Raw genomic sequence first — 72,089 nt, 5'->3', positions numbered from 1 at the left:
CCAATTCCAAATCATGAGTAGGGTATCTCGTCTCATGCGACTTCAACTGCCGCGATGCGTAGGCTATCACTCGTCCTCTCTGCATGAGGACCGCTCCCAGTCCCGTGATGGATGCATAGTCGTTGTCTGAGGTTCTCAAACGCCCCCTGCTGCTCAGGGCCCCACCGGAAATCCACCCCCTTCCTCGTCAGATGAGTGAGGGGTGCTGCAATCTTGGAGAAATCCTGTATGAATCTTCGGTAGTACCTTGCCAATCCCAAGAAGCTCCTGATATCCGAGGGAGATTTTGGAACCTCCCACTGCATAACCGCCTCGATTTTTTCTGGATCGACCAAAATCCCCTCCTGGTTAACGAGATGTCCCAGGACCTGGACCTCTCGTAACCAAAACTCGCACTTCGAGAACTTGGCGTAAAGCCGTTCTCGCCTCAGAACTCCCAATAGCTCCCGTAGATTCTCCTCATGCTGCTCTCGGGTCTTGGAGTACACCAAGATATCATCTATGAACATTATGACCGAGCGGACGATCATCGGTATGCAAACCCGATTCATCAGGTCCATAAATACTACTGGCGCGTTGGTGAGCCCAAACGGCATCACCACGAACTTGTAGCGTCCACAACGAGTCCGGAACGCGGTCTTCTCCACGTCCTCCTCCCTAACCCTGACCTGATGGTACCCAGACCTCAGGTCTATCTTGGAGAACCGAGATGCTCCCTGCAACTGATCGCAAAGATCATCTATCCTCGGGAGTGGATAACGGTTTTTCACCGTCAACTTCTTCAACTCCCGGTAATCAATGCACATCCGGTATGAACCATCCTTCTTCCTGATGAAGAGAATCGACGCTCCCCATGGAGAACTGCTCGGACGAATGAACTGTTTGCCCAGCAGTTCCTGCAGCTGTGATGACAACTCCTGCATCTCTGGTGGTGCCAACCGGTACGACGCCTTGGCGATAGGGGCCGCACCTGGCATGTGACAACCGTCAATTCTGGTCAAGTCAATGTCAAATAAAGTCAACGATTCAAACCAGTAAACTCAACTAGTTCTTGTATGATAGGACTTACTCTACGTTTACTAGTGTACAACTTTCTATCTTAATACGAAGTATCACTCGGAAGTGTCGAATGATCAGAAAAATCTAAACCCTAATCAGGGTGAGTGATGTAACGACTCGATAAAACACCATTACGTACCATTAGGGGATGAATAACACTCATAACAAGGCATAATGGGGTTAACAAACCTTACATTACGGGGCCAAACACTATCAAAAGTCACAAACAAAGTCTCTCTTAATCTCTCCCACTCTATCTCTCTCTCTCTCCCAAATCTCTCACAAATCTCTCCCGGATCTCTCTCAACTTTTTATAAACATCCGTACTATCCCAACCCCTTCCTTTGTTGAAAAAGGCTCAAAACCAAAGGATAAAAACCAAAAGGACCCTCTTGGTCCGGAACCCTCTTGAATCGGAACACCTACTCAAGAACCGGACAATTTTGCTCCTGACACCTTCTGATTCGGAACTCCTGACTCCGGACGGACGCTCCAAACTCCGGACACTCCTGACTCCAGACGGACGCTCCTGACATCCAGACACTCCTGACACTCCTGACTCCGGACGGATGCTCCTGACTCTGGACACTCCTGACTCCCGACGGACGCTCCTGACTCCAGACACTCCTGACTTCGGATTGTGCTGATTCGACTCCGAAACTTGAAGGCCAACTTCGGAACTCATCTTTTTGCTCCGGAAATGACTTCTTGACCCCGGAATCCTCGCAGACTCAGACCCCATTCCAGATTTTTGACCATTTCGGACCTTTTTGCAATTTTAGGAGTCTTTGACGCCAGGAACTTCCTCAAACTCGCCTTTTTCATGGCTTAAACCCTCTAAACTCCTATTTTATGCCAAACTTGAAGAGTTAGATCATATTTTCATAGAATAACGTCTAAGGCTCATATTATTTTATGCATAAAGTAATCACCCACTTTACATCACTATTCACACACTACCTAGTCAGATCATTGTCCTTTCAACTCCTCCCAACACTCCATCAGATTTGCCTTTACCAAATCCACTTAAGAGATCTTTATTCCTTACACTCAAAGTCTCATTTACCTTCACCAAAAACACCTCTCTCTCTCTCTCTCTCTCTCTCTCTCTCTCTCTCTTTTTCTCAGATTACGATCTTCTGGACAAGGAGTATTTTTGAGTTTTTCGTCCATTCTTGGTAAGTTTCTTCATTTAGCTCCTAAATATTCTACACTTCATCATACAAATCATGGATCATTCACACAAATATCGACATATTTGTTCTTAGGATCTTCAAATCTTCAAGCATCCTTCAAGTGTTCTTGACTTGAAACTCCTCATCTCCAACCTCCCTCCACAAGAAATCACACAAGGTGAGTTCATACCCCTACATTTTCATGGTTTCTTCAACTTTTAGGGGGGGGGGGGGGAATACAAGTTACAACACCCAAAACATATTCTAAACTAAATCAACAGCTTTCAACAGAAAAGTTATGGTCTATTCACGAACTGTTTTGACCATCTTAAACTTAATATTTTTCAAAACTGTTCAATATGCATTTAGTTCAGGTTTATACCTTTCTAATGACTACTTCCACATGTTCATACGATTTTTTTACAATTTATGGAAATTTTTACAAAACTGCCTATCATTTCAGAAATGATTTAGGACCAGTCTGTGAAGATGGAAATTTTCACACTGGTTAGAGATCACTAAAAATCATAATAAAAATTATGAACAAACTAGACACATTTTATGAACTCCCAGAGTTTATGGATTCAGTTTTTTACTTACTGTGATTTTTCTATGATTTTTCTGAAGACAGTGACAGAAAAGTTTAAACTAGTAAAATAGTTTATAAATTCATTGACACTTTGTAACATGTTGAGCAAAGTGTATAGCAATAAATAGCTACAATGTGGGTTGTATTTCATGTTAGTTTAGTTTCATGAAACAAAAATAGACATTCACATAAGGGTCTTTCGTCATTACCAACACATATGATAAACCATAATAAGTATAGTTTATAGTACGTTAACACTACGAACATACTAAGGAAGGTACACATATGATAAACTATAATAGGTGTAATTATGGTACATTAACACTACGAACATACTAAGGAAGGTACACATATGATAAACTATAATAGGTGTAATTATGGTACATTACCACTATGAACATACTAAGGAAGGTACACATATGATAAACTATAATAGGTATAGTTTAGGGTACACTAACACTACGAACATACTAAGGAAGGTTTCAATTGCACTACAAAAGGGGTTTTCATTCACACTACACGTAAACTCGTTGAATCAAAATTGTGAGACTCTACTTCATTGTACTCTTTAGAGTACTGGTTAAAGTCATGTATTATAACCATAATCTCTTGTAGGGAGAGCGTGATACTTGTGTATAGATCTATATTGGGACTGACAATCCCGCACCTAAGCTGCTTACAACAGCTGGACCGACAAGTCTAGGGTGACAAATGTCAAAACATTCTGACGCCCGAAGAACGTCGTAACAGGCATTATTATGTCAATTGCACGGTTATAATAACTCACATAGGGAAACAACGACACATACGTTGAATCAAATTTGTGAGACTCTACTTCATTATACTCTTTAGAGTACTGGTTAAAGTCCTATATTATAACTATAATCTCTTGTAGGGAGAGCGTGATACTTGTGTATAGATCTATATTGGGACTGACAATCCCGCACCTAAGCTGCTTACAACAGCTAGACCGGCAAGTCTAGGGTGACGAATGTCAAAACATTCTGACGCCTGAAGATCGTCGTAACAGGCATTATTATGTCAATTGCACGGTTATAATAACTCACATAGGGAAACAACGACACATATAGTTTACAGGGATTCTTACATTCATAAGGGTTTTATTTATTTAAAACTGCACTTACTATCATAAGTATGGAAAATACTTGTACATTTCGGTCTTGGGTCTCAAGACTACAACTCAGTTTATAAGGAAAATATTGGATTTTTCTTGAACATACACTACATTTATAAAGAAAGAAGTTTTATCTATGTACTACTACAATATACTATTTTCACGAACAATCATTCACACGTATAGGTCTTAGGGTAGTTAAGACTACATTCCGTCTAGGATTGTTAGATTCCGTCCATAATTGCTACGTGTATACGGCAGAGTTATATAAAATTTAGACACGATCGACTTGGAAATGGTTGGGTCCGTCTTAGATCCTGTTCCTTGTTTGGTTGTGGGCTTAAGGCAGACCCATTAAATTCGACGGTTTATTCGATCTTGATTTTTATATAACTTATATACACTGGGGGATTTTAGAAGGAAGCTATAAGCCTTTCTAGGAGTACACTATTTCATAACACAGGAACTTACATATCTGAAGTAACTTTTACCCGGGAGCATGCATACATAAGGGTTGCATCATCATAAAACTACATTGCACTATTTCAAAAACAGAACAACTTTCATTTCGAAAATCATACATCCAAATGATTTTATATAGATTAAAAAATCTACGTAATATTACTACTTAAGAATACGATGACAATTATACATTTTGGTCCGAAGGGACTAAGGCTACATTCCATTTTACTAAGAAAATATAGGATTTTCTGGAGGAACATACGAACATTTTCAATGAACAAGGAACTCGTTTTCTAAAACAAAATGCTTATGAACTCACCAACTTAAATGTTGATACTCTTTCAAAATTACTTGTATTCTCAGGAAACCAGTAGGCAGGTACACGCACAAGTTTTCAAGAAGACGGAGTATAATAGCTTCTAGTCTTACTTTTTACTATATACATTTGGAGTTATTCAAGCTATGTTTCGAATACAATGTAAACACTAAATTATCAATACAATGGTTGTTGTTGCTTTGATTACTATTATACATTTGTGATGATATTTTACATGACGTCCTCTGCCCCAAACGTTTACGCCGTATCGGTTTGGGGGTGTGACATGGCACAAGGTCGATCCTGAACTCTACCTGCCTCTCCGGGGGCACTCCTCGTAACTCCTCCGGGAACACGTACGAAAACTCCCTGACTATTGGAACCTCTGAAACCGAGGTCTGATCCCTGACCCGTGTATCCACCACATACGCTAGATAACTCGCACACCCGTGTTGAATGTACTGCCGAGCCCTGACAGCCGAGCAAAACCCTGATCCCAATCTGGTGTCCTCACCATAAACAATCAGTTCTCCCCTACTTGGGGTTCGAACTACTACCAGCTGACCCTCACAGTTAATCATGGCACCGAAGCGACTAAGCCAGTCCATACCTACGATCACACATACGTCCCCCATGGGAATCGGAATTAGGTCTATCGAGAAAGATACCCCGAAGATCTCCAATACGCAACCCCAATAGACCGAAGAAGCGGAAATCCCGTGTTCATTGGCGATAGAAACTCGCAACGGACACTCTAGCTCTCCCACTAGCAACCCGAACTCCTTACTGAAAGACTAAGAAACGAACGACCGAATCGCCCCCGAGTCGAATAATACCAAAGCAGGTAAGGAGTTCAATAAAAATGTACCTAATCACAGGTACAACATATAAGCATAAAACAGATATAACTAGTAAGATAAGGGATAGAAACATACCAGTAACCACGTCTGGTGCTGCCCTGGCCTCCTCTACTGTAAGTTGGAAGGCGCATCCCTAAGCCCTCGGGGGCACTGCTCGACCCTGACTCCCATCAGTAATCCTCAGTGTAGCCGGCACTGGAGCCTACGCCGGCCTGGCCGCGAGCTGTGGACAGTTGGTCTTCACGTGACCAACCCGATGACAGTGGTAGAAGATCCTCATATACTGAACCGGGGCTATCTGACGACAATCCCTTGCAAAATGCCCCTCCTTTCTGCATTTGCAGCATCCGCTACCAGATCTACAAACCCCCGAGTGACCCTTCCCGCACTTGCCACAAGTGTGGCCCTGTTGTCCCCCTGACCTCGAATCAGCGATATTAGACCGCTTCGGCGTCGGTTGTGACTGTATCGGGGCCTGCCGCTGCTCCCTCAACTGCAACTCAATCTCCAACTCACGCCGCCTAGCGGCCTCCTGTAACTCCAATAAAGTATCACATTGCTGGGTAGCAACAAACTGACCGATGTCAGTCTTGAGCATGCTTAGATAACGTGTCATCTAAGCCAGCTCAGAAGCAAACTTCGGGTAGAACATCGCCCTCTCTGTGAACATGCAGGTGATCTCCATCACCGTCTCACCATCCTGTCTCAAATCCAGAAACTCCTGAGCTAACCGTTCCTGCTCGACTCGTGGAATGTAGAGAGCGCGGAACATATCCCTAAACTGCTCCCAAGTAACCGGAACTCTCTGATCATCCGAGTACGATCCATTCATCAACCTCTACCAGTCCTTTGCCCCAGTCCTCAGCAGGTTCAGGGCACATCTGACCTTCTGTTCAGTAGGACATGAACACGTGAAGAAACACCCCTCCACGTCAGATAGCCACCTCATGGATTTGATGGGGTCATGGGTCCCATCAAAAGTAGGGGGCTTCGTGTTGTCGAAGTCCCGATACTGAAAAGCCCGACTGGCTCCTACCCCTGCCGCCGTTACAGCCGTTGTGGCTGCTACGGCAGCCGCCTCAGTGAGGGCTGCATAGCGATCATCGAAATACTCCACCATGGTGGTCTTGATAGACCCAAACATCTCCGGTAACTGAGCCCGGAACATAGCAGCAACCTCATCATGCAGGATCTCCAGGATCCTGGCGTCCATCTCGTATGGCCCCATATGGCCGATAGTCTCGGGCGCTGTCGGCGCCTCCTGTCCGCCTCCTCCTGATCCTGACCCGGATCCAGTCACAAATCGTCGAGTAACCAACATGCTGAAAATATACCAGAAAGATATCAAATATTCCACATATGAATCCGGGAACCAACTCCTAACAAAACCCTAGGGGTTGTGACTTCCTTGCTATGCGTATGGGTCCTATGCTTTCAGTAGTACGGGCCCATACTACCTTCCACACCTACCCATATTTGTCTCAAGTATCATCTCAATGCCCTCAAACTATACGCAAGCATGGCATGTACTCACTCCTCACCCTTAAAGGAAGGCTAAATATCTCATAGCTGGATGAGTCATCCCAAACAACCCATACATGAAACTTCCACCAACCCTGCAGCACTCGTGTATGCTATCCATACATAATGCTGGACCCTATAGACTTTTGAATACCTGATCCTACCCTAAGCCCTTCATTAAACAAGAACAGGAAATAAGGCCAAACCAAACATTCTAAGGCTATAAGATCTTAATTATGTACAGCCGTAATGCATACACTAAGCAACTACAGTAATGGTGTAAATTTCATATAAGGAAAACCCCAGAATATCAGGCATCATATAATCAGGCAATTCTATCATGCAATTCCTGAAGATCCCTAGCCTAGTACTAGCATGTTGTTCTAACATATCACATAAATCAAATAATCCGTAAGGAATTTTGGGATCTATCTGCGAGCTCCGGCTGATCGTACACTTACATCCTCCTTTATTATTTTGAAAACATTCTAAGAAAATCCTTTTGAAATATTGTCCTCAGTTTGAGACTGGAGACACGCGAGTGTTTCCTCCAATTCACTCAAACCAAGGCTCTGATACCAACTTGTAACATCCATAAAAATCATGCCAAATTTAAAATTTTTAAAACATTTCCAAACCAATGATTATTACAAAACTTGTTTCAAAATAGTTCGATGTCAGAGTTTCCCAGAATCATATCATAAAAACATAAGGAGGTGCATGATCACGCCTTCGCATTCCCGCGATCATCAGAAGTTTCTGAAACAATAATCGATAAATGTAAGCTCGAAGGCTTAGTGAGTTACCCCCAAAATACCAACGCCATACGATCATAATCATAACATATAAATAAACACAGCATGTATAATGAGCCATCAGTCTAACTGGATCGCCTCACAGGCCATCAGCCTATCTGGACCGCTCTCCAAGCCTTCGGCACGTTTGGACCGCCTCTCACGGCCTTCAGCCTATCCAGACCGCTCGTCGGGCCTTCGGCCTGACTATATGCCCTCCTGGGTGTGCAGTCTATCCGGTCCGCCATGGGTATCTTGGCCTACAGCACAAAGCAGCCCTTGCCTCAACCCAATCCCCCAAACCAACAAACATGTGCACATAAATATCATACGCTCGCATGCAAGTAAAGATAGTCATACAAATCTAACAGATCACTAACATGGCAACCATCCTATAACCAGGATACCGATCTAACCGATCAATAACATAGCAATCATCCTATAACCACGATACCGATCTAACAGATCTCTAACATAGCAACCATCCTATAAACCAGGATACCGACCTACCAGGTCACTAAGCATATCACCATCCTAACTACCAGGATGTAAATCAATAAGCATATCATGCAATAAACCCGGATACAAATCCGATAAGGGCCGACATTGGTGCCTTAGACCCTGTTGATATAGTGAGGAGAACTCACCTCACAAGTAGCTCGAAGTGATAAAGTCAAACTCCACCAAATGCAGCTGCAAGTCCAACACCCACATCCACCGATGATCCACTTCCATAAATTCCCAAATTACCAAAATACCCCCAAAGGTCAAATTGGTCAACCCCTGGTCAAAGTCAAGGTCAACGATCAAAGTCAACAGTCCATGTTGACCCAACTCGTCGAGTGCAGATAGCAACTCGTCGAGTTTCCTTAAGAACTCAAAAGTCATAAAACCCTATCTGACTCGCCGAGTTTCCAACCAACTCGTCGAGTCCATGCGTGTCCAGAAGTCGGGGAAAACCCTTACTGACTCGTCGAGTCCCCTTACTGACTCGCCGAGTCCATGCAGAAAACAACCACGGTAAATCTTCATCGAACTCGCCGAGTCGTCTATACGAATCGTCGAGTTCATGCAGTTCATTTATTATACAGATGTTTTTAAGCCACCCCAAAGCTCCATATTGCAGATCCAACCTCCTAGGGCATGTTTTCCACGTAAAGTTGCAAACTTTACGTGCATTCATGGTCCTAAATGCCAAAACTAGACTAAGGGAAAGGTTAACTCAAAGGGAAGGACCCAAGCTTGCCAAATCTCATAACTTCACACCTTCTTCACAAAATGCACCAAAATCACTCTTTAATCCTCACAACACTCAAGAACAAGGTTAATAGCGATTAGGGTTTCTCTAGCCGTCAAGGGGGTGATAAGGGACTGGAGGAAAGTACTTAAGGTCCTTTAAATAGGGTGCAAACCCTAAAAATTAGGGTTTCATTTCCCAACTCCTACTCGTCGAGTCCAGGTCCTCCGACTCGTCGATTAGATCCAATAATCCACACAGGTTATCCCGCCTCTACACGACGCGTTTGGGGCAACCAACTCGTCCGGTATGTCCATATATATGTATGTGATGCTTTAAAACTTTTAAATGGGAGTCAGGGTGTTAAAATTCTCCCCAACTTGAACTAGACTTTGTCCTCGAAGTCTGTTGCGGCGAACAATCCTGGATAGTGCTCCCGCATCTCTGACTCCGACTCCACGTCCACTCGGATCCCCTCTTGTGCTCCCACTGTACCTTTACCAAAGTTACTTCCTTGTTCCGTAGAACCTTCACCTTCCTCTCAAGAACAACCACCGGCTTTTCCACGTAATTCAGGCGCTCATTGACCTGAATATCATCTAATGACACTACCGCCTCCTCGTCCAGAATGCACTTTCGCAACTGTGAAACATGGAAAGTGTTGTAGATCTGACTAAGCTCCTCAGGGAAGAGTCAAGACTGGAGCCTTGCATAGTCGCTGAACACCACAAAATCCTCAATTCCCTCCGGAAGTGTCAAGCCTGGAGCCTTGCATAGTCGCTGTCTGAGGGTCTCAAACGCCCCCTGCTGGTCGGGGCCCCACCAGAAATTCACCCTCTTCCTCGTCAGACGAGTGAGTGGTACTGTAATCTTGGAGAAATCTTGTATGAATCTCCGGTAGTACCTTGCCAATCCCAAGAAGCTCCTGATATCCGAGGGAGATTTCGGAACCTCCCACTGCATAACCGCCTCGATTTTGGCTGGATCGGCCAAAATCCCCTCCTGGTTAACGAGATGTCCCAGGAACTGGACCTCTCATAACCAAAACTCGCACTATGAGAACTTGGCATAAAGTCGTTCTCGCCTCAGAACTCCCAATAGCTCCCGTAGATGCTCCTCATGCTGCTCTTGGGTCTTAGAGTACACCAAGATATCATCTATGAAAACTATGACCGAGCGGTCGAGCATCGGTCTGCAAACCCGATTCAGCAGGTCCATAAATACTGCTGGCACATTGGTGAGCCCAAACGACATCACCACGAACTCTTAGTGTCCATAACGAGTCCAGAACGTGGTTTTCTCCATGTCCTCCTCCCTAACCCTGAACTGATGGTACCTGGACCTCAGGTCTATCTTGGAGAACCAAGATGCTCCCTGCAACTGATCGTCATCTATCCTTAGGAGTGGATAACGGTTTTTCACCGTCAACTTGCTCAACTCCCGGTAATCAATGCACATCCGGTGTGAACCATCCTTCTTCCTGACGAAGAGAATCGGCGCTCCCCATGGAGAACTGATCGGACGAATGAACCGCCTGCCTCTCCGGGGGCACTCCTGGTAACTCCTCCGGGAAGACGTCCGCAAACTCCCTGACTACTAGAACCTCTAAAACTAAGATCTGATCCCTGACCTGCGTATCCACCACATACGCTAGATAACCTAGACACCCGTGCTGAATGTACTGCCGAGCCCTGGCAGCCGAGCAAAACCCTGATCCCAATCTGGTGTCCTCGCTGTAAACAATCAGTTCTCCCCCACTTGGGGTTCGAACTACTACCCGCTGACCCTCGCAGTCAATCATGGTACTGAAGCGACTAAGCCAGTCCATACCTACGATCACACATACGTCCCCCATGGGAATCAGAATCAGATCTATCGGGAAAGATACCCTGAAGATCTCCAATACGCAACCCCGATAGACCGAAGAAGCGGAAATCCTATGTTCGTTGGCGATAGAAACTCGCAACGTGCACTCTAGCTCTCCCACTAGCAACCCGAACTCCCTACTGAAAGACTGAGAAACGAACGTCCGACTCGCCCCCGAGTCGAATAATACCAAAGCAGGTAAGGAGTTCAATAAAAATGTACCTAATCACAGGTACACCATATAAGCATAAAACATATATAACTAGTAATATAAGGGATAGAAACATACCAGCAACCACGTCTGGTGCTGCCCTGGCCTCCTCTACTGTAAGCTAGAAGGTGCGTCCCTAAGCCCTCGGGGGCGCTGCTCGACCCTGACTCCCATCAGTAATCCTCAGTGTAGCCGGCGCCGGCATGGCCAAAAGCTGTGGACAGTTGTAGCAGATCCTCATATCCTGAACCGGGGCTATCTGGCGACAATCCCTCGCAAAATGCCCCTCCTTGCCGTATTTGAGGCACCTGCTACCAGATCTACAAATCCCCGAGTGACCCTTCCCACACTTGCCACAAGTGCGGCCCTGTTGTCCCCCTAACCTGGAATCAGCGATCTTAGACCGCTTCGGCGCCGGCTGTGACTGTGTCGGGGCCTACCGCTGCTCCCTCAACTGCAGCTCAATCTCCAAATCACGCCGCCTAGCGGCCTCCTATAAGTCCAGCAAAGTATCACATCGCTGGGTAACAACAAACTGACGGATGTCAATCTTGAGCATGCTCAGATAACGTGTCATCTGAGCCTGCTCAGAAGCAAACTCCGGGTAGAACATCACCCTCTCTGTGAACATGCAGGTGATCTCTGTCACCGTCTCACCATCCTGTCTAAAATCCAGAAACTCCTGAGCTAATCGTTCCCGCTCGACTCGTGGAATGTAGAGAGCGCGGAACATATCCCTAAACTGCTCCCAAGTAACCGCAACTCTCTGATCATCCGAGTAGGATCCATTCATCAACCACCACCAGTCCTTTTCCCCAGTCCTCAGCAGGTTCAGGGCACATCTGACCTTCTGTTCAGTAGGACATGAACACGTGAAGAAACACCCCTCCACGTCAGATAGCCACCTCATGGATTTGATGGGGTCATGGGTCCCATCAAAAGTAGGGGGCTTCATGTTGTCGAAGTCCCGATACTGAAAAGCCCGACTGGCTCCTACCCTTGCCGTCGTTACAGCCGTTGTGGCTGCTGCGGCAGCCACCTCAGTGAGGGCAACATAGCAATCATCGAAATACTCCACCATGGCGGTCTTGATAGACCCAAACATCTCCGGTAACTGAGCCCGGAACATAGCAGCCACCTCATCATGCAGGATCTCCCAGATCATGGTGTCCATCTCGTATGGCCCCATATGGCCGATAGTCCCGGGCGCTGTCGGCGCCTCCTGTCCGCCTCCTCCTGATCCTGACCTGGATCCAGTCACAAATCGTCGAGTAACCACCATGCTGAAAATATATCAGAAAGATATCAAATATTCCACATAATAATCCGGGAACCAACTCCCAACAAAACCCTAGGGGTTGTGACTTCTTTGCTACGCGTATGGGCCCTGTCCTTTCAGTAGTATGGGCGCATACTACCTTCCACACCTACCCATATTTGTCTCAAGTATCATCACAATGCCCTAAAACTATACGCAAGCATGGCATGCACTCAATCCTCACCCCTAGAGGACGGCTAAATATCTCATAACTGGCGGACTCATCCCAAACAACCCATCCATGAAACTTCCACCAACCCTACAACACTCGTGTATGCTATCCATACATAACGCTGGACCCTATAGACTTTCGAATACCTGATCCTACCCTAAGCCCTTCATCAAACAAGAACAAGAAATAAGGCCAAACAAAACATTCTCAGGCTATAAGATCTTAATTATGTACAACCGTAATGCATACACTAAGCAACTACATAATGATGTCAATTTCATATAAGGAAAACCCTACGCTATCAGGAATCATATAATCAGGCAATTCCTGAAGATCCCTAGCCTAGTATTAGCATGTTGTTCTAACATATCACATAAATCAAATAATCTGTAAGGTATTTTGGGGTCTATCCGCGAACTCCGGCTAATCGTACACTTGCATCCTCCTTTATTATTTTGAAAACATTTTAAGAAAATCGTTTTAAAATCTTGCCCTCAGTTTGAGACTGGAGACACACGAGTGTTTCCTCCAATTCACTCAAACCAAGGCTCTGATACCAACTTGTAACATCCATAAAAATCATGCCAAATTTAAAAATTTTAAAACATTTCCAAAGGGCCTAGCAAATGTGTAGAGTCATGGTGAATTAGGGTTTACATGTAAGAAACCCTAGGAATTCCACACTATAAAAGTAACCCCTAGTATCCCTAAAATCGGCCATAAGAATTCCAAGGTGAAATCCTAGCCAATTTGTGCTTCCTAACCTCTCTCTCATAAGCCTTCTTTTGCTTTTGAGGTACTAAGTTCTTGAAAGGCAAAGAACTACAAGCTACAACAAAGAGGTATTCATCTAACTAGTTTTTATTTTTTATATCTCCAATTGCATGCTAGTTAGGGTATATGCTTTGGATAAAATGAAATTGCAGGTATAACTTGAGAAAACTTAGATCCAAAACATCTAGGGTTGTATGTGCACCATAGGATTGTTGTAGTGTTCAAAACCCATCAGTGGTATAAGAGCCTAGGGTGTTTTCTGTTATACTGATGCAATTGTATTGTTTTCAAAGCTGAAAAAACTTCATTTTTTGCCTCTGACTGCTGGACTCGACGAGTCCTATGAGGGAACTCGACGAGTTGGTCCAACTCGATGAGTCCATGCCATGAATTCGACGAGGTAGATCATCTGTTTGCAGTTTTTCGAGTTTTTTTTGGCCAGTTTTGGATTAGGATCATCACCACAAATTGTTTTGACTGTTAAAATTCGATTTTTCTTATAAGGTAATGATTATCCTCATCCAATTGAATGATGATTGTCAAATTTTAACAGAATTACTTGATTTGTGAAAAACTAATTATTTGTAGAATTTGATTTGAATCATCTTGTTATATGAAATTAGATTAGGTCAATTTTGTGATATAGTTAATTATATGATTAATTTAATTGTTTTCAAATTGATCCATGAGTTTTGAAAAGTTTTAAAATTTGCCCTAAAGTTTTGGAATTTAAAAATTGATTAAAAGGTTTAATTTTGAAATATTTAAATTCTAAACCCTAGAGTTTTAAAAGTGTAAAATTCAACCCTCATACTATTATAATATTAAAAGCTTAATACTTATATATATATATATATATATATATATATATATATATATATATATATATATATATATATATATATATAAGACAGTCAATCTTACCGTTAGTAGGCCTCATTCACGAAGCTGGTCTATAAGGGGGTATAAGGAAATTGCCTATAAAATGGCGATTGAATGGGTGTCCACTATCACCCACCGCCCCCTTGACTAGTGGAGGGTCGTTAGCCGAACGGGTAGGATAGGACATTAATTCTCATTAAAAAGTATAATGATAATTATAAAAGTAACTAAATGTTTTTCATAAATTCCCAATCTTAGTTACTTTAGGAAAAATGTGAAAATGGTGCTATTCCATGAATTTGCACTTTGCACCTTGCCAAGTCATTAGTGGAGCGTGTGTGGTTAACCGGCACACTAACAGGGACTAACAAGGGTGGCAAAGGGTAGCTCGAGATTTGTCATAGATCAATGGAGTGCGTGTGGTTAACCGACACATTGATTAGGTGGCAAATGACTCGACAGTACCAAGCAAATTTGCATGGTTATTCACACATTGTTGGTGATCCTTGGTATCCCAGTCACAAACTTGAAGGGCATAATCGAGATTAAACATGCCATTGAAAGGTTCAATGAATCTCAAAGATCTAGGAAATTCATAAAACTTAATTCTTTTAAATTTTGGTTTTGGGTGGTGAAAATTAGTAAATCGTCATTTACCTCCCTTCACATAATTTGCAATTAGATTACATCATCCCTTTTCTAAGTTGTGAATTATTGTGTTTGGGTCCTAGCCTTAATATTTTATTTGGATGTTATATTAAGGAATTTCTATCTAATAAAACTTGTCTTTTTTTTTTTCAGATGTCTACCTCAAACAATGCTTCAAACTCAAACTCTTTTGGCTCTTTCTCCCTCACGAACTTATGTGGGAGGGTCATTTTCGATGGGTCGAATTTCAATGACTGGATTCGAAACATTCGCATGGACATTCGATATGAGGAAAAGGAATATGTCCTCGACAAAGAGTTGAAGGATATTGATGAAGAAACTGCTACTCCTGAGCAACTGGCTGAGTATAGGGCTCATGAGAAGGACACGACAAAGGTGTCGTGCATCATGCTAGCCACTATGAATTCTGAGCTTTAGAAGTCCTACGAGGACTTCTGGCCTTTCAAGATGCAGCAAGATTTGATGGAAATGCACCATCAGAGTGCTCGACAAGAAAGGTATGAAATCATTGCCTCCATGATAACAACAAAAATGAAGGATGGAGAGTCCATCACGGCCCACTTGCAAAAGATGCAAAGGTATGTGAACCGCTTGCTAAATTTGAATGTCAATTTCGACGAAGAGTTGGCTATCGACATTATCCTACACTCTCTACTTTCTTGTTATGATCAGTTCCGAATGACTTATCATATGAACAAGTAGGAAGTTACTCTGAGCAAGCTTCAAGGCCTTCTGAGAACTGCTGAAAGTAGTTTGAAAGGCAAGTCTGTTGTATCCACTCCTACTGCTGCTGCCTCAGTCCTGGCAATTGGATATGGTAAAGGAAAGAAAAGGAAAGCTCCTTTAAAGAATCACAAGGGAAAGTCTCGTGATGGATCCTCTTCTAGTGGGTCCAAAGGTGTTTCTGCTACTCCCTCATCCAATCTAAAGGAAGCAGAGTGCTTCCATTGTCATGAAAAAAGGCATTGGAAACGAAGCTGCCCTAAATATTTGCAGGACATCAAGGATGGGAAGATAAAGCCCACCTTCGCAGGTATAACTCATCATGTGCTAGTTCTTGGGTCCTTGATACAGGATGTGGTTTTCATATTTTATCTGATTTGCAGGGTCTAAAAATAAGTAGGGATGTGGAGCACGGGAAGATGAACTTGATCATGGGGAATAGGAAAGTGGCGCCTGCTACCAAGATTGGAGTTTATTCTTTATTGCTTAGTAATGAGTTGAAGCTAGATTTGAACAATTATTGCTATTTGTCGGATATGGCGAGAAACATTATTTCTTTTCATGGTTTGTATAAACAAGGTTTTAGATTTTCATTTAATAATGAAATTGGTTCTATTAATGCTTTTTATAATGATAAATTTTATTTTGAAGCATTGCCTTGTAATGGTATATATGAAACTGTGATGGTTGTAGACAACTTAGGAAATAATGTGTTGCATATTGATTCATCCAATGGTTTGGACAAAGCATGCTTGTGGCATTGTCATCTTGGACATGTCAACAAGAAGCGCATAGCCCAAATCCAAAAGGATGGAGTGTTGGAGTCATTTGACTTAAATTCGGATGACACGTGCGAATCTTGTTTCCTTGGAAAGATGACCAAGTCACCTTTCACTGGTACTTGTGAAAGAGGTGAGGGTTTGTTGGATCTCATACACACTGATGTGTGTGGGCCCTTCAGATCCACCACAAGGGATGCTAACCGCTTCTATGTAACTTTTACCGACAATTATAGCAGATATGGATATATCTACTTAATCAAGCAAAAGTCAAAAACCTTTGAAAAGTTCAAAGAGTTCAAGAAAGAAGTGGAGAATCAATTGGTCAGGAAGATAAAGGTGCTCCGATCCGATCGAGGTGGTGAGTATCTTAGTATTGAGTTCCATGACTATCTTAAGGAATGTGGAATTGTTTCACAATTGACGCCACCTAGGACACCACAGCTAAATGGTGTGGGTGAAAGGCGCAATCGAACCTTGTTGGATATGGTTCGTTCCATGATGAGTCGAGATTCGGTACCTATCTCATTCTGGGGGCATGCCTTAGAGACTGCCGCCCATATCCTTAATCTAGTCCCAACTAAGAAGGTTTCCAAAACACCTCACGAGATGTGGACATGGAAGGTTCCCTCGTTAGCGCATATCAAGGTTTGGGATTGCGAGGCTTTCGTAAGACGAGAGACTCACGACAAGCTCGAACCTCGTAGTGAGCATTGTATTTTCATCGGCTACCCACAGAAATCCTTTGGATATTTGTTTTATAGACCTAGTGAGAACGTGGTCTCCGTAGCACGAAGGGGTGTCTTTCATGAAAGAGAACTCATATTCCAAGAGGATAGTGGGAGGCAAATTTACCTTGAAGAGCTTCAAGATTTAAGCGATGAAGGAACCTCTAACACTAGCACTCAACCTGAGGATGAGGCTCCTGTTGAACCAGTTGACCAGTCCTTACCTCTAAGACGTTCCGGTAGAGTTAGTGTTCCACCTGTGTTGTATGGTTTTCATATAACAAGTGAAGGTGATACGTTTATCAGTGATAGCACACTGGTAAATTTGGATGAACCTAACAACTACTAGGAAGCCATGGCAGGCCAAGATGTGACATCCCCATTTTCTCGACCAGAAAAGACCGATTTTGTTTATGCTTTATAAAAATCAGAGTACCTTTTTAATAAAAATGTTGCGGAATTTGTTCCCAGAAAAATATGATAAATACGTTATCAAAGCATTTCCGAAGAAATGTATTTTATTCATTTTAAAACATTGGGATGTCATCGTCAATACAGAAACATAAACATAAACAGAACTTACATTCATTATCACTAGTGATTTATATCTCCTTAATCTCCCAGTGTAACGAAACTTCATATCGACACCTGTGATTCAAATAAACTGAGTGGTTCAGGTTGGAAAACCTGGTGAGTACATAGGGTTTTCAACCCACAATAATATAATTATTATGTTTAAACATCAAACAATCAACCCAATTACCCATCCCCATTATCTTTTTTACTCTTAAGGATATACCCTAAGAATCAACTATTCCTCGTTCATTTATTCCTAAGGATTATCCTAAGGAATCGACATGAAATCCATCGTTGCCAGGGTTTTCTCAACGAGAACTAAATCCATAGTTACCAAGGTTTGCTCAACAGGCGCTAACTCCATAGTCGTCGGGGTTTACTCAACAGGCGCTAACTCCATAGTCGCCGAGGGTTATCTCATTTATTGACAGTATCGTTTTCGAGAGTCCACTCGCAATACATGTCAATGGGTATTTAGAGTACACCGGTTAACACATCGTTCACAACACCTACAGGTTGCGAGTCTGCTAGTGTTCCACTGGACTGTCTAGAATAGTCCGTGGTTGTCATCCATACTCTGTTAGATGACAGGGCCAGCATTTGGGAACAAGGCTTCTCACATCGTCCACCTCTCACCCTTACCTCATGGTCTATATCACCTCTCAACTCATCATCCAACTCATATTTCATCTATCCATGTTTTACCCAACATATTATGTAGATATAATATATATATATATAGTTTAAATCATTTAAAACATGTATAAAATTGTTCATCCAACATAGATAGCAAGTGTACAGATAATATTCACACATAGCACGTAACTTATATTAAATACTTCATATCTATGTGTAAGATGAAAGTAACTATGCACTCACTTGTTAAAGTGATGATTCCATACTCGGGCAGCGCTTCGCTTCTAACGATTTTATTTTCCTCCGACGAAACCTAGTATTATTACCACTAGATTTTAGTCTAATATTTACTGTGACTAATTATTGGTCTTACTATTCTTATTATTATATAAGCGTTTAAACAATATTTTCTAACCACTATGTACAGACAGGGGCCAGACATAAAACACCGGAGGGCAGGACCATTTTGGCATATAGCACTTCTGAAATCCAACAACCCTATGCGACCTTTTAAACTAGATTCCCCATACCGCGAGTGGTTAAAAATATATTATAAAGACACTTATATAACTCATAATAATAGCCCAAATACTCATTATAAGTTCCTAATAACATTACTATATTGAAACATAAACTATACTAAAGATAGGTTAGGCGTAGCTCACTTACAGCGGGTTTTTCGCAAAACCGGGCTTCACTGGAGCAGCGTTCCCGAGCCGAAAGGCTCTTTTCTCGGGACTCCGGGAGCCTCAGAGCTTCCTTCGGGTGCTAGGGGGGTTTACCTAGACTTTAGGGGGCTTAAGGGAGGCTAGAGAGAGAGAGTATAGAGAGAGAAAGTGAAGTTGGGATGGTGTGAAGAATGAGGGAACCTGACACCTCTATTTATAGGTTGGAATCCTACTCTACTCGTCGAGTAGGAGGTCCTACTCGTCGAGTCCATGGCCAGGTGTCACCACCTGGTGCCTTGCCTTGGGGAGAAAGCCTTGGCCCATATTCAGCCACGTCACCCGATTTCGCACAGCACCCTGCCGACTTCTAAACCCCGTAACTTTCGCATACGAGCTCTGTTTTCGACGTTCTTTATATCCACGCGTAGGTAAAAACAAGATCTACAAATTTCTTTTAGACTCCGTCGGCTAATTCTCGATCGTTCTAAAATTTAACAGTAGGAGGATATTAGACTGTTAAATGACCGCGAAGAATTCTTAACTCCTTCATACGGACTCCGTTTTCGTCTGTCTTTTTATCGTTGAGTTCCTATTAATGAGATCTTCAACTCTCATTTAGGTTGCATAGGCCAAAAACCGCTCGAACTAAAATTCGAGTTTCAGGCCATGCACTGTTGTGCCAAATCTTAGAAAATTCATAACTTCGTCATACGAAGTCAGATTTGGGCGTTCTTTTTTTTGTATGTTCTCGGTTTAACGTATACTACAACTTTTGTTTATATCACTAAGGCTAAAAAGTCCTCTATCGTAAATTCACTATTTACGTCTCCCGATGCCGTGCCGGTTTTGCCGAAAAACTTCGACGGGCCATAACTTCTTCGTTATAACTCGGATTTCGGCGTTCTTTATATGTACGGAACCCTTGAGACATATTCTACAACTCAGTTAAGATTATTTGTTCTAAATAATATTTTGTCGAAAAGTCGTTTTCGACCCCTATTATCTCTAAATTGACTAGCCCGGATCTACGGGTGTTACACAAGAGACAATGGACAGCGAGATTCAGTCTATGTATGACAATCAAGTTTGGAACTTGGTTGACAATGTACCAGGTCGTAAGATGGTCGGGTGCAAATGGATCTTCAAGAAGAATACCGACATGGATGGGAAAGTACACACATATAATGCGTGATTGGTTGCGAAGGGATTTACTCAAACTCCTGGAGTTGACTATGACGAGACCTTCTCACCAGTAGCGAAGATCAAATCTATAAGGGTTATGCTAGCCACAACTGCGTTTCATGATTATGAAATATGGCAGATGGATGTCAAAACCGCTTTCCTTAATGGGAAGTTGGCTGAAGATGTTTACATGAGTCAGCCAGAGGGTTTTGTGGATGCGAAGTACCCTAATAGAGGGTGTAAGCTTGAGAAATCCATTTATGGACTAAAGCAAGCATCTCGCAGATGGAATCTTTGTTTCGATGTGACAGTCAAAGAGTTCGGATTTTCGAGAAGCGAGGATGAGTCCTGCATATATGTCAAGGCTAGTGGGAGTATAATTAGCTTTCTGGTATTGTATGTGGATGACATACTACTCATAGGAAACGACGTTCCAACCTTGCAGGAAGTCAAGACCTGGCTTGGTAAGTGTTTCGCTATGAAGGACCTCGGGGAAGCTGCTTACGTTCTAGGGATAATTATATTGAGAAATAGGAGTAAAATACTAATAGGACTTAGTCAAAGTATCTACTTGGACAAGGTGTTGAAACGTTTCAACATGGAGAATTCCAAGAAAGGAGAATTGCATATCCAAATCAACACCAAACTGAGTAAGATTCAGAGTCCGAGTACCGATGTCGAAATAGAAGAAATGAGTCGGGTACCATATGCTTCTGCCGTTGGCTCGATCATGTATGCTATGACATGTACTCGCCCTGATGTGGCTTTTGCTTTGAGCATGGTTAGTCGATATCAAGGGAATCCTGGTAGAGCTCACTGGATAGCGGTAAAGAACATTCTTAAGTACCTGCGGAGGACTAAGAACTGGGTCTTTACCCTGGGTGGGAGTGATGACTTGAGAGTGACAGGGTATAGTGACGCCAGCTTTCAGACCGACATAGATAATTTCCGCTCTCAGTCGGGTTGGGTATTTACCCTAAATGGAGGAGCTGTAACATGGAAAAGTTCCAAACAGGAGACTGTAGCTGATTCAACGTGCAAATCAGAGTATATAGCATCAAGCGAAGCATCGAAGGAGGCAATATGGATAAAGAACTTCATCAGAGACCTTGGAGTTGTACCCGCTGTAAAGGGGCCTATGTAGATTTTTTGTGACAACGAGGGTGCGGTCGCCTTAACCAAGGAACCGAGGGATCATGGTAGATCTAGGCACATCGACAAAAAATATCACTTCATAAGACATCGAGTAGAAGAGGAACTCCTCGTAGTGAAGAGGGTATCGTCAGAGGATAACTCAGCAGATCCCCTTACGAAGGGACTGAGTAGGGTTAAGCATTTGCAACATGCTAAGAGCATTGGCCTAAGGGACGATATTAGTTTTAGTGATTAGATAGGCAGTTAGAAACTTGTAATAAATAAATGTAATTGACATTCGATGATTAAATAATAAGGGTTTTATTTATAAGTAAAGTTTAATGTCTTCTGTCAATTGTTTATTTTATGTTTCACTTTTTGCATGTTTTGACTTCCAGAATAATATGATTATTCGAACTATCCATAGTCAATCATACTTTGAAAGTAGGTTATGAAATTAGACTGTCATGAATTGGCTTGTAGATTTTCTAAAGTGTTTAGACATAGCAAAAGTTTGCTACAACGTTCATGAGTGCTCCTGAAATAAGATTTGAGTATTGGATTAAACCCATGCTCATATGAATCACTTCATGGAATTTATCACGAGTGATTGTGAGACGATAATATCGTATAGTCTTGAAACCAAGATATATGAGTTGTTGATTACGAGTTACTTGTGCATTGATAGTACGAAAACACATCAGTAACTTGATGTTATAAAACGTGTTGTTGTGTATAATTTAATAAGTAATTAGTACAAGCATATAAGTCGAACTTTATCTGTTCCTTTTAACCTAAGAGGATTAAAAGCGATATCATGGGCCCCTCGATGATTTTGTTTTGACTTATGTGTCGGGCCCGGTTAAGATTCAATTGATGTGTTCAATTAAGTTCTATGTCAAACAAATCAGAAATCGGGAAACAAAGAACTAGACAATGAGTATGACTTTATTCCATGCCTTTGTCCACACGATATTTTGTAGAACAGAGGATTATATGATCACTTATCTAAGGGACGCGTCATTGACTAGGTCAGAGTTCGACAACGGCTTTTGAGAGCTACGATTGCTAATCGAATTTTGAAGTTGCATTGGCAGTTATAGTTATTATACTTATCCAAGTGGGAGATTGTTGGATTAGGTGTCTAAGCCCATAACTATAATTGGTATGTATTTGACCCGATAGTAGCATGGTCCTTTTGGGTTGCCTTCACCAGAGCAATTTGATAGGATGGATATTTGAGAAAGAGGTTATTTGTGATTTATTAATATATTATATGAATAATATATTAATTGAGAAATCATATTATTTAATTGGTATTGATTAAGAATTAATTTGGAATTAATTTAGTGATCAAAAGAGATTGATTAAATTTATGGGGCGTGATTAGGTAAATCAGTAATACTTGTAGTTTGGGCTAATGATCCATTTTGATTAGGGATGGACTAAATCTATATGAGAGTCCATGAAGGTTTAGTCCAAAGGGCCTATCAAATGTGAAGAGTCATGGTGAATTAGGGTTTACATGTAAGAAACCCTAGGAATTCCACACTATAAAAGTAACCCCTAGTATCCCTAAAATCGACCATAAGAATTCCAAGGTGAAACCCTAGCCGATTTGTGCTTCCTAACCTCTCTCTCATAAGCCTCCTTTTGCTTTTGGTGTTTGTAACTTATTAGAGGTATCACACTTGATGTACTAAGTTCTTGAAAGTCCAAGAACTACAAGCTACAACAAAGAGGTATTTATCTAACTAGTTTTTATGTTGTATATCTCCAATTGCATGCTAGCTAGGGTATATGCTTTGGATAAAATGAAATTGCATTTATAATTTGAGAAAACTTAGATCCAAAGCATCTAGGGTTGTATGTGCACCATATGATTGTTGTAGTGCTCAAAACCCATCAATACGATGGGTCACATTGTACTTCTTCAATAAGGCCTCCACCATCTTATTGCAAAAATGCATCCCTCTATCACTAATCAAGGCCCTAGGCACACCAAATCTCACAAAGATATTAGACTTCATTAACTCGATAACCGTTTTGGCATCATCCGATCTTGTGGCTTTGGCCTCAACCCATTTAAAAACATAGTCAACCGCGAGCAAGATATAAACGTTGCCAAATGATACGGGAAATGGGCTTATAAAATAAATACCCCATACGTCAAAAACTTCAAAAACAAGGATTAGATTTTGTGGCATTTGATTCTTTGGAGAAGTATTCCCGGTCCTTTGGCATCATTCACAACTTTTACAAAAAAAATGGCAATCACGTTTCATAGTTGGCTAAAATAAACCACATTCAATATTTTTTCTCAAGGTTCAATTAGGTCCGAAGTGTCCCCCACAAGCAAGTTCATGACAAAATTGCAAAATGGATTGATGCTCTTGTTGGGGTACACATCTCCTAATGATTGATGCTTTTGTCAAACAACTCGGTTAGTGGTTCAACAACATCAACAAAATATAAAGACGAGACATCACTAGGATATCTCATAGCATCATAAATATTAGAGCTTATAGTTTCACCATCAAATTCCATTATTAAGTTACCTGCATGCACATCAATCTTTGTCATAGCCGTTTTCAAAAACAGTCTTCCAAGCAAGATTAGAGCCGATTTGGAGGAAACTTGTTCCTCTAAATCAATCACATAGAAATCCGTCAGGAAGACCAATTGATTTACTTGCACCAAAACATCTTCTAAGACACCCCTAGGAAAAACACTTGATTTATCCGCAAGTGAAATCATGACACCAGTTTCGTTTAAAGGTCCAACATTTAGCGATTCGTATACCGAATATGGCATGAAACTAATTGAAGAACTAAGATCAAACATGACATTACTAAAACTAACATCCCCTATTTTGATAGGAATCGTAAACATCCCGGGGTCTTTGCATTTAGGTGGGAGTTTTCTTTGTAAAACGGCGGATGCATTTTCGTTCATTCAAATCTTTTCATTCCCTTTCACTTTTCTTTTGTTTTTCCAAAGTTCTTTAATTTTTTTTGCATATCCAGGGAGTTGCTTGATTGCATCAAGCAAATGAATATTTACCTCCACCTTTCGGAAGGTGTCCAAGATCTATTTCTCCTCCGCATTCTTCTTTGAAGTTGCAAGTCGGGAGGGGAATGGTGGTTGAGTGACTATTAGAGTGATTAGAGGGGTAGTCTTCTTTGGAGCACCGGGTTGTGCATCATTCTTGACAATAGGATCTTCAATGGGGGTGATATATTTTTCTTCCACATCTTCCCTTGACTTCTTCTTTGAGCTACTCTCTCCGATTGTCACCATATTAACATTTGGGTTCTTTTTGGTTTGAGAAGGTAATTTTCCATCAGAATCCAACTTTCTCAACGATGTAAATATATCTCCCACTTGTGCTTCAAGGTTGGAGATACTAGTTCTTATCTCTTTTTGGAATTGTTGGGTGCTAGTAGCAAGATACTTTACAATGTATTCAAGAGACATTCCAGAGCTACTAGGTTATGATTGAAGGGTGTGGTTTGGGTTGATAGTGGGGTTATGGATGTTGGTAATGGGATTGTTCTGGTGGGTAAGAAGGTCTAACCAATACATTTTGAGGCAATGGTCTTGGGTTTTAGCCCATATTAGGATTAGGCTTCCAACTTGAATTGTAAGCATTTTGATAACCAGATTTCTTATTGTGGTAGCTTTGAAATTCTCCTGTGGCATTTACATGTTCCGCATCTTCTTGAAGAAAGGGACATATATCCATGGGATGTCCCATTGTTGCACAAATTTCACAACCCATCACTTATGGAGTTTGTCCCATGGATAACTTTTGAAAAACAGATGTAAAATATTTAAGTTGTGATTCTAGAATCGTTGTCACTAATTCATTAACCTTTTGATGCACATCTCTCTTCATGTCTTGGTGGGGGCCAAAGTGTTGGGAGTTGGCGGCTATGGTGTTGAAGAGTTGTCTTGTTTGTTGAGGAGTTTTGCTAAAGATATCTCCACCACTTGAAGCATCAACTAGTCTTCTCTCTATTGGTAACAATCCCCCATAAAAGTGTTGAATGGGGAGTTGTGGGCAACTCAAACACAAGCTATTGAATCTTTCCTAATAATCATGGAAAGTATCATTTTGACCTTGAAGAATTCCCCAAATCTCATTTCTAATACTTGAGACTCTTGAGGCGGGATAGAACTTATCAAGGAAAACTCTTACCATGCCGGTCCATGAGTTAATCGACCCCGATGGAAGATAAAATAGCTAATCTTTTGCTCTATCGGCCAAGGAAAAGGGTAATTGTGACATCCCCAAATTCACGGCCAGAAAAGACCGATTTATTTTATGCTTTTTAAAATAAAATCAGAGTAATCCTTTTAAAAGATGTTGCGGAATTTGTTCCCAAAACAAAACATGATAAAAGTTTATCAAAACCTTTCTATAAGAAAGATATATTTTCATTTCATATCAAAACCTCGGGATGTCATGTTCCGATACAGATCAAAAGCATAAACAAGACATTATAAGCCTTACAACAGTTATTTACAACTACTGGCCTATAATCCAAATATCACTCATCATCATCCGACTATGCTCGGGGTCCACTACCTGTAATATAAAAAGTTGAGTGGGTCAGGCTTGGGAGCCTGGTGAGCATATAGGGTTTTTAACCCACAATAATAAACTTATTAAGTTCTCAATCAACAATAAATTTATTAATTTCATCAACCAAAAATAACCGTAATTACCCATTCCCATTATCCTCACTTTACGTCCCTAAAACAACTATCACAAGGGACCTAGCCTAAGGATTTTCACTAGGGGTGACAACATTGCTTCGGGGGTTCCTCAGCAATTTATGTCAAATAAGGCAACCATCAAGGTGACAACACTGCTTTCCTCAGCAATTTATGTCAAACAAAACAACCTAACATAAAACAACCAATAAGGTGACAACATTGCTTTCCTCGACAATTTATGTCAAATAAGACAAACATCGGGGTGACAACATTGCTTTCCCTCAGCAATTTATGTCAAATAGGCATGAAGTCACATCGTCGCCATGTGCTAAGTCCATAGCTCTTATTTATCGACAATATTTCTCACGGGAATCCCCCCCGCAATACATGTCAATGGGTTTTTAGAGTACAGCTGATGAACATATGGTTCACACACTTACAGGTTGCGAGCCTGCTAGTGTTGCACAGATCATCTAGAATAGTCCATTGTTGTCATCCATACTCTGCTGAATGACGGGGGCCACGTTTGGGTAAGTGATTCTCTCATATTTCACCACTCACTCTCAACTCATGATCTATATCACTGATCATCTCATTTATCCAACTCACCTTTCATCACACACCCACTATTTCATCTACCCATGTTTTACCCAACATTTTTGTAGATAAAAATACATATACAGTTTAAATTATTTAAAAATCTGTATAAATCATTCCTTCAACATCCATCTCAAATAAACAAACAATATATATTCACACAGCACATATTTTATATAAAATACTTCATATCTATGTGTAAGGTGAAAGTGACTATACACTCACATGATTTAATGAAAATCAGGCAGCACTTTGTTTCCTAAAACGATCGTTTCTAATAAAACCGGGAGTTTTATTGAGAAACCGGGCTCTACAAGGGTCGGGCTTCGAAACCGAAAATATAAATTTTCCGGGTCTTCGGGCACTTCGGGACGTGTTTCGGGTACTATAATCGATACCGGGGCTTCGGGGGATGTTAAAATGGTGAAAATATTGAAAAATGGGTGAAAATGGCAATTTCCTAAAATTACTCGGGAAGGCTCGCAAGCCTTCTATTTATAGGGTGAGATCCGAAGTCGGCCGAGAGAAGGGAGTCAGCAGCGAGGACACGAGGCAGCAGGAGGCGAAGGCACGTGGCTCGGACAGGTGGCAGCAGCGAAGCTCGGACACGTCTCGCATGCGAGGCCACACGTCAAGCTTCAGACGAGCCTCATCACCGGATGACTAAGCTGCTTCGGACACAGGGATGCACACGCGTCGGATGTGCGAGGGCCGAGACTTTGGTCGAATCCGGAAGCGACATGCGGATACTGTTCATGCGAGGTGACGTGGCTTTTCCGGGTGAAGCTTATCTATGCGAAATTTCTCGAATTTTGTGCCAAAATCTTCTAAAATTCATAACTTTCGTATACGAGCTTCGTTTTTGACGTTCTTTATATGCACGCGTAGGTAAAATTACGCTCTACAACTTTCGTTTAGACTTCGTTGGCTAATTTTGACTTTAATTTTTATATTATTATTTTTAACAGACAGGGACAGGAAATCCGTTAAAAATTCATAACTTCTTCATCCGACGTCCGTTTTCGTCTGTCTTTTTACCATTGTGCTACTATTGACGAGACCTTCGATTCTCGTTTAGGTTGTGTCGGCTAAAAATCACTCGATCTAAAATTCGAGTTTTTAGCTGTCTACTGCTAAGCTGAAACTTAGAAAAATCATAACTTCCTCATACGAAGTCAGATTTGGGTGTTCTTATTATACATACTCTCGGTTTAACGAACACTACGACTTTCGTTTAGATCACCAAGGCTAAAAAGTAGTTTATCAAAAACTCACTTTTTACGACATTCGGCACCGTGCCGGTTTTGTCGCGAAACTTCGACAGGTCATAACTTCTTCGTTATAACTCGGATTTCGGCATTCTTTATATATCTGTAGTCCTTGTCATGACCACTACAACTTTCTTAATAGATATCGACTTTATCTAATATTTATTTTCGACGCTCATTTTTATTCTTAATTAATTAAACCCTAATAATTAAGCATAAAACACATAATTTTCACATAATATTCACATAATTCCTTTTCATGTCTTATAAATGAGTTACAAAGGTTAACCTAGACTATTATGTCAATATTAATGCCTAGCCTAGAAACACGGGCGTTACAGTAATCCCCTTAATTTGATTTGGTAATCGGTTGACCCTTGTGGTTTCACGCTAGTGCAATTGATGTGGAACATCTTCTAGTGGTTATGAGGGCCTTCATTTTCTAATCCACAAAAAGTTAGAAGATGATGGACTAAACTTGACTTCAATTCCGCGACTCCTTCCAAAACGGGGTAGTTGATACCAGTTAAAGTTTGGGTGACATCGGTTTCCATCATTTGTCTCAAGGTTATCTCGAGGGGTTCTTATCCTTTTGCCATTGGATTTTGGTTTATGACGAGTGGATTTTGTTGTAGGGGTGGTGTTTTAGAAATCTCTTGGTGAGGGTCGGGGCTAGAATCTGGTTCTATTTTGGTTTCAGTATCACTAGAGTAAGCGGTTTCAACCTCCGGGTCTACGTTAGGGTTAGAAGTTTGACCACGTCATATTCTCCTATCCTTTTCCAAACGTCTTTCTTCTTTTTCAATTTCTAAATTATAGATCAAAGTACCTGTACGTTGAGATTTGGGCATAGAGAAACAAATTGATTAAAAATAAACCAATCCCCGATAACGGCGCCAAAATTTGGTGGTTGTTGAGGCCAACAAAATAAATAACCCTAAAGCTTGTACACTAAAATAGTGTATAGTGGTAAAGGGGTCGAATCCATGAAGATTGGTTCAATTTGTTACTCAATGTAAGCCTATTTGTAAAAGACTTGTAAAATGACAATAAAAATAAAATGAGGGGGGGTTAGTCTTTTGATGCTTTTAAAGAAACTAAAATTACACTGAGATATGGGAATTACAAGTAAACAAGTAAAGAGTTTGATTTAAATCAAGAAGAGATAGATGGTTGATATTGGCATTCACCACATGGACAACTAGTTAACTTATCATTCGATGTTATGATGCAATACTTGTGACTTCATTTAACTTGGATATAACAATTTATAAGCATAAATCACCTTAACTCTTCTTTGTTATTAAATGTCTAGAGAAGCTCATAACACATTTACTTAATCAAAGTCAAAAAGTTAATGAAGCATGTAATTTTGTGAAAATCAATTAGCATTAAGTTTTAAGACTCACCAAGTCTAAAAGGTAATCAAATGCTTACATTACCATTATGGAGGAAGTACTTCCATGGTCTATTTTGTTGGATATTATTCCTTTTATATCAGCTCAGATACCGATTGTTGGAAATATAAAAATCTGATCACCACAACAAAAGGCTCGGTTACCAGTTACTGTGTGACAGATATATGAGTTAAAGGTATAAGATATATATATATATAAAGAATAATAATTGCGGAATAAGTATAAATATGAAAACTATAAATGATTGAAAGCTATAATAATATAAATGACTGTATTTAAATGACGTAAAGCTATAAATAATATAAATGATTGTATTTAAATGACATAAAGCTATAATAAAGTATATAAGTATATAAATATATATCAAGTATGTTCGTCAATAAATTGACTGAACTGGACTGATGGAACGACTGGTCGATATTTGAACTCTTGGAATGACTGGTCGATATTGGGACTCTTGGAGCAACTAGTCTATATTGGGACTCTTTGAACGACTAATCGATATTGGGACTCTTGGAACGAATGGTCGATATTTGTTCAAAGATCAATTCGGTGTTTGATAAGTAACAAAGAGTTCATTCAAAGCTCGGTTTTATGTAAAACAAGTTGTTTACAAAAGGGTACAAAATACATGAGTTTATGTATTTGTATTTGAGGTATTTTTGGGTAAAAACATGCACACGGGTCGTGTAAGATAAGGCATAAGTGACACGAGTCGTGTAGGAAGGTTTAGGAGAGTTTTGGAGGGTTTTCTTGATGATGATGTTGAACACGGGGCGTGTTGATTTTAGGCTTGTTTTTAACACGGGGCGTGTTGATGTACAGATGCAAACAGAGGGGTACACGGGGCGTGTCTGATATAAGGCATGCTGAACACGGGGCGTGTTCACGCAGCTGTCAATTTCGGGATTTTTGTGATTTGAAGGTAAGTTTTGTTTGTGATATTTTGGCTAAGGTAATGGTGTTATGGTGTTTTGAGGATGTTTTCAAGTTTGTTTATAGGTTTGAAGGAGGTTGATATAAGGTGGCGATGGTGGTGAAATTTCTATGAAGATGATGATGAATAGTGATGGGTTTTGTGGTTGATCTTGATGCAGAAGGTTTTGGGGTGTTTCATGGTTGTGTTTTGGTGTTTTGATGTAAGGAAAGTGTTTGGTGGTGTATGGTGTGATGAACAAAGGTAGTGAAGATGAAGAACCTTGAGTTTCAATGAAGAAGATGAAGATGGTTGATGGTGTTCTTCATTTCATTGTTGATGATCTTGATGTTCTTCACTTCATTGTTGTTTGATCTTGGTGTTCTTCATTTTCTCCAGGGATTTGTCTTTGTTCTTGAAGAAGATGAAGATTGGTGATGTTCTTGGGAGTAATTGGTGTTTGTAAGAAGTGTTACAAGATTACAAATGAACACACTCACACACACACACCCTTACATATACACGTACATATATACTTGAAACAAATATCTTCTAGTGCACTTGAGTTTAAGTTGGAAGGGATGGCTGCAAGTTGTAGTAGGAGCTTAGGAGTAAAAACGTGGGGAATGGGTTTGCTACTTCATCTTTGACCTTTCTTTGTTTGAGTTTTCCACACAATCTATATATATATATATATATATATATATATATATATATATATATATATAAAATACATATACACATATATAATACATATATATATATATATATATATATATATATATATATATATATATATTGTTGAAACTGTTCAGTCGCATAACTAATTTTCTCGTCTATGCGTTTTCGTCATTCGCGTGTTTTCGTATTTTCCGTTTGATCACGAATTTATGCAACCTGAAATAACTGATAATATTTGTTAGATAATACAAAAACAGTTCGTCTTATTTCAGTGATGGTCACATACAAAAACATTTTTCAACAATTTCCCCCTATGTGATCATTGCTGGAATAAGGACAGTTATGATTTAATCATATTGACAGTTTTGAACTTTTGAAGATTCGAGATAAAAGATTTGTCAATAGATAAGATATATAAAACATAGTGATTGTTTTGAAAGTTTGTGACTTGGTTTAACATATCTTATGTAAAAGATTTTCAGAAATTTGTTTCCGAATCAAAGTCTCGGGTTCGGTTATCAAAGGGTAGCCATATATGTATCTAAAGAAATTTCCTAATATTTTATAACATTATTAATGACGACAAGTGGTCTAACAGGTCGATTCAGATGAACGCTCATAGGTATAGCTCACACTTCACTTGGGTGTCTGGTTGTTCTGGCAGCAGAACAGGTTAATGATCACTAAAAATGAGTGATATCTCTCTCTGACGACTCACACTCATATTGGAGGTGTTCAACTATGCTTTTCCTGAAAGTCACTTAGTCTCATTATTAGATAATCAATCACATAAGACTGGTCATTACTAAGCGGGTTTCTTCATTCATGCCATTAACTTTCACGCTCTCTCCATCGGGAAATACATGTAGAGGGGTTTAGCAATTTTCATAGTGCAGTTTGCATCTAAGAATCTTCAGTGATGAAGGCTACGGTATCCCGGTAAATCCAATGTTTTTGTAGCTTCTTCTTTGATGGTATTCGGTTTGTTGATCAATATCGATTTTTGTAAAAAGATATTTTGTTTTAGCATTGAGAACTTGCTACATTTGAGAAAATTGGGTTTTTGAGAGTATCTGTCTTGCGGGATTAAGATATCTTCTTTTGTGAAAATTGGTTAAAAACAGATCAAGGATCTTTTGATGTTTGTTTTGAAATAACCATTTGGTTGAAAAGTTTGTTTGAAAATACCAAATGTAGAGTATTTTTGTTTTGTTTGGTATTTCTTCGGTGAATTATTTGGCTTTCTTGTTGATTCGTCTTTATCTAGATTTGTCTTTGAAGATTGGATGTGGATAGATCTTTGTTTTTCTTTGATAAGTGATTGTTGAAATCCTTTTTGTTTCGTCTTTTCTTGGTGATGGATCACGGGATCTCAAGAGTTCATTTTTGGTTGGCTTATATCTAGGTGGGGATTGGTGGCATAAAAGACAGTTTGTCTAGTATATAAGAAATGAATGTATCGTCCCTGATCATTTTGATATCTAAGCAAAAATGAGACCGTGACAAGGTATAATCGGGTAAACCTTATAAGCAATAGTGACACACCTAAGCTCACAAGAAATGAATTCCACAGTGATACAGATTGACGAGGCACAAATTCTCACATGGGTTTTTGTTTTCATCTGAACCTCCTAACCTTATGTCCCTTGATTGTTTAAAATCGTCAATAATGAAATAAAATCGAAGGAAATAAAGTTATATACAATATGAAAAGTAGGAGATTTGAACCTTCACTCTAATTGAGAATCAATATGACTTGAAATCTTCATCGAGCATAAGCATCTGAAAATTAAGTCAAGAGACGATTAATCACAAGGTTCTATAAAAGCTTATTATGGTAAGTCTTTTATTATCTTTTTGAAGATTTGTTTATCTGGATGTTTTTGGAAGTATTGGTTATTTGAATGTTTTTGGTATTTTTGAAAAGAAAGCACTTTTCAATTGTTTTTCAATTTTCTTTTTGTATGAAAGTAAACACACTTTTATACCAACAAAAAGTAAAAGTTTAAGGATGGATGTTATCTGGATTTAACATTCCTAGACGGCCTAGGAAGTATTGAAACTTTGTTTCATCGAGAGCCTTAGGTTTGAAGATTCCCCCATAAATGATGCATCAGGATTGTTTTGGCTATTTGGGGAAGGGGTGTTCAAAGGAGGATTTGGTGTTTGTTCCAAAGAGGAAGTATGTGTTGGTGGTTCCCCCTCAAATTGATCTGCATCATTTTGGTTTGTATAGGTTTGAAGTAACGTGTGTCATATGCTTGGAGTAACCACTATCAATATACCATGTATCATCATTGGGTTCTTCAGCATTAAGTACCTGCAATCAGACAGAAAGTTTAGGTACCAAAATCTGAATGGGTCCTGGTTTGTTAGTTGTTATTTTGGGTTCTTTGCTTAATGAATTTCTAGCATTTAACTTCGCGTTCTTGTAAGAGTTTGGTTTATGAGGATGGAATGGTTGAGGTTTGATTTGATTTATCAAGTTTACCCAAAATGTGATTTGTTTTTGAAAATCTGTGGGTTGATAAGATCTGTGATTTGGTGAAAGATATCCTAGATGTGAAGGTTTGTTTGAAAAGTTTTCTTCATATCTGGGATGTGAATGGCGGTTTTGAAAAGCTTTTTGATGATGATGGTTTAAAACTTTCTGATGTGATGGTTTTTGAAAGTTCCTTGAATGATTAAAAGTAATATCTTGAAAGCGGTTTTCAAAAGGTTTTAGAAAAGGTTTTGGTTTTTGTTTGGAAACCTGTTTATGTGGTAAAAATTAGGGTTGAACTGGTTTCTTTGGTTTTTTTTCAAAAGCTTTTGATTTGAAAAGTGGGGTTTTGTTGACTTGAATGGATTTTTTGCTTGTTTGTTGTTTCTTCGAGTATTTTTGTCCCGGACTAGTTTTTCCAACAATTGATGAACTCATTGTAGGAAAAGCAGTTGGTACAAAAGTACTACCATCCTCATAAGAGGAATTTTCTCCATTCAAAAAGTTTTTGAGTTTGGTGGTTTCATTGGTATGTTTGATTTGGTGAATTAAAGAACTAGAAGAGTCTATTTCAGAATTTACAACTCTTTTGAAAGACTTTTTGGAAACAGTGAAAGCAGTATCATCTGGGCTACAGTTGATAACTGTTTCGTCATCTGAATCTTCCTCATTAACAGATGTGAAAAGATCTGGTAGAGTGGATTCAGAGTTTTCACAATTCGTCATGTTTTCCTGTTTTGCTTGTTCTATTTCAAAGGATTCTCTTCCAATTCCTGGTCTGTAATTCGTATCAATTTTGCCAGTTCCTAAGGTGTTTGCCTTGGTGAAAATATCATCGCTTAGTTTTCTAGCAACTTTGATAGAATCCATATTCCATATCAGTCTTTTATTCTCAGTTTCAAGAAAATTGATTTGTTTTAAAGAATCAGTCAGTTTTTCATTTAAAATATTGTATTTGTCAGTTGACTCTTGAAAGTCTTGTTTCAACTGAAGGATTTCCATTTCTAAAACATCTTTTATTTCAGAAGAAATGACTGACTGATTTTTTTGTTCCAAATCCCTTTTCTGAATTAGGGTCTGATTTAATTGTTCCAAGACGTGATTATAATCTTCTGATTTTCTTTCAACGTCTCTTTCCAATTTGCTTTTTGTTCTTGTTGATTCTCCAAATTTGAGTTGTAAGGTTTGTAACTCAGATTTGAAAATATCATTATTGACCATTGTGTCATGATATGTTTTGAGATCTGCTTCCAGACTTTTCTCAATCTTGGTTATGTGGGACTCAAAAATTGTTTTAGAAAAACCAAGTTCAGAGATCATAGACCATACCTGTTCTATGACGTTGGGAGCTCTTGAAGGTATATCAACACCAGCTACGAAGCAGAAGTTTGATTGTGTTGGTTCATTGTTAGTTTCGTCATCAGAAGTCGGCCAATATTCCACGCATGGTTCACGGATTGCCATCAATGCTCTTCGCTTTTCTTGGTTTTGTTTTTTTTTTTGTTAATTTTTTGAAAGGATTCTGAACAAGTGATATTAAAATGAAATATTTAAAGAAAAGCTTATGGAAGGTTTATAAACGCTAACCAAAAGTTTTTCGACAAAAATTTCAAGGTAAATCACACAAGCTCTGATACCAATTGTTGGATATTATTCCTTTTATATCAGCTCAGATACCGATTGTTGGAAATATAAAAATCTGATCACCACAACAAAAGGCTCGGTTACCAGTTACTGTGTGACAGATATATGAGTTAAAGGTATAAGATATAGATATATATAAAGAATAATAATTGCGGAATAAGTATAAATATGAAAGCTATAAATGACTGAAAGCTATAATAATATAAATGATTGTATTTAAATGACGTAAAGCTATAAATAATATAAATGATTGTATTTAAATGACATAAAGCTATAATAAAGTATATAAGTATATAAATATATATCAAGTAGGTTCGTCAATAAATTGACTGAACTGGACTGATGGAACGACTGGTCGATATTTGAACTCTTGGAATGACTGGTCGATATTGGGACTCTTGGAGCGACTGGTCTATATTGGGACTCTTTGAACGACTAATCAATATTGGGACTCTTGGAACGACTGGTCGATATTTGTTCAAAGATCAATTCGGTGTTTGATAAGTAACAAAGAGTTCATTCAAAGCTCGGTTTTATGTAAAACAAGTTGTTTAAAAAAAGGTACAAAATACATGAGTTTATGTATTTGTATTTGAGGTATTTTTGGGTAAAAACATGCACACGGGTCGTGTAAGATAAGGCATAAGTGACACGAGTCGTGTAGGAAGGTTTAGGAGAGTTTTGGAGGGTTTTCTTGATGATGATGCTGAACACGGGGAGTGTTGATTTTAGGCTTGTTTTTAACACGGGGCGTGTTGATGTACAGATGCAAACAGAGGGGTACACGGGGCGTGTCTGATATAAGGCATGCTGAACACGGGGCGTGTTCACGCAGCTGTCAATTTCGGGATTTTTGTGATTTGAAGGTAAGTTTTGTTTGTGATGTTTTGGCTAAGGTAATGGTGTTATGGTGTTTTGAGGATGTTTTCAAGGTTGTTTAGAGGTTGGAAGGAGGTTGATATAAGTTGGTGATGGTGGTAAAATTTCTATGAAGATGATGATGAATAGTGATGGGTTTTGTGGTTGATCTTGATGCAGAAGGTTTTGGGGTGTTTCATGGTTGTGTTTTGGTGTTTTGATGTAAGGAAAGTGTTTGGTGGTGTATGGTGTGATGAACAAAGGTAGTGAAGATGAAGAACCTTGAGTTTCAATTAAGAAGATGAAGATGGTTGATGGTGTTCTTCATTTCATTGTTGATGATCTTGATGTTCTTCACTTCATTGTTGTTTGATCTCGGTGTTCTTCATTTTCTCCAGGGATTTGTCTTTGTTCTTGAAGAATATGAAGATTGGTGATGTTCTTGGGAGTAATTGGTGTTTGTAAGAAGTGTTACAAGATTACAAATGAACACACTCACACACACACACCCTTACATACACACGTACATATATACTTGAAACAAATATCTTCTAGTGCACTTGAGTTTAAGTTGGAAGGGATGGCTGCAAGTTGTAGTAGGAGCCTAGGAGTAAAAACGTGGGGAATGGGTTTGCTACTTCATCTTTGACCTTTCTTTGTTTGACTTTTCCACACAATCTATATATATATAATACATATACACATATATAATACATATATATATATATATATATATATATATATATATATATATTGTTGAAACTGTTCAGTCGCATAACTAATTTTCTCGTCTATGCGTTTTCGTCATTCGCGTGTTTTCGTATTTTCCGTTTGATCACGAATTTATGCAACCTGAAATAACTGATAATATTTGTTAGATAATACAAAAACAGTTCGTCTTATTTCAGTGATGGTCACATACAAGGTCACATACAAAAACATTTTTCAACATATTTGAAATGAAAACAAACATATAAACCATTTGTTGCTTGCTAATTTTAATATCTATTACTTAACCAAGAAATTAGCCAACTAATTAAACAGTCATTCATCTAAACTCATGATTAAAGACAAACAATCATAAAAAGATGTTTAGCTAGAAAATACTTCCATAAACTTCAAGCACAAGTTCATAAACAATCTTCAAAATAACTAATCATGCATGGATTAAACCAACATCAACCAAAATGAACTTAGCCTAACATCTAAGTTTCAAAAAAAGAGAAAGAGTTTAGAAATACCAAACATTCAACAAGAATCTAGATGAAAATATGATGATTTCTTCAAGTTCTTCCCACCTTAAAGAGCTCAAAAACCCCAGAGAAAATGCTCAGAAACCTGATCTAAGAATGCCCCAAAATCTCCCACCAAACTACCTTCAAATAACCATAAAAGTTGAAAACCCGAAATTGCCCCTGCAGGAGCCACGCGACCGCATGAGCTACAGTTTAAAAACTCACGCGGCCTCGTTAGTTGTGCTGATCGAGAATGCTTTTGTTGCCCCCTTTCCTTTTTGGTCCATTTTTGTCCTCTTGCTTTGAATTTGTTTACTAGTCCAAAAGGCTTAATTGAAGTACCAATTAGCCCGAAACTAATAGATATAAGCCCAAGTGTTTCATAACCAAAAAATCATCCACAGATCCATCAATTTCTCAGCCCATAAATTCCATCTTTTAACCCACCAAGCTTAAGTTTCTTCCATATAATCTTCAAAGTAAGATCCAATGACATCAACCTTCAATCCAACTCTCTTTGATAAACCCCAATAATCCTGATCATCCGCTTGAATTCCATTTGTCTTCCGAATCTCCCTTCAAGCTCCGATCGATTTCTCTGAATAGATGCAATAAAGCTTAAAAAATAGAAAGTACCCGCTATAGATATAAAATAACGAAAAGAAAAAATATGCATGAAGACTAACTGAAAAGAAACTAAATATGATAAAATAAACTATAAAAGGAAGTAAATAAAATGAAACTATCAGTTCCCTCACCGCTCCTCCAAATAAACTCGTACAATCGACGTTCTTGTGGCCAACCTAATTACAATGGAAACATATCAGTGCCCTCTGCCTGCAGTCTCTGCTAATGTGTCCTATCTGACCGCACTTGAAGTAGCCACCTCCCTTTGCACGTCAAGGCCCCTCGTGCGATCTCCCACACTTGCCACAACGGACATGAGCCGAATGGCCTCCTGATCATGAATAATAAGTTCTGGACTTATTCGTTGAAACAATTACATCATGAGTCTGAGGTGCCTTCCACTTCTTCTGAAGCTCCAACTCAGTCACCCTCTCACAGGCTCTGTCGATCATCTGCTCCAAAGTCTAACAACGGGATATACTGATGAACTCCCTGATGTCTTCCCTCTGCATGTTTTGATACCTCGTCTCTTCATCTCCTCATCTGTAGCATACTTTGGAACCAACAAAGCCCTCTCTATGAGTCTGGCAGTGATCTATGACACACTCTCCATTTTCTATTGGAGATCTTGGAACTCCTTAGCCAACTGTTGAACCTCAATAGCAAGAACAAACTCCACCCTGAACCTGGTAACAAAATTTGTCCAGGTCATCGCCTCGATGACCTCTACTTCTAGAGCATGTCCTACTTCCCCCCCACCAGTCATGAGCTTTATCTCTCATCAAAAAAGAAATAGCCCTACTATTCGACCCCTTAAGGAAAAAGCTTGTTCGAAAATTACACTCCATATCAACAATCTAATGTATAATAGCAATGGGGTCCTTCTTCCCGAAGAACTCGGGAGCCCCACTAGCACGAAAATCTCTTAAAGTGAGATTGCGTGCCCCAAACTGGCCAGTTTCCAGTTCTGCCCGGAGAGCCTGCATATGCTCATCCATCATCTCAATCAATACCTACTTGACCATGCCAAACATGCCAGTCATGTCCTCTAGAAGGACTCTCCAAACCTCAACAGAAATCAACTCATACAACTCAACATCCCTCAGTTCATAACAAGTGCCTGAACCGGAACCAGAACCACCTCCATGTCGGGTCATCACCATGAAAAGATTGCAACAAAAGATCAAAACATACTTATAGGTCCATTCATACTATAAGCTCCTTAGAATCTTTGTGACTTTCCTTGATTTGACTAAAAATCCTGTGCTTTTAGTAGTACGCGCCCATACTACCTTCTACACCTATCCGTACTTTCCTCAAGAATCGTCCTAAATTTCCTAAGTCACCTCCCTACTGCCATACACACCGACTTTCACACATAACAATGCATCCACACCCTACCAAACATATCCTAAGCTTTCTTGGGATTGCACCTCCTACTTGTGCAGAAAGGTCTCTGCTAATGTCGGAAAATTGCCTCATAATATAGGTCATACATACTTAAGATAAAATAGACGTTCAAATAGATGTATTTGACCTAAGGCCTTCATCAAATAAGAACAGGAAATAAAGCTGAATCAAACATTTTATGGCTATTTAGTCTTAACTATGTATTACCCTAGTGCATTCATCAAATAATCTTTCATTATCAATATAGCCCCTAAGCATCTAAACATATACCACGCATAAAGGCATCTCTCCTAAGCAGACATTCTAGCATGCAACCTGAGCATATCCCTAACCTAACTTCTAGAATGTAATTCATATAATAACATACTTAACATTCATATATAGGTATTTTGGGAACACTTACTTGAGCCATGGTTGATTGCATGCGTCACAACTTTTTCCTTTTTAAAACCCCTTTTAGAAATCATTTTCTTGTAAAAAGATTTTATAAACCCTCATCTTGAGTTCGGACGCACCCCGTGATAGCCCGAATCCCTCAAACCAAGGCTCTGATACTAACTTGTAACATCCCAAAAATACTAAGAATTTTTTTTATTTTTTATTTTTTATTTTTGAAGTACTAAAACCCATTCCATAAACATCATAAGTCAAATAGTCCAAACATGAGTTCGTAGTTTTTATGAAAACATAAGAGTAATCCTAAAATCATAAGATACAGAAACCACAGGTGGATGCAGTGCAATCTAGCCGACTCTTTCCCCTTGCTACTAGAAGTACCTAGAACGTAAGCATGAAGCTTACTAAGTTCCCCAAAATACCACATACCAATACGGATCCCGTCTATTTTACATAACGGGCCCCACCCAACATAAGTAACGGGCCCCGCACAACATACAAAATGGGCCCTGCCCAACATGCATAACGGGCCCCGCCTAATATAATGCAAGAGTCCAAAAGACAATCAAGCATGCTACAACACAGTATAGTGAGAAGACTTACCTCACAAATCAAAAGTAGACTAAACAACAACTCAGAAGATTGGGTACACACCACCTAATGAATCATAAAAGGCCAAGTCTTAGTTTACTAACTAAAACTAATAACTTGACCAAAAGTCAACCAGGTCAAAAAAGTCAACGATCAACTGTCAGCCACCACGTCGTGGCCAACCACTGATCGTACTGTGGTAGCCACACGACAAAACAGTTGCGGATAAAACCCTCCACCACTCCGTGGCGAGCTATACACTACGCCATGGGAACTGGCCTAAACAACTTAATGGATTAAGCTCTTAATTTGTTACGTCTAACATTTATACTTTCCAGAAAGCTTCTTTGCACTCAAAAGCTTCATAAAAATGCTTGCTTTATGGATATGCATGTACAATGCATGTCAATCACCCAAACTAGGTCAAAATGAGAGAAATGGGGTCATTATCCCATGCATGACACCAAAACCTCATGAAGTTTCAGATCTTTAACATATGATGACCTTGGGATATCAAGGGTCAATATAGTTGCCAAATTTATTGGAACCATACATACAAACTAACACAAATATGAAGAAACAAGCTCACTTTCTAGATCTAGAAGGAATGAATGAACAAGGTGAGGACTTAAAGACTTATAGAAGTCCAAAATATGCACAAGGAGGTGGATAAGAGGTTGTTTGATGACTCCTTGCTCTACAAAGCCTCTCTTTGCCCTTCAAAGGCCACAAAACACCCCAAAAAAGGCTAAGGTTTGCTTCTCTACTCATGAAGGCGATGGAGGCTAAGGGTGGACGAAACCCTAGCCATCACATCCCTTAAATAGGGGCCAAGCCACGAGGTCTAGGTTTTGAGCCCCAACCGCCACCATATCGTGGCGAGGTTCTTCCCATGCCGTGGTAATTAAATTGTGACATCCCCATTTTCACAGCCAGAAAAGACCGATTTTGTTTATGCTTTATAAAAATCAGAGTACTTCTTTTAATAAAAATGTTGTGGAATTTGTTCCCAGTAAAACATGATAAATACGTTATCAAAGCATTTCCGAAGAAATGTATTTTTATTCATTTTTAAAACATTTAGGATGTCATCGTCAATACAGAAACATAAGCATAAACAGAACTTACATTCATTTACACTAGTGATCTACATCTCTTTTAAATCTCTCAGTGTAATGTAACTTCATATCGACACCTGTGATAGAAATAAGCTGGAGTGGGTCAGGTTGGGAAACCTGGTGAGTACATAGGGTTTTCAACCCACAATAATATAATTATTATGTTTAAACATCAAACAATCAACCCAATTACCCATCCCCATTATCTTCTTTACTCTTAAGGATCTACCCTAAGAATCAACTATTCATCGTTCATTCATTCCTAAGGATCATCCTAAGGAATCGGCACGAAGTCCATCGTCACCGGGGGTTTAGGCACTAAGTCTGCATAGTCTTCAGGGTTTATACAATAGGCACTAAGTCCGCATAGTCGCCAGGGTTTAGGCACTAAGTCTGCATAGTCGTCAGGGTTTATACAACAGGCACTAAGTCCGCATAGTCGCCAGGGTTTTGGCACCAAGTCAGCATGATCGCCAAGGTTTAGGCACCAAGTCTGCATGATCGCCAGGGTTTAGAGTACACCGGGTGAACACATCGTTCACAACACCTACAGGTTGCGAGCCTGCTAGTGTTCCACTGGACTGTCTAGAATAGTCTGTGGTTGTCATCCATACTCTGCTAGATGACGGGGACATCATTTGGGAAAAAGGCTTCTCACATCGTCCACCTCTCACCCTTACCTCATGGTCTATATCACCTCTCAACTCATCATCCAACTCATATTTCATCTACCCATGTTTTACCCAACATATTATGTAGATATAAATACATATACACTTTAAATCATATAAAACTTGTATAAAATCGTTCCTCCAGCATAGATAGCAAGTATACAGATAATATGCACACATAGCACGTAATTTATATAAAATACTTCATATCTATGTGTAAGATGAAAGTAACTATGCACTCACTTGTTAAGGTGGTGATTCTGAACTCAGACATCGCTTCGTTATCTCAAAACAATTTTCCCTTGACAAAACCTAGTATCAATACCACTAGGGTTTAGTATAACGTTAACCGCGACTAATTAATAGCCTAACTATTATTACTGTTATATAAGCGTTAAACAACACTCTTATATAACTCATAATAATAGCCCAAATAATTATTTTAAGGTCCTAATAATGTTACTATAATTATTTAAAAGCTATATTAAAAATTGCATAGGCGTAGCTCACTTACAGCGGGTTTTATAGAAAACCGGGCTTCGCTTGGAGCAGCGTTTCCGAACCGAAAGACCCTTTTTCTCGGGACTTCGGGAGCCTCGGGGCTTCCTTTGGGTGTTAGGGGTTTTACCTAGGGTTTAGGGGGGGGGGGGTTAGAACCCTTACAGAGAGAAAGAAATTAGAGAGAGAAAAGATTTTTGGTGTGAGAAGTCGGAACACCTCGCAGCCTATTTATAGGCACCTGATCTCGGGCTTACGCTGGGCGTCGGACTCAGCTACGCTGGGCGTAGCTCGGATAAGGTTGCCAGCTTCACACCAGCTGGCTCGCACATCGGATGGATAAGAACCAAAGTACACTAGGCGTACTCGGCCTCGGACGTGGGGCGTAATTACGAGGCTACGTGGCGTGATCCGAAGCGAGGCCTGATCAGCGATGGATGGTCCAGATGTTGCCACGTCATCACAGTTTTGCAAATTCAAGTGCAATCTTTAAAAATTCGTAACTCTCGCGTACGAGCTCTGTTTGTGACGTTCTTTATATCTACGCGTAGTCGGGAACATACTCTACAACTTTCGTTTAGACTCCATAGGCTAATTTCGACTTTATTTTAAATTTATATTTTTAACAGGCCGGGACAGGATTTGGTCCGTTAAAAATTCATAACTTCTTCATCCGACGTCCGTTTTCGTTTGTCTTTTTATCGTTACGCTACTATTAACGAGATCTTCGATTCTCGTTTAGGTTGTGTCGGCTAAAAATTGCTCGATCTAATATTCGAACTTCGGGCTGTACATCGCTAAGCCGAAACTTCGAAAAATCATAACTTCCTCATACGATGTCAGATTTGGGCGTTCTTTTTATGGACGCTCTCGGTTTAACGTTTTCTACGATTTTCGTTTAGATCGCTAAGGATAAAAGTCGCTCTATCGTAAATTCACTATTTATGCTTCCCGGTGCCGTGCCGGTTTTGCCGTAAAACATCGACGGGCCATCACTTCTTCGTTATAACTCGGATTTCGACGTTCTTTATGTGTACGGAACCCTTGTAACATATACTACCACTTAATTAAGATTATTCCTTCTAAATAATCTTCCATCAAAAACTCATTTTTGATGCTCATTGTCTCTAAATTGACTAGCTCGGATCTACGGACGTTACAATTATCTCCCCCTTAGGATGATTACGTCCCGGAATCATCAACGAAACAGGGTTGTATAATGACTCCTTACGTTATCTCTTCATCCTAGGTAATAACCGTAACTTCTATGTTGCTTTGAACGAGTATTTAACTCTTAGACTCCTTGACTGCAGGCGGTGCTCAATCTTGCACCTGCTCCGTTAGACTCCAAATTATGGCCTTCAAGTCACAATATCGATCCTTACTGGAGACTCCTTATTCTTCTTAAGATAAGTTCTTTTATTACTACAATGGATCGATGTGTCATATTCTAATGACCTATCATCGTAGGTTGCAACGCTTAGACTCAGGTCTCTTAGAGTTAAATTCCAGAACAGACTATACCTTCCTTCATGTTCTAATGTGATATAATCACATCTTAAAAGGTAGCATTCCTAGGTACAAGCAACTATCGCGATACCTCTACTGATCGCTTTGATTGTCTTTCACTTCAAGTTTCTAGCTTAAGTCAGATGCTACATCGGACTTGGTTCTCTGAACCATTTAACATACTCGTCTTAGTCGGACTCAATTTGATATGACCGCTAGGGTCGGAAGAACAACAATCTTCTTAGTCATTACCGAAACAATGGTAACGACATACTTGAATAAAATGGTATCAATTACTAGCTTCTTGGTAACCTTGTGACTTTCCCTGATCCAAGCGTGAGTCCTGTGCTTCCGGTAGTATAAGCCTCTACTACCATTCCACCTACTCATACTCATCCCAAGTATTGTCTCGCAGCTTTCCAAGTTACCATACAAGAAGATCATATAACAATTTAACACATCAGATAACAAAACGAAGGTTTTATATTATTCCTTGAAATGATTACATAGGTGTTCAAGTTTACCCTAAACTATGCCTCTAGTAGGCTATATCATATGATACTATGGCTACTGCATAACTCGATCTTCGGATACGAACTCCTCATCCTCGATTTATCGTGTCGTTTTCTGCCTCGTCGAGGATCATGTGGAATGCCCTTGGCCTTGGTGGCGTTTCTGGCCTTGCTGCCTTGTTTTTCTTCGGGCAGTCTTTAGAAACATGCCCTTCTTTGTTACATCTGTAGCACACCCTTTTGTTGGATGTACACTTGCTGGCGTAATGCCCTGTCTTTCCATATTTGTAGTGAGTCACCTCCTCGCTACATTTCCCGAAGTGTTTCTTTTTACACTTCTCGCATCACTTAGCTTCACCTCCTCCTCCTCCTTCAGTCTTCGAGAATTTCCTTTCTTTGTTGGATTTTTAAGATCCTTCGTACTTCCTTTTCTCGCCAACTTCAGCTCTCTCCAGACCTTTTTCCCTAATCTGGGTCTCAACATTCCTGGATGATCTAACGGCTGTTTTCAAGGTAGTTGCCATTTTGACTGTTGGGCCAAAGTCTGTGGGCAGTCCGTTAGCAAACCTATCGATCTTTTAGAATTCAGTAGGCACCAAGTAGGGGAATAGCTTCATCCTCTCGGTGAATGCGGTGGCATACTCGTCTACACTCATCTTTCCTTTCTTCAGGTTCTGAAATTCGTTGTTTAGGTCTATCAGATCTATCTCTGAGCAGTATTGCATTTTCAACTGCTCCACGAATGCTTCCCAAGACATTCACATGGCTTCTCCTCGTGGCATTGTATCTGCCAACAACTTCCACCAACTTAGCACTCCAGTCTTTAGTTGTCTGACTGCAAAGACGGTCTTTTTCTTGTCGCTACAGTCACAACTCTCAAACACCATCTCCATTTCGGAGATCTAGTCCATAATCTCAACCGGCTTCGGGCTTCCAGAAAGACTTGGTGGCTTGGCACCCAAGAAATTCTTATACATCCACCCATCCTTGTCGTTTCCCCTCTCTGGGTCATTCCTTGTTCTCCTTGAGTCCCAACTTGACTCACATGGCGGCTATAGTTCCCTTCCTCCGATTGCTCGGGACTCAACTCGGGTTGCTCAACGGGCATGGTAGGTTCGTCCCTATTCAACATCTGCCTCATTTCTTCCCTTTGTTCCGCTAACATGGCCCGAATCATGGCTTGTACTCCAGCCATGGTGATTGGCTCGGGTGCAACTTCTACTACAACAGGTATTTGCTGAATCACTGGGGGTTGATTCCTATTCCCATTCGCATTCCCAGCTCCACTGCGGGTTCTTGCCATCTTGATCTATACACCGAATAAGGTGAATTTAGATCCTTATTTAAGATAGACGTTTAAATCATCCTTATCTCTCCGAAACGTTTACATGCTAGTTCTAATCTCGTAGTCATACGTTTAGAATCTTAAACACATAAGGTTTCCAGATCCGGTCGGCAACATACCATAGATCCGAACAAATAACAGCATATAAGGCATAAATCATTTAGCACATAAAGCATATTAGGCATTTTCCTAAATACGCTAGTGCTTGTGTCTATTCAGGTGTATTACCTAAATTTATTAGACACACTCCTCACGATCATCACTTAACATTCTAAGTTTAAGTCTAGAAATAAATCCATACTCCTAGTTCGCTTAAACTAATGCTCTGATACTAACTGTGACATACCCATTTTCACGGCCAGAAAAGACCGATTTTGTTTATGCTTTATAAAAATCAGAGTACTTCTTTTAATAAAAATGTTGCGGAATTTGTTCCCAGTAAAACATGATAAATACGTTATCAAAGCATTTCCGAAGAAATGTATTTTTATTCATTTTTAAAACATTTGGGATGTCATCGTCAATACAGAAACCTAAGCATAAAAAGAACTTACATTCATTTACACTAGTGATCTACATCTCTTTTAAATATCTCAGTGTAATGTAACTTCATATCGACACCTCTGATAGAAATAAGCTGGAGTGGGTCAGGTTGGGAAACCTGGTGAGTACATAGGGTTTTCAACCCACAATAATATAATTATTATGTTTAAACATCAAGCAATCAACCCAATTACCCATCCCCATTATCTTCTTTACTCTTAAGGATCTACCCTAAGAATCAACTATTCCTCGTTCATTCATTCCTAAGGATCATCCTAAGGAATCGGCACGAAGTCCATCGTTACCGGGGGTTTAGGCACTAAGTCTGCATAGTCGCCAGGGTTTAGGCACTAAGTCTGCATAGTCGCCAGGGTTTATACAACAGACACTAAGTCCGCATAGTCGCCAGGGTTTGGTACCAAGTCAACATGATCGCCAAGGTTTATACTTCTTCATCCGACGTCCGTTTTCGTTTGTCTTTTTATCGTTATGCTACTATTAACGAGATCTTCGATTCTCGTTTAGGTTGTGTCGGCTAAAAATTGCTCGATCTAATATTCGAACTTCGGGCTGTACACCGCTAAGCCGAAACTTCGAAAAATCATAACTTCCTCATACGAAGTCAGATTTGGGCGTTCTTTTTATGGACGCTCTCGGTTTAACGTTTTCTACGACTTTCGTTTAGATCGCTAAGGATAAAAGTCGCTCTATCGTAAATTCACTATTTACGCTTCCCGGTGCCGTGCCTGTTTTGCCGTAAAACTTCGACGGGCCATCACTTCTTCGTTATAACTCGGATTTCGGCGTTCTTTATATGTACGAAACCCTTGTAACATATACTACCACTTGGTTAAGATTATTTCTTCTAAATAATCTTCCACCAAAAACTCATTTTTGATGCTCATTGTCTCTAAATTGACTAGCCCGGATCTACGGACGTCACATAAATGACCACCACGCCGTGGTACAAGCCCTACCACGTCGTGGTGACGGGAAACCCTAAAACCACAATGTTGCAAATCACTTAATGTATACCTGAAAAACTAGGTGTTACATTGTTTAAATTAGTTTGCACGATATTTCTCTTGGTTTTTTTAGATTTTTGCAGAATATTTTGAACCTAGTTGCATGTTGACCTAGTTCAACGAATTGGACACATTTGGAAAAAAAACGTGGTGCTTATGGCAAAAAATTGATGACAATGAGTTGGTCTCACATAAGTGTGAGGTTATCTTACAAGGAGGAGAGGAAATAGCTTACTTGGGATGTCAATAAGGCAAACCACCCATTTAGATGCATTATAAAAGATATAAATAAAAAACAAATATCTTCTTATGGTGTTCATCAACTGAAGAAAATATATGATAATCCCAATAGGAACATGACTCTCAAGAAAATATCTTCTTATGGTGTTCATCAACTTCGGATTAGAATGGAATAAGGAAATATATATATATATATATATATATATATATATATATATATATATATATATATATATATATATATATATTTCCTTATTCCATTCTAATCCGAAGTTTATTTATTGTTTCAACTTTCAAAATAAGCTGAATATCTTGTCCTTGTGTTCCAAGGTTTTACACCACGTCAAAAACTTAACCACTTCAAGTATTTGAAATTGAGTAATGAAAATATCATAGTTTGTTGTCATTACATGACCCTATCCTATTATATATAACATAAAAGCTTAAAGAGTTGGAGAACAGTAAAAGCTTTTTCTCTTTCTTATTTTGACACGGGATTCTTTGCCTTTGTTATTTTGACACTAAAACTTCCGTTTCTTCTTTTCTCGCGCAACCCGGTATACATTTTGCCATCCTTATCTTCTCTTCCTCAAAGGCGGTTGCCGCCCTTCTCATCCAATACCGTTCGTTTGCGTTTTTCTTAAACATCTCCAAAATCAGTATTACCTGCCGGTTCCACCGACGGTTTTGAAAAAGATGGGGAAGACGAAGAAGGAATTATTTGCATCGGCGCCATGGCGTCCCGGATGAGACGATCCTCTATTTCTCGGTCGGGCACAAGCCGATGTTGGCTGATTCGAATGCATGTTTGCCATTTGTTTCATTGTTCTTCGTCTACGTATGGTTTCTATTTGGAACTTAACCACTTGAAGTATTTTAAACTGAGTAAACTCACATAGTTTGTTGTCATTTCATGACCCTATTCTGTTTTTTTTTATACATTACTTGTTTCACTTAAACAAATTTAATCTAAAAGATCACTTATTAATGTGCATCACAACAGAAAAAACAATAAATATCATTAAAGACATGTTCAAATAAATCATAAAAATTAACAATCGATTATTATTTACTAAAATTAATTAGTAATTTCCATGGATCACGTTTACTAAAACTATGTGAAGCGTGCCACGTTATATTGCATGCAAGTTTAAACCCCACGCGCTTCCATCGCGTCTGAAAAAAAAATCTGTCTTTCGTCTCGTAAACGGACCAGACCCGATCTCTCTCTTCTCAACTCATATTCATATAATCAAATTTTGCTTTTTTTCTCCACAAAACCCTCTCTTTTTTTCTTTCTCTCTCGCGGAGACTGGCGTCACACTCTTTCTTTCAATTCTTTTCTCCTCCGTCTCTAATTGGGTTTCTCTCTACCTTCTCACCACTTCGCGATTCACCCTCAACAACTCCTTTCTGAAACAGGTATTATCATACTCATGTTTCACGTTTTGCATGTTTCCATCTTCTTCACAACGATGAATCAACGCAGTTAAACACATATGTAAACTTCTCCCCCTCTGCTTCCGTTTTTTGACTGTTTAAGAACGCTATTCTTGCTTTCTGCGGTTGTAAGGTTCGAGTTTATGGATTGTATTTTGGTTCTGCTTGTGTTTGACGGCTGATTAGATGTTGCTTTGTCTGATGGATCGCATTGTGGTTTTCTATTACGCAACTTGTTGAAATGTTGGTTTGTTGTGTTTTTGTTGCGATTTTATCTCTTAATTTATTTCGAGGCTTTGGAGATGTTATTTGCTTTTTGGCTGTTTGTGATACGGTGGGGTTTGTTCGATTGAGATTAATGCGGTTGTTGCTGTAAGCAAATTCGTACATGTTCTTATACGCTCAAAGCTTTTGTTTCGTTTATCCCCTTTATGTTGTGGTGGATGCTTGCTCGATTGAAGTTTGAAAATGGAGCTACTAATTTGATGGTGTTTTAACCCTATATTGTTTCGTCTGATTGGAACACATTACGATCCTTTCCTATCCGGCTTAAAAAAATAGTTTTCTCGCATTGTTATTATATATATTCTGTGAATGTTTATCAGAAATTTGGTGTTATTGTTTCGCATATGAAGGGGTTTCTTCCATTGGATTAACGTGCTTGTTACTGTTAGCTCATTTGTAAGAAAAGAGGGGCTACTCTGAATGACGATTCTTTAGGTTATGTAGTATGATTACTGTATTGAATTTGTGTTTTATTTGATAGCGTGTGCAGATAAATTCAATCAAATGGAACCCAATGAAGATTGTAGCAGTGACATGTCAGGAAAAGATCCACTCCCTTCAGAAACTTATGCATATGGTTTATATGGACCAATAGGAACCCATTCTCGTATTGGTGATGAATACCAAACCGAAATCCCACCATTGATTACAAATCCCGAGTATCTTGATTACATAAAGAATCCCATTGAGGAAGAAATGAAAGCAGGAGTATCAAGTGAGTTCTTGATAGGATTAGATATACCAATTTTTTGGATCAAAAAAGAAAGGGAGATGAAAATAGAAGCCCAAATCGATATAAAGCAAGAGGATTCAACATCTGATTTGGGTAGCATTAGCAATGACCTTTGTCTTGTTCCTGGCTGCTTTTTAGAAACATGGACAGAAACTGAAAAGGGTAGTTTTGTCCTAGGATTGTATATATTTGAGAAGGATTTTGTTCGATTGAAGAGGTTTATTGAGAGTAAAAACATGGGGGACATATTGGCATACTACTATGGGACATTTTATAGGTCTGATGAGTATAGAAGGTGGTCAGAATCTAGGAAAAGTAGAGGAAAAAGGTGTATAATGGGAGCAAGGATTTTTAGTACTTTAAGACAACAGGAGTTGCTTTCTCGTTTGATGCCAAATGTTTCTCAAGAATGCCAGAATTCCCTGTTGGAGGTATGTCATAAAAGCTTACTTTACATTCATATGTTCTTATTTTCTTGACATAACTTTTTTCAGTGGTTTGATTGGCTTGAAGATAGTTAGATAAATCTAACTACATAGTAGAAGAAATTGATCTCATTAGTATACATTTGGCTTTAGGTAGTGTTTGTCTGTTGGAATAGAATGAACCATTCTTGAAGGAATGTGATTCATTCCATTAGCTTACTAATTCATCTACTCAGTTCAAAAAAATCCATCCAAAAAGTTGAAATTATGGAGAATCCAGACCAAGGGCATCAGACCATTTTAATGGTTTTGAAACAGGAATTAGCAAAAAGATGTGGGAATTAACTTTGATAAACTGCCCTTGGAATCCTTAGGATATTTTAGGCTTCAGATGAGATATTTGGCATCTCCCTAAACTAATGATTTATGACACCCTTTTAAGAATAAAACTCTAGTGAAAGAAAACCCTAATAGTTCTGTTTAGTGTGCTTGTCAGTTATTTTTTGTACTCAAATACATGATAACACACTTCGATAATGTAATTTTAAAGAAATACTGTAGTAAATAGTTTCGACTATTTTAAGTCTGTTCAATGTGTGAAAACAGTGCTCAACTGAAGATCTTTATTTTGATCTACTGCTGTTGGGTATAAATTATTTCTATGAATTTCTAAACAAATATATTTTTATCTTCTTTTTGTGCCTCTTCCAAAGCTTTCATATTACGATTCTGTACATTAAAATCCTTTTTTTTTATCTGTTGGTTTTAAAAGGCATGCTATTCTTGCATAAAAATTTCCTAAAATCAGGATATGCACTTTGACTGAAATAAACCTTGGGTCTTCAAATGTTTGAAAAGCAAAAGACTTCATATGTTGGTTAAAAGAGTAAAAGATATTAGTTATTGATGCATTTGGGGTCTATTTCCTTTTATACAATGATCAATGCTCCAATTTTGGGAAGTTAATGTCTGTAAAGATATCATAGGACAAGGATTGCTATGGAAGTTTCTTCTAAAAATCAGTTTACACTAATGCAAATTGAACCTATTTATTAGCTTTTTGTATTAGTTAATTCCCTTCGTTTTATTATTCAACTTTAAAACTATAGCAGACAATCATTTTGTTTACTTCAAAAGAAACTATATGAAAGCTGATTGTTTCTAGTGCTACTTTCAATGATGAGGATGAGAAGGGCATTCATGTCTTTTACACACACGAGATATCACAAGCCTGTCCCACCTTTTTGGGTGTGACAAAAAATTGCAACTTTTGTCCCATTGACATTAGTCTGAAGCATGGTGTTTAGGGTTTATGGTTTAGGGTTAAGGGACAATTTGATAAAAACTCATAAGTCAAGTTTCATTTAAACTTTTAAAGTAATTGATCATCTTGACCTAATTTTTATAGGTAATAGATAAAATCAAAAAGCATTAATTCAAGACTATTTACTTTCATAAAATTTGGTGTTGAAATATTTACTAATGATTTGATTTTCGCATCATGTTTTGATGTTGTAATGGTTTTGGTTGCAGATTTGTAGGTCATTTGGAGATGGGAGAATATCACTAGAACAATACGTCTTCTCATTAGGAAGTTTAATCGGGATGAAAGCCTTTGTTGATGCCATGGCAATAGGAAAAGGCAAGCAAGATTTAACGGGCAGCAGCATAGAGCCGACCAAGCAAAACCAAGCCATCCACATCCGCCCGGAAATCCCGGTCGGCAAAGCCTGCTCTTCTCTCTCATCAACCGAAATCATCCAATTCCTAACTGGCGATTACCGCTTAAGCAAAGCCCGATCCAACGACTTATTCTGGGAAGCCGTGTGGCCCCGCTTACTTGCAAACGGGTGGCATTCAGAACAACCAAACGGCTACAACTACACTGCAAATGGAAAACACAATTTGGTCTTCTTAATGCCTGGAATCAAGAAATTCTCAAGAAGATTAATCAAAGGGGAAACGTATATGGATTCGGTAACAGATGTTTTAAACAGAGTCGCTTCACACCCACAGATTCTCGAAATTGATGACGAAAACGGCGACATTGAAATGAAATTACAAGAAGAAGAAGACGAAGAAGACACGTTTCTTGAAAAAAGGAAAACCCATTGTTACCTTCAACCTCGTGCCCCGAGTCTCGGAACGCTTTTATTCAAGTTTACAGTCGTTGACACCAGTTTATCCGGAAACATTGTAAGAGTGAGAGAAATCGAACCCCGGGATTTGGATTCCGGTGAAGTATCGGAATTGGTTTCCGACGAATCAGACAGTGCCAACACCAACACGTTTCTTGCGGAACAAGAAACGGGTTGTAAGCCAAACAAGAAACTGAAAACCGGTGATGAAAATGAAAGAAAGTCACCGGAGGTTAAACGGAAGGTGGTTTCAAAGGCTAAATTGGCCCGGAAAGCCAAACTGGAAAACAACTCTGGCCACCACAAACGTCGCCGGAGATTAACCGCGTGCGCGAAAGCCGGTTCCAGCCACGACACCGATGATTTAACGGAAAATGTCGGTTCATCCTCTCAAGCTAATAATCATAATTTGTCGTCGAATTTAAGTTTTTCATCAAAATGTAGCTCAATTGACACCGTTGATGAACACAAGATGAATTTAATCGATTTGAATGTGACTCCGGAGTTCACGAATTCTGAATTTGTGCCGGAAAGACACGAGAAGCAATCGGAGAGTTTGGTGGTTCCGAAGGTGGAGGAAAACGGTGGTGGTTCGAGGCGGCAGAGCACCCGGAACAGGCCACCGACCGTTAGGGCATTGGAGGCGCTTGCTAATGGGTTCTTGACTGTTAACTGTAGGAAGAAGGGGAAAGAAGACGGAATGCGGGATTCCGGTTCCGGTTCCAGATCGAGGGGTTTCCGGCATTCCCGAGGCGAAATTGGGGTCGCGAGTGAGTGTAGTACTGGTGATGCTTCTTCTGTTGTGAAAGGAGATGATGAGAATGGTCCCTTCAATGGTGAAATTGCAAAATAACAGTGTACTTTGGGGAGGTTATGGAGTTGTTCTTGATGGTGGTTGCGAAGATGACCCATCTGAGAGAAAATAGTAATGGTTGACTTTTTTTTTTTGAATGTTTGACTTGTTAAGAATTGGGTATATGTAGGTGATGTTTTTTTTTTTCATGTGGTGGTGTTGATATGAATGTTGTGCAACTATGTGGATGGATGATTGGGAGAAAAAAATTGGCATGAAGAATGGAATAATTGGACATAAATCTTTGTGGTTTTTGTAGTCGAATAAAGTGTTTTTTTTTCTTCCCGAAATCGTTTGGGAAGTAGCTAATCCAGACTCAGATCCGATTGTGATCCGGTCTGGTTTCAAAAGTTTGGAATAGATTGGAAATGAATCCAGTCATTACAATTATTATATATTTTGTAGGTATTTTTAATCCAGTCATTACAATTATTGCACAAGTCATAAGTGGGTTTTCTTATGGCCCAATGCAACTAAGAGATGCAAAACGAAACAATTTTAGTTATTTTTCTAATTTAATATGTACTTTTTTTTTTTTTTTTTTTGTTTTTATAATGTTCAAATTTAGTTTTATATAGGTTCAATGACAATACTGTCTTAAAAGTTAAAGAGTAAAGCTGGAGTCCCAAGAGTCGGGTAGTTAGTTAGCGGTTTCATTCAATTACGCTTGACACAATATTCATTGGTGTTATCAAGATCTCTTATGTTTTGTTTCTTTTGTTGTTTTAGTTGTAATTTTGGATGATCAATCGAAGGATATTGTATTTATCAACTTTGGTTCTCTTATGAAGGTTTATATATATATATATATATATATATATATATATATATATATATATATATATATATATAGGGTTGAGAATTCAAAGTTTCCCGAGAACCCGAGAACTAAAAGTGGAGCGTTGGATCAAAAGTAATTCGTTAAGGACATGATCGTCATTTTACCAATCTCATTTAATGTTTAATTTTTTTGTGTTATTTAATATATTAATATAAATGTCTAAAAATTAACAAAATAACTCAAAATTTCGGATTTATTTAAAAAAAAAAAAATTTTCGATTTTTTTAAAAAATTGAGATCTTTTAATTTTTTTCAAAAAACATGAATTTAAAAAAAAAAATGAAAAAAAATATTTTTTAAAAAACTGCATTTTTTAAAAAAAAATGCATTTTTTCTAGAAAAAAACTGTATTTTTTTTTTAAAAACTGCATTTTTCTTCCACAAAAACTGCATTTTTTTTAGAAAAACTGCATTTTTTTCAAAAAAAAAAAAATCCTGCGATTTTTATAAAAAAAAAGTGCAATTTTTTTCAAAACTGCATTTTTTTAACAAAAAAATCAACGTTTTAGGTGCATATATGCATATTTTTTCAAATGCATATATGCATATTTCTTATACTATAATATTCGTAAGTAAATTATAAAAAAATCTCATTTTTATTAATCAATCTATAAACATAATACAAGTATTTTATTCGATACAAAATAAAATATAAAAAATACAAAGATTCACAGTGTTATCATTTCTTCATATCAAGATTTCCATATTTTCTTCAATTTATCACTTTCACCTCTTCAATATTTTCCAAAAATTCTTCAAAATCTACAGGAAAATAAAAAAAAAATTGATTAATGCAAGAACACGCACATGTATATATCATGTAAGATTCACATGTGATTATATAATGTGATTGTATCTTTTAAGATTTATATGTGAAATTCATAAGAAAATTTTAAAAAATAATTAACGAAGAACACTTACACAAAATGCATGTGTGCATATAGACGTAATTCATATGTGATTCATTTGTGATTTACATGTAAATCACATGTAATTCACTTGTGATTTACATGTGAATCACATGTAATTGATATGTGATTCACTTGTGATTTACATGTGAATTACATGTGATTAATATGTGAATTACATGTGATTTACATGTGAATCACATATAATACATATGTGATTTACATGTGAATCACATGTAATTTATATGTGATTTACATGTGAATCACACATGTAATTCATATGTGAATAACATGTGATTTACATATATGAATCACATGTGATTCATATGTGAATAACATGTGATTTACATGTGAATCACATGTAATTCATATGTGAATAACATGTGAATCACATCTAATTCATATATGATTTACATGTGATTCATATGTGAATACCATGTGATTTACATGTGAATCACATGTAATTCATATGTGAATTACATGTGTATCACATGTAATTTACTTAATAAGGTTCGAAAAAAAAAATCAAGAAGAGAAGAAAAAAAGTTACACAAGGGATTTTCTAGAAGGTTGTCATTGTTGGTTCCAACATCAATCATGATAGAAAGAACCTATTACAAAGTACAAGTCTTTGTTCCAACATCAATCATGATAAAAAAAATTCAAAAATAAATTATATTGAAAAAAGTACGAATTCAAGGTAAAAACCAGACGTACCTCCACCACCATTCATGATCCTCAGCAACAAGTTGGAAGTAAGTCAAAGCAACGGTGATGAAGGCAGTGACAATCAAGAGAATGATGAAAACAATAAATAAGATGCTGTAAATGGTGTAAATTCTGTGGCCCCACACACCGGCGAAGATGTAGTAAAGCTCAATGTAGATTGCACTGAAAGGGAGAAAGCCAACCATGACCATTTGAGGGATGGTTTTTCTGTACCATGGAAGAGGTGGAATCTCTTTGGGGTACTTTGTGGTGCGAACAGGAGCTTAGAATTCAACTTTGCTGTTTTTTCCAGCAATACCCCCGAGAACCAGTAAAGGTGATGTCACCAAACTCCATATTAAAACAATCACTACAATTGTCCCAAAAGGTAGTGCAGCTGTGGCTGTGTATACGATTGCAACCGTGTTTAGGAAGCAGAAGGTAAGAAAGAGGGGCCCACAAAAGAGGCATCCGGTTAATAGCAGGTTTCTCACCTGTTGATGAATGAGATTGAGATATGTTAGATTTGAAACTGTGTGGTGAAGAAAAGGGTATATTGGTAAATTTGTATCATACCCAGTTGCTTCCTTCTAGCTGGTGGTAGAAAGAGGATGCAGTGTAGCCTGCAATCCCAGAAGTAAGAGCATATATAACAACCAATGCAGTGAATAGAGCTCCTCGATTATATGGATAAAATACACCCACAAGTGCGAGTATGAAGATAAAAAGTGATCTGATTTCAAAAAAAAGTTATCAATTTTGAGAATTGAATATTGTACTAAAAATGTGGAATAATTAGTTTACTTACAGAGCAAATAACTGGGTCCCAGAACCAAGGGCAACAGCAAACACAGACTTGTACTTTGGATACCTAAACAAAGACATGAATGTCTCTTGTAATTAAACTTCCCCACACCTGCATTGACATGAGAAGATTCTGCGTTAAGTAAATTGTGGTGAGAATTGACACAATAATTGTTAAAAAAACTGCAATAACAAGTGAGAGCATAAAAGAACCATAAATTCTACCATTAATAAGAGCCAAGAAACTGGCATGTAGGGGTAAAATATAAACAATGTAGAAATTCTAAAGTTTGTAAGCAAGAACAGGTATCTGGAAGCGCATCTGAAAACTTAGGCAATACAAGTTTAACTAACTTAAGAAGTTTACCTCATACAATTCATGAAAAAGAGCCAGAAGAACGCAAACCAAACAATAAAAATATCAGCAAACTGTTGTTTCCTGTTATTCCCAGTGTTCCTCTCATGCTACAGCCAACAATATAAAATCCTTACACTCTCAAAATCTTGATGTTTCCAATAATGTTGTTCCTAGTATTGTCAAAGTGGAGCATCCAGCATGGGACATTTCCAAAAATCACGTGAATTGTAATGATTTGGTATTCCCTATGACTGTTAACATAGGCTTTTCATTGGACTATTCTCTACCCTCGGGTTTTAATCCTTCATAAACACACGTCCTTTGGAAGAAAAAAATGTTGTTTCAGGGAGTAATGTGAATCATGCTATTATTACTCCAATACAGTCAACCGAAAATGAGAATCTTAATTTATCACTTGTCACTGTGGCCTCTCTAGAAAATGAAGTTCATCAAAGTGGAACTAGTTTTGAAGAAGATGATAAAACTAAGGTCAAAAGATTAATGAGTGAATTCTTTAAAATTGGTGATTTGGTGAGAGATATTGTCGATTCTAGGATTTCCGCTATGATTTTTTGTGTAATCACCGCCTGTTGAACAGCGTATTCGACCCATTCAACGGCAGAATCACCGGCAAATGGTTTGACTTTCTCCAATACGCCGAAATCAGCCACGGATGAAGATGAATCGGGTGATATGTTCGATTTGTTTTCCGATGAATCCTCCATATTTCGCCGAAGATCCGAGTAACAATATACAATGATAATCAGGAGTTGCAATGACAAAAAGCTAAATGATCTGTTGAATCGCAAACGAGATAATTCGAGGAGGGATTAGACTTACCAGTTGACGATAACATAAACAAAATAACGATAATGACGAAAGCATTGCGAGAAGATGATGGAGAAATTTTCCGAAGCTTCTTCTTCAATTCTTCAGGGATTAGACGATTGAGACGACATGAAGGGAATATAATCGATCTGTCGATCCAAATCACACTGTCGGTTTGTTGTTTCTTCGATTCATCATCGACGAGCTGGACATTAGGGAGTGTTCATGGCTGGAGGTGGGATGAAGGTAGGAGAGAGGCGAGATGATGAGATAGAGAGAGAACGGGGGAAGGGGAAGGGCTTGACATTAGGTTATCTCTAAAATGCCGCCAATTCATGTGAAATAAGATGCCCCCGCCTCTTTTTTCCCCTAGTTATTTACAAAAATGCCATAAATCATCCTATCCTTCTATTATTTTGATCTAACGGCCTTTGTTTGGTTCTCGGGTTCTCGGGAAACTTTGAGTTCTCAAATGATCCTTCCTCTCTCTCTCTCTCTCTCTATATATATATATATATATATATATATATATATATATATATATATATATATATATATATGGATCGTTGTTTTCGTGAGGAACTCTTAATTATAATGGAGCTTATGAGTTTGTTTGAAGAATTCAGATTCCTTTATGTTTGGTAATGTCATGTGTGGCTATTAGGAACCATGTGGTGGAGTTATTGGATTAGCTTAGAAATTCAAATGGTTATGAAGTTGAAAGATTTTAGCCAATTTCAAGTGTGGGAGAATCGCTTCTTCAGATGAAAATATTTTCGGGTGCAGAATATCCCAAAACATCATATCCAACGGTAGGAAGTTAGTAGGTTTTGGTTGTTGTCCGATGTCAATATTTCGCAAGGAATGATGTCCAGCAGTCAGACGTGGTCATGGAAGCAGATAATGAGTTGGAAAGTTTGAAGCATCGGTAGCGGCACATATTTTGGGTTAGTGTCTAGATTCGAGTCGAGGGTTGTGTGAGGGCCTCTCTACCTCGTATTGTCTAATGAAGGCTTTGGGGTTCGAAGCACGACCCGAACACCCGATAGGATTTAGTAGACTAGGGGGTCCACCTTGCGTAATCTTTGATTTCCTTTTTTGCCGGTTGTGTGGAAGACCATGGTTGGATCATGACAGTAAAGACTTCAGTTGGGCTGTAGCAATAGAAGTAGTTGTAAGACTATGGTCAGATCATAGCACTCACATATGGAAGACCATGGTTGGATCATGGAAGGAAAGACTACAGCTGTGTTGTACCAACAAAAGTGATTGTAAGACTATGGTTGGATCATGACATTCACATATAGAAGAGCATGGTTGGATCATGGCAGGAAAGACTGCAGCTCCACTGTAGCAACAAAAGTGATTGTAAGACTATGGTTGGATCATAGCAATCACATATGGAAGACCCTGATAGGATCATGTGTCACACCCCGTTAAAGCGGAAACACGAATGTTGACAGGCTAAGGTCTCACAACACAAGGTAAATAGGATTACCAACCATAATCATTGAGCATTTTATGTTTACATCATATTCAAAACAATATTACATTTTAGTTCCATACTACATAGTCTAGTAAATAACAAGAGCAATAAACGTAAATCATTGTGGCGTCTTAAACTGGCTCACTGACAGTTTCCTGAAAAGCATGCAAAAACGAGGGTCAACTATAAAATAGTTGGTGAGTTCACAGGTTTATAAAGATACATCATTTCAGTAAGAAAATATAGATTTGTTCAACAAAAGTTCCAACTCAAAATGAGTGTTGAATGCCAAAGCACTCCGTTCACAACCAAGCCTAACGACCGTTCTTGCCCCCATTCCATCATGTCCACGGTTCTCATGATGTCAGTTCACAGAAATATGCACTCACGGTTCTGGGTGAGTGGGGGCTGTCTACCCCAAATATCGCTATCCATAAGACCGTCGGCTCGAAATACGAGTTAATAGGTTGTAGTTAGGTTCTCGAGGACTTAACATACAAAGTTCATAGCATAAGTTCGTAGCACAAGTTTATAACAGAAAGTTATTAAAAGAGTATCGTTCCAAGTTCATCAAGTTCATAAAATAATATCGTTCCAAGTTCATTACATTCATAAAACAAGGCTCATCAAGTTCACAAAATAGAGTTCAACAAGTTCATAAAACAAAGTCCCACAAGTTCATAAAATAGAACAGATAGCTCATAAAACAGTAGCATGCTTTCCACCCCAAAACATGAAAACAGTAAAAAGAGGTTGTGAATACTCACAAGGGAAAGTTCGCGGTTCGTGTGTCGCGGTTTGAGGTCGTTGGGTTCGATCCCTACTAGCATCCTACAGAACAATAAGTTTCTAGTAAGTCATTGATCACTAGCCATAATCTAGTAACTACTTAGAGCGTGTTCGGCAAAAATAGTTGGTAGCTGGTAGCTTGTAGCAAGTAGCGGGTAGCTTGTAGCTTGTAGCGTTTTGTTAAACGCTACATGAAGTAGCATTTGGATTTGGAGCGTTTTGATTAAACTAAACGCTAGAAGCTTGTAGTGCCACACGAGACTTTCTGTTTTAAACAGAACGTTTTGTCAAACACTAGAAGCTAGAAGCTCTCAAACGCTCCGTGCCGAACACGCCCTTAGCCAACTAGTGATGTTACAAAGTGCACAAAGTTCGTTCGGTTCATTATCGGTAAATATTGGATTCACGATGCCTTGTGTTCAAAAATCCACAAAGGCATTAAGATGAACTACAAAAATTACAAAAATATATTTTATGGTTCTAACAGAGGGTATGATTGTTCATAATATTTATAGTAATTTTTGAAGGTCATTTGATATTTATTTGTAATTTAAGCCTAAATAATATGAAAATTAGAAATAAATAGTAAACAGTTGTAAAAATTCCCAAATTAACTTGTACATCTTCTAATAATGTTCCCAAAACTGGGAAAAATATTGTTTTGTGCATTTGATTATTAAGACCCGGTTTTGTAAATTCATGCTCTAATTCAATGAAAAATTTGAATAAAATACCAAACAGTGACCAAATTTTATGAAAATTTAGGTGGCATCCTTGTTTCGTACATAAATCATTTCTATAATTTTTCAGATTTTTAGCTCATCTGTAAGTATTTATTTTGAATTTTTGGCGATTAAAGTTTTATTTTTCTAAAAAAATAAAGATTTCGTTTAAGCACTTGTGGTTTCACAGAACACCTTTTAAAAACATGACCTTTCATAAGGAAAATTGGTTCAAAATAATTTCAGAGCTAAATGGGGGTATTCAACCCCAACAAGTTTTGAAATGTAGCACTGAGTAGTGCATGAGTTCCAAATGTAGCTGGAAGTTCGAGAATTTGTGTAGAAACTTCTATAAGGGTTTAGTTCATGAAATTTTAGATCTTCTGAGAAAAATGTGTCAACTTTATAAAATATTTTTCTCCAGATTTATTGTAGGCTTTAAGGCATTTGATCATGTAATGCAAAACTAATGATCACAGAAAAAATACTGTTTGCGCAACTGTTTTGTAAAATTCGCCAAAAATCAAATTCTTAGTGTTTTACAGTAAGACCACTTGGGTTCGAAAGATAACTCAGAGGAATACGTCTCAGAAAAGGAATATCATGATTTTGTTGAGTAATGAGTGAGATATGGCTATTCAAAATCGAATAAATAATTCTGGCAGAATGCATGTTACCTTTGGTTTGATTAAAATGCCCCTTAGGGTCATATTTTCACAAGGACAACATGCATACCCCTTTATGGTCGAAAATGAATAACCATAAACTAAAGTTTATAGAAGAACAATGACTTTTAAGTGCAAGAATCTAATCCATAGAATTAGGTTTATCCAAGACCCCAAAAATAGGTGTTTCGTTCTTGTTATAAAGAACTCTTTGGAACCGAATCTTGCACTAGGATTTGCATCACAAATCCGATTTCTGTCACAATTATGGAGTGAAAAAACATCCAAGAGGTACTAGAAATGGTTTTGAAATAAGAAAAACTCAAAGCAAAAGAAGTTGAAGGAGTAGAAGCCGATTTGTTTTTTTTTTCTTTGAAGTTTTGAGAACATGCATGCTTCCCTTTGATCTTAGCTTTGGTTTGATCCCGGATTTTCACCATATTTAACACATGCAATGTGTTTTGGTGAAGATCTACAAACAATAAGTGGGAAGAAAAGATTCTAGCCATGGGAGGGGCATAGAATCCAAAAAATATGAGAAAGCATGTTAGAACTTGCATCAAAATGAAGAGATTGATGGAGAGAGTGAAGTCTCTTACCTTGACATCGATTTTGAGGCATCAAAAACACCCAAATATCTCATTATTTTAGTGTGTTGAAGGCTGATTTTTGGTGGAAAGAGTTGAGAGAAGTAGATAGTGTTTTTAGAGAAAAGAAAGAGATAAAGTGAATTTCTGTCTCTCTGGACAGACCATCTCTCTCGTCGTCTCTTTGGGGTTATACTCCACCAAAATCGGCCACAAAACTCCAGATATTTGAGTTAACATGTAAAAGATGAAATGAAAAAATCTCTCCTGAAGAAGTTTCCTTTAAAAACGGGTTTACTCTCTCAAAGGGATATGCAAAACCTGAACTCAGGATTTTGCATCATGAGAGAAAGGAATAAAGAGTGAGAGAGAGAAAAATAGAGAGAGAGAGAGAACCTATGAACGAATTTTGGGAGAAGTGAAGGGATTAAATAGGCTTTTAAAGTCTCATTTTGAATAAATATGGCCTCTTAATCATTTTTATAAAAATCATCTTTAGTTTTTATAAATATTCCATGTATTTTATAAATTTCCAAGAGTTTATTTCTTGGTTTTTATTCAAGTATTTTGTTTTTTGAAATAAGTGTATAAACTTGTATTTTCTCGAATTAAATTATAAAAATGATAACTTATGGTTTGGTTTTTATAAAATCAAATTTTATATTTCAAATAAATGAAACAAGGATTCACATATGAATGTAGGATTAGACAATCCTTGGATTATATTTTAGGTTCATAATTCAAATTATGATATGTGGATATTATTTCGAACTTGTAATTAAATCATATTATGATTTAATTAATTTGAGTTGATAAGTACTTAAACTAGTCAAGCACTTCATAAGTTATGATTAAGAAGTTAGGGTAGTTTACTTACCCGAGAGCTTTGATCTTCCGAACATGATTTTGTGTTTAGTTTTAACATTGAGGTTTGACACTTTATAACCTAGTTGGTGTATTCACATATCAATGTGACTACTTTTCACAAGTTAAGTTACACTAATTGTTCCGAGGGATCTATTAAGTCGCGACCTAATTCTTCTTGGCATCTAGAACCAAGTTATGTTCACACATAAAGATGGTGAGGCTCGAGTTGAGTACTATCCTGAGTTTTGACAGATGTCACATCATGGCAGAAAAGAATGCAGATGAGCTGTAGCAGCAAGAGTGACTATAAGACTATGGTTGGATCATAACATTCACATGGTTTAAATCAAACTTTTCATTGTTTGTTTTGTCATTATCCTGTTTATAATTAAGGGTTATTAGGGCTATGTTGATATATAGGCTAGGCTAGCCTTTTCCTTTTGGGATTATTTGGAGTTCGATGTGTAGCCATGTGTGCATGCATCGGTTTCAGCAGTTAGTTGTGGAATTCAATCTTCAGTCCATTCGATGATGAAGCAAGAATGGTAAGGATCTCTGTCGGACTGGACATGTGACTTCCCTAATTGTCAAGGTTGACGTATAATATAGGTTTGTTCCCCAGGTTATTGGGTACAACCTCAGAGCCTTCGAGTTAAGGGTAAGAGTTAGCTTCCCTCAAGGTTGGTTTGATACAATGTTCGACTTTCGTATTAGCATCAACCCAGATCTGTGAGCCTTGGTAAGCATGGATGAGGTTCGGGTGGCTCTGTCTGTCTGGAAATCAGACATGGTTTTGGGGTCCTTAAAAATGGTAAGAAAGATAGTCCTCCAGTGTGATTTAGTTTTGAGGCGTTAGTGTTGTCTCTTCGCCGATTCTCATGTTTCTCGCTAAGTATTGTATTGGATTTAAGGATAAGGGAAGTTTTTATTTTAAGCATTGTACCATTGTTGCTTCGGTCATGAATTCGATCTTCTTGAAGATTCTGCTCGGGTTTGGTTATGCGCTTGGTTTTGGGAATCCTTCTGTTAGTGATTGTATAATTCTTTCACCCCAAGTAGCTTTGATTATGGAGGGAACTAGGCTTGGAGGAATCCGTAAGTGGTTTGGAGGGTGTAAGGAGATATCAGTAAAAACTGATTTCGAGGACGAAATCTAATTTAAGTGGGGTAGAGTTGTAACACCTGTTTCCCAGATTGGATTAGTGGATGGTATAAAGGAGTCAAAGGAATGGTTTTGAGGAAAATCATATGCCACGAAGTTACATGAAGGGTGTCACGATGTGGCATGGCAATTAAATATTGCATGTTCGTGATTGTTTTCGCGGTGACAAATAGGGTATCATGACGTGACAATAGCTACAGCCCAAGCCCATGAATTTTAGGGTTTCTTCCATATTTAAAGATATTAACTCATGAACTAGGGTATCCTTCTTAGCCTCTAACCTCTCTCAACGAAACCATATATCCATTTCATGTTTGAGCTTGTTTGATTGAGTGAAGGCCTTGTTCTTAGCTTTTAGTGAAACTTGAAGATGAAGAAAGTAAATTGTGGTGCAAGGAAGCAAGGAGCTAGCTTGGATATCTCATTCCGCTTAGATTTTGGAGTTATTGGAGGTATAAAGTTCACATGTTAGTCCTTATTCTTCTTGTTTCAAGTTCGGGCTCATTTCGAGGTTTTTGGTCATTTCTACGAATTCTCGTGGAGTTTGAGAAACTCCAGAGCTTTTTGTGAATCTAAAATGGTCCTTAGGTTTCTAAGAATGAGAAAAGAGTCACGAGTGGAGCTATTTTGTGTCAATGATCAAGTTAGGAGTTTATAAATGACTTAATAGATTTAGGGTTTTAGATCTAGCTTTGGGATGGAGTCCTAATGGATAAAGTTGGAAACATTATCTATGACACCCCGAAAATTTTTGTCTTGTAAGTCCAACCATTCAATTCAACCGTGAGTCAGAATCATTTCTGCTATCAATTAGCATTGTTTAGAGTCTGTTTAAGGGTTCTAAGCTCAGTACAATCAAGCTATGGGTTTAGGGATGTGTTAGCTAAAGTTCTTTGCGTTGCAATCGAGCCGAACACTCCATCAAAGGGAGTGTACGGCCGTACACCCATGTTGACCGTAAACCCTCCCCCATATGTAGAGTATCCCTTTATTTCTAGTCATTTCTCACACTTCCAAGTCTAGAAAATCGATTTCTCTCTCAACTATCATCGAGTTCTTCACTTTGATCTTCAAAAACGTAAGTGTTTCTTCCATCTAATTGTTGTTATCCTTCTTAATCATGTATCACCCTTTGATTTCATCCATGAAAATCATCTTTTTGGGTAGATATTCAAGATCTTCATCTTTCACCAAGAACACCAAGAACACACACTTGTTCTTGGTGGTCGTGAACTCCCTTCAAGCCTCAAAACGTAAGTATCCTTTCCTTATTCTTAGTATACGTTAGGAACTCTTGTTAAACACCCTAGAATCGACCATTTTACAAGAACAAAAGGAGTGTACGGCCGTACACCCTTGCATGGCCGTACACACCTCAAAACACTCCAAAAGGCCCTCCAAAATGAGAACTTAGTGCACATTCTTGTTAAGCAATAGACCCTCTAGTTTCCCCATGGTTCAAACACCCTCTTGTGCATGTTTTACCATGAGTGTACAGCCGTACACTCCATGGCCATACACCCCTGGCCGTACACTCCATGTTGTGGCCTTAAACCCCTTTTGATGAATCATATGTGATTCTAACAATTAGTCCAAGTGTTTCCTAGTCCCTAAGGGTGTTTCCTTGCATGTTAGTTGCTTTTAAACACTAAATTCATGCCAATATATGCCATTATATGTCATTTAGGACTCGTTTGTGTCTCAGGACTTCATTCGTGGAACTTCTCATCCTTACACAAATCTGTAATTGAATCACCCACATAAGGTGAGTTCATACCCCTATAATCAATCTTTTAAATTGTTTTAAATGCTTTTAAGGGGGGGGGGGATACAAGTTGAACACAATGATAATTGTGTAAATGTTTTGTTATAAACATCATTTTAAAGGATTGCTTATGTTTTCATGAGTGATCAAAACATTTCAAAAACTTTTTTTAAGTTATGTTACTTTATAGTTTATAAAACTCCGTTTTTAAAGTACAATCATAACTTAGTAGATAAATGATTCTTTTCTTCAATTCAATAACAGTTCAAAGTAAACATGCTAGTAAACTATAATAGGTATAGTTTAGGGGTTCAGTTTACACTAGAACAGAGAGAACATACTAGACACTAGAATAGAGAGAACATACTATAAAGAGAAACAGGGAGGAAGATACAATACACTAGAACATAGAGAACATACTATAAAGAGAAACAGGGAGGAAGATACAATACACTAGAACATAGAGAACATACTATAAAGTGAAACAGGGAGGAAGATACAATACACTAGACCATAGAGAACATACTATAAAGAGAAACATGGAGGAAGATACAATACACTATAACAGAGAGAACATACTATACACTATGACAGAGAGAACATACTATACATTATAACAGAAGAACAAATCATGATTAACAAAATTATACCAATGATCACTAACTCATTGTTCTAAACAAAAGGTGATAATAAAAGTGGTATACAAGATCAAGATAATCTTAATGTGAGACTACTTCATGGCTTAGCAATTCATTTGCTGAAGTTGCGTTTTGTAACCAGAGTCTCTTGCAGGGAGAGCGTATAGTATGGTTACAACCACATCACATTATGACCTTAATAAAACAAACTGGTTTTAAGGTAGTCAGTACTTCAGTATGTCAATTTAAAAGACTACTGTATACTTTCATTTTCCCATTACTTTCATATTGTGAAATTCTCACTTGAAAGATAATGCAAACTATTTTAGAGTTAAGATAGTTATAAACTAGGGCAAACTTACATCATTACAAGCGACAAACAGAACAGTCGAGTCTAGTGCATTCAGTAGGAAGGGGCCTATAATGCTAACTTTATGATTCCTTAGTTTATACATCAGGAATATATATTAATCGGATCCGACAGGTAGTAGGATGTGTGCTTTCCGCTTCATTTCCTGTTCCTTGTTTGGTTGTGGGCTTAAAGCAGATTCACTCAGCCTACTATCTATCCGATCTTATCTATATATATATTCCGTATACACCAAGTAATCATAAGGAGTACCAGGTATGGTCCCAAAAGTTTAAACTGCTCCAAACCAAGTCATTACAACTAAAGGATTGATCAAAAATCAAATAGTTGAATTAACGTCCATGGTCGAGGATGATAACAAAGATGGCTATGATGAGTTCTTCTGGTCTGCTCCAATCGACAATGCAGACGAAACCAAAGGTCTATCTGAAATGACCTCGTTGAAAACGAAGGGACGATACGTAGCATAACCCCTAAACAAAGTCAAATCAAGCGACGAAAAGGGAAGTCCAAGTGGAACTAAGAAAGTTCCAAGTGATACATCTTCAGTTCAGACCGAAACCCCTACCAGAAAGCCAAAACCTAGGGCAAGTATTCACAAATCCTCTGAGCAGTTCACAACTCAAAAATGCCAAAGGAATGCCAGATACAACAACAATCTCAAGGAAAGAAAGCAGTTTCGGCAGTCCAAGAATCCCAACTTTGTTCACAAAGAAAAATCCCATACAAATGCGAAAGTCTCTTCACCTGCGAAACCTAAGAGTTTTCATCATAATAGGTCTCCACAAGTCTCGAATTGAAAAGTTTCTCAAAAATCATCCTTTCCATGTAATGCGAAACCTGAGCAGAAATCCAACTCTAAATTCTCTCCTAACAAGATTGTTTCGCATTCAGCCAAGACATCGCAAGATGTTAAAGGCAAAGGAAAGATAGTTTCGGAGCCTAATTTTCCTCTCAAAAGATCTAAAACTAATTCTAAGAAAGTTGAGAAAAAGCTCGTTAAACAGCAAATCCATCATAAAAAAGAATCTATCCTCCAAGGATATGAACTCAAAGACAATAGGATTACTGTTTTTCAAATCACAGAGAAAAATCAAATAACCTTAATAAAACGAACTTATCTCGTTGATCCTGCTATTTCTTTTCTTGTGAAAAACTCACAAGGGCCCAAACAACTTTGGGTTCCTAAATCTGCTTAGCTTTCGCAGGTAATACGTGACGAGAAGTTTGACTCTGAATGGTACATCAACAGTGGCTGCTCACGTCACATGACAGGTAGGAAGGAGGAACTGCGAGAGTTCAGAGCTCTAAAGGATGGAGGCAGAGTGAAATACGACAACAATTCGCTTGGTGAAATCAAAGGTTATGGGATGATAACCAATGGAGAGTTTTCAATTCGCAAAGTCATGTACGTGGAAGGACTGCAACACAACCTCATTAGTGTTTCGTAGTTGGTGGTGGGAACAGGATTAAAAGTTTCATTTGACGATGAAGGATCGGAGATATTCGAAAAGAAGTCCAAAATTGTGCTCCTGAAATCCAAATGCAAAGGCGAAATGTATCCGCTGAATCTGAATCCCATCCAAGGGAAGCCTGTAATCTGTTTACTTGCGAAAGCTTCTACTGATGAGAGCTGGCTATGGCACATGAGACTCTCGCATCTCAATTTTAAAGATATCAACAAGCTCGTTTTTGGAGATCATGTGCGAGGGTTACCACTCCTGAAATTTGACAAAGACCATCTATGTGCAGCCTGCAAAATGAGGAAACAAAGCAGGAAGAGTCATCCAATGATTGTCAAGACGAAAGTTATAGAACCTCTTGAATTCTTGCATATAGACCTTTGTGGTCCTTCTGCAATTGAAAGCATTTGTGTTAATAGATATATTCTTGTTATTGTATATGATTTTTCAAGATTCACTTGGGTGCATTTTCTTAAACAGAAATCAGAAGCCACCCCTAAGCTCAAGGACTTCATAAAGCAGATAGAGCTTCAACTGCGAAAGCTGTTTTGTAACGTTCATAGTGACAACGGTCTAGAATTCAAAAACAAGAGTTTGATGGATTCCTGACTGCGAAGAGAGTATCTCACAACTTTTAAGCTCCTTACACTCCTCAACAAAATAGAGTCGTTAAAAGACGAAACCGCTCGTTGTGCGAAGCTGCGAGAACCATGTTGTCATTCGCAAATCTGCCACTTTACTTCTGTGCAGATGCGATAGGAACTGCTTCCTTCACCCAAAACAAATCCATCCTCAATAAGCGATTCAAAGTCACCCCATACGAAATTATAAATAATCGTAAACCTAATGTAAAATTTTTCCATGTTTTTGGTTCCAGGTGCTTTATCTTCAATTCAAAGGAACAAAGGAACAAATTCGATGTGAAAGTTGACGAAGGTATCTTCCGCGGGTACTCTCTAACTTCTAAAGCATACAAGGTTCTCAAAAAAAGATCCAAAAAGTTTAAAGAGACCTACTAGGTTACGTTCGATGATAATTACAAGAAGAAGTTTCAGAAGAATGACAGTCCAACACAGGAGATCTTCCCAAAACCGAATCCTGCTACCATCCCACTCTCCAATTTGTATGAGGAGTTCCTGAATCTATTCGATGAGCCAGGAAAGGCAATCTCCTCCGAATCCAAGGAGCAGACAACAAGGAAGATGAATTGAAGAAAATCATTGACGATGCTGCGAAAGAAATGGAAAAGGAACACAAAAGTACGAAAGATCCTGAAGTTCCAGTTCAACCAACAGATGCCAATGTTCCATCGCAGGGGGAGGGTTCAACCTCAACCTCCTTATCTGATACACCTGTTCAGGGGGGAACGAAACCCCTGAAGTTAGCTTAGAGCCACCTTTCCACGGGGAGAATCCGAATGCAGAAGATGATATTCACACATCATTCGAGGGGGAGAATGGAAATGCAAATGATGATTCGGATGTACAATCTGAGTTTGAAGAAGTGAATGCCGAATTGGATCCAACATATGATCCAAATTACCCTCCTTTAGTTAATAGACCAAAGATAATCCGAAAACTCAAGTCATAGGAGAATCGTCTTCAGGTGTTCTTACGAGAGCTCAACAAAAGGCGAAGCGAACTGCACTATTCTCTAAAGTGGAATTTTGCATGTTCAATTCGTTTATATCCAAAATTGAACCAAAAAACGTTCAAATTGCTCTTGATCACTCTGATTGGGTGCAAGCAATGCATGATGAGCTCAATGAATTTGAACAAAACAAGGTATGGAGACTTTTTCCCACTCAAAAGGATGCATCCGTTGTTAGTCTTAAATGGGTATTTCGCAACAAGCTGGATAAGGAAGGAAATGTGATAAGAAATAAGGCGCGACTCGTAGTAAAGGGATACTGTCAGGAAGATGGCATCGACTACGAATAAACCTTCACACCCGTTATAAGGTTAGAATCAGTTCCCATCTTTCTGGCATACACAGCACACAAGAAGTTTGGAGTTATCAAATGGACGTCAAGTGTGCATTCCTAAATGAGGAACTCGAAGAAACAGTGTATGTGGAACAACCACCAGGGTTCATAAACGAAAAGTATCTGAACCACTGTTATATTTTGGACAAGGCATTTTATGGTCTAAAGCAAGCTCTAAGAGCCTGGTATGAAACTCTAACTCATTTTCTAAAACAGGCTAAATTTAAACAAGGATCAGTCGACCCAACCTTCTTTCGCAAGAAATATGGTGACCATTTAATGATCGTCCAAATTTATGTTGATGACATCATCTTCGGATCAACTAACCCCAGCTTATTAGCTGAGTTCCGAAACTTGATGGAAACTAAATTTGAGATGAGCTCCATAGGTCCAATTAACTTTTTTCTTGGCTTGAATATAAGACAAAGTCAGGAAGGCATCTTTATAAATCAGGAGGCTTAGACAAAGACCTTGCTCTCCAAGTTCGGAATGGTGGGAGATTCAAAAGTAAAGGTTCCAATGGCATTCAGAACGAAACTAACTCCATCCCTGGATAAACCTGCAGCTGATATGACTTTTTATCGTCAGATGATAGGGTCATTGATGTATCTAACTGCTAGTCGACCATATATCATGTTTTCTGTTTGCTATTATGCTAGGTTTCAAGCTAATACTCGTGAACCCCACATGACAGCTGTTAAGAACATCTTCAGGTATCTCAAGTGAACATCCTCATTAGGAATATGGTACCCCTCAGGTTCAGGTTTCTTTGTGCAAGCGTTTTCGGATGCTGATCTTGGAGGTTGCGGTCTGGATACAAAAAGTACAACGGGAGGATGCCAATTTCTTGATGGCAAACTCGTAAGTTGGCAATCTAAAAACCAAACTTGCGTCTCCTTATCGACTGCTGAAGCAGAGTATATAGCTGCAGCCTCCTGCACTTCACAAGTTATTTGGATTCAAAGTCAACTTCGTGACTACGACATCAACATGCAACAAATCCCCTTATATTGTGATTATGAAAGTGTCATTCGTATTTGTCACAACCCAGTGCAACATTCAAAGACGAAACATATCGCACTGAGTTATCACTTCATCAAAGATCATGTGGAAGATGGAAATGTCGATATACGCTTTGTAAGATCCGTTGATCAGTTAGCCGACATATTCATGAAAGCCTTGCTTGAACAATCATTTAATCGCATTCTTCAAGGGTTAGGAATGATAGAGGTTGAGTCTGTTCCGAAACCACCGTCGCATTCATAAGTTTTTGATTGGCCTGCGAATTTGGTGTGAACGCCCGCAGTGACTCGCAACCAATTGTTCACATTGTGAATTAGTGTGAATGTTCGCAGTAACTCGCAGTCAACTGTTCATTCGTGGTTTGGAATTTTCTTCTATCCTTTGTATATTTTCTTTAATTGTTCTGTTTTTAATTTCTTTTTCAAAATAACGAAAATTCAAAAATATTTTATTTCTGTTTTTAATTTCTTTTTCA

The 72,089-nt window shown here is 38.6% G+C and overlaps 2 protein-coding genes and 1 pseudogene across 6 annotated transcripts; 1 reads left to right on the top strand and 2 right to left on the bottom strand.

The window, feature by feature from the left end:
* Positions 1–23,878: 23,878 nt before the first annotated feature.
* LOC145111975 (uncharacterized) lies at positions 23,879–24,421 on the bottom strand. Its single transcript, XM_079048205.1, has one exon. The coding sequence runs from the start codon at positions 24,419–24,421 to the stop codon at positions 23,879–23,881; it is 543 nt and encodes a 180-aa protein (XP_078904331.1).
* A 24,603-nt stretch (positions 24,422–49,024) lies between these two features.
* On the top strand, positions 49,025–53,887 carry LOC145115657 (uncharacterized). Of its 4 annotated transcripts, none has more exons than XM_079052003.1 (3): positions 49,025–49,194; positions 49,988–50,661; positions 52,189–53,887. In XM_079052003.1, exons 2-3 carry the CDS (start codon positions 50,002–50,004, stop codon positions 53,644–53,646), a joined length of 2,118 nt encoding a protein of 705 aa, XP_078908129.1. In that variant the 5' UTR covers positions 49,025–49,194; positions 49,988–50,001; the 3' UTR covers positions 53,647–53,887. The 4 variants fall into 4 exon arrangements, with proteins under 4 accessions (XP_078908129.1, XP_078908127.1, XP_078908130.1 ...); XM_079052001.1 differs by having other exon boundaries at positions 49,979–50,661; XM_079052004.1 differs by having other exon boundaries at positions 49,025–49,273.
* Positions 53,888–55,214: 1,327 nt separating this feature from the next.
* Positions 55,215–56,988, bottom strand: LOC145111974 (transmembrane 9 superfamily member 3-like; annotated as a pseudogene). The gene is made up of 5 exons (XR_013710398.1): positions 56,912–56,988; positions 56,680–56,836; positions 56,113–56,597; positions 55,946–56,006; positions 55,215–55,249 (listed from the first exon to the last, which is right to left on the bottom strand). The product of XR_013710398.1 is annotated as a transmembrane 9 superfamily member 3-like (transcript).
* Between the last annotated feature and the right edge of the window lie 15,101 nt (positions 56,989–72,089).

This window comes from Lactuca virosa, chromosome 5 (assembly GCF_052849685.1).
Source record: "Lactuca virosa cultivar CGN04683 chromosome 5, Lactuca_virosa_CGN04683_v6, whole genome shotgun sequence".
Lineage (NCBI taxonomy): Eukaryota > Viridiplantae > Streptophyta > Magnoliopsida > Asterales > Asteraceae > Lactuca > Lactuca virosa.
This window is presented reverse-complemented; position numbering and strand designations above follow the sequence as displayed.

Coding starts and splice junctions, on each gene's coding strand:
- LOC145115657 (XM_079052003.1), top strand. CDS start 50,002: ATGGAACCCAATGAAGATTGTAGCAGTGACATGTCAGGAAAAGATCCA. Junction 50,662..52,188: donor GCCAGAATTCCCTGTTGGAG/GTATGTCATAAA, acceptor TTTTGGTTGCAG/ATTTGTAGGTCATTTGGAGA.
- LOC145111975 (XM_079048205.1), bottom strand. CDS start 24,421: ATGAACGAAAATGCATCCGCCGTTTTACAAAGAAAACTCCCACCTAAA.